General features: G+C 41.1%; 1 protein-coding gene across 2 annotated transcripts; it reads left to right on the top strand.

Moving 5' to 3' along the window:
* Window positions 1–24,429: 24,429 nt before the first annotated feature.
* Med23 (mediator complex subunit 23) lies at window positions 24,430–70,628 on the top strand. Of its 2 annotated transcripts, XM_059272640.1 has the most exons (30): window positions 24,430–24,596; window positions 24,897–24,928; window positions 25,093–25,180; window positions 28,754–28,878; window positions 30,065–30,176; window positions 31,192–31,290; window positions 32,581–32,682; window positions 33,981–34,050; window positions 35,625–35,737; window positions 38,138–38,233; window positions 38,810–38,827; window positions 43,874–44,074; window positions 47,115–47,258; window positions 49,205–49,350; window positions 49,849–50,094; window positions 51,597–51,739; window positions 52,682–52,856; window positions 53,270–53,433; window positions 55,359–55,483; window positions 56,428–56,633; window positions 56,724–56,904; window positions 58,345–58,515; window positions 59,068–59,284; window positions 60,872–61,108; window positions 62,788–62,953; window positions 63,584–63,656; window positions 64,713–64,927; window positions 66,415–66,535; window positions 67,411–67,542; window positions 69,787–70,628. In XM_059272640.1, the coding sequence occupies exons 1-30, from the start codon at window positions 24,549–24,551 to the stop codon at window positions 69,949–69,951; spliced, it is 4,131 nt and encodes a 1,376-aa protein (XP_059128623.1). In that variant the 5' UTR covers window positions 24,430–24,548; the 3' UTR covers window positions 69,952–70,628. The 2 variants fall into 2 exon arrangements, with proteins under 2 accessions (XP_059128623.1, XP_059128624.1); XM_059272641.1 differs by lacking the exon at window positions 38,810–38,827.
* Window positions 70,629–72,089: the final 1,461 nt, after the last annotated feature.

The following is a 72,089-nucleotide window of genomic DNA, read 5'->3' as shown; positions in this document are numbered from 1 at the left end:
AGAAACCCTGTCTCAAAGCAAACAAACAAAAATAAAACCAGAAAACAAAAAAGAGAGCAGCTGAAGCTGGCCACTGTGACAGACTCAGGGGAAGCCATAGACTTGGGGAGGTACAGTGTTGTATGATATTTTGTTTGTGTTCTGACAAAATATGAAGCTTGTCTGGAGGTCAGAGGGTGGAGCTGGCCACTAGTTAATCACAGAGGCCAGGCGGTGGTGGTGCACTCCTTTAATCCCAGCACTTGGGATCTCATGCCTTTGATCTCAGCACTTGAGGAGGTGGAAACAGGAATATAAGGTGGGTCTCCCCCATTCAGTCAGAGGATTCATAGAGACAGGATCTGGGAGCCCTATTCAGTCAGAGGATCCCGAGAGGTAAGAAGTGACTGTGGCTGCTCTGCTTCTCTGATCTTTCAGCTTTTACCCTAATATCTGAATCTGGGTTTTTATTTAATAAGACTGATTAGGATTGTGCTTCAGTGCAGTCTCAATTACAGTGGAGATCCTGGGATTGAAGGGGTCATGGAGAGAAGACGCTGAGGCTTGGAATCAGGTGGCAGAGGCAGAGTCTCTGAAAAGAAGCCAGGAGGTAATTTGTGTGGGTGCAGTCTGTAGAGATGTCTGCCTATCAGAGTTGCCAGGACTGTGGGATGGCCACCACAAATAGCAGCAGTTGTGGAGGAGAGCTGGCCTGAGCTTGTAAGATAAGCTGTGTGTTCTGTGAATGACAGAGCCAGAGATGTGGAGCTGTCCAGGCCTTTGGATTTCAGATGATCGTGAGTAAGCCCCTCAGACCTCAGACACTCAGCTACTTTCTCTGTTGGATTTTGATTTTGCTTGGACCTGACTGTAACCATGCCCTGGTTCTGCCCTTTTGTAATAAGAAAATATTTAACTTGCTTTTTATTTTATGAGAGCCTACAGTTCAAAGACTTTGGACTTGTAAAAAGACCTTCAACTTTTAAGTCATTGGAATGTTTAAAGACTGTGGGACTTTTAAAAGTTGGATTGTGTTTTATATTGTGGTATTAATATTAATGAGATCTTGAGGACAAGCAAGAAAGGAAAGCTTACGGTTTCAAAGCAATGTATTTGGGTGTCAAGCTGACAAGGAGTCAATTGTGCTGGTTAGTCATTTCTCAACTTGGCACAAACTAGAGTCACCTGAGAAAAACGGAATCTCAGTTGAGAAAATGTTTCCGTCAGATTGTCTGTAGACAGGTCTGTGAGGCATCGTTGATTAATGATTGATGTGAGAGGGCCCAACTCACTGTGTGTGGGTAGTGTCACTCCTGGACAGACGGTCCTTGATTGTACAAGAAAGTAGACTGAGCAAACCATGAGGAACAAAACAGTAAGCAGTACTCCTCCACGACCTCTGCTTCAGTTCCTGCCTGCAGTTTCCTACACTGCCTGAGTTCCTGCCCTGACTTCTCTTCATGACAGACTACAACTGTAAGATGAAATAAACCCTCTCCTCCCCAAGTTGCTTTTTATGATGGTGTTTATCACAGCAATAGAAACCTAACTAAGACAACATCCACGGATGTGTCTTGGTTTGTTCTTACGTTTTGTGATTGTTGCTGTTGTTCTAAATTTTGAAATTTGGCTTCCTTAAGTAGAATCTTCTAGAGCTCTGCTAAGTCAGGGGTACTTTCTAATACCCCTTCAGGGATTTTACATATAGCCAGTGCCAGTCTAAATGTTTTTTTTAATTATGAATTTATTTCCTGCTGCAAATATCCTCTCTATGTAATCAAATTTGCAAATTCAGATAAAATTAAAAAGGTTTGGTCACCTGTGTAAGATATCTTGACTAGTGATATCTCAGAAATAAAGTACAATTTATAATTGTTGCATGATACTGGTTTTAGGAAAGATTGAGCCTGTATCAAAATGTACATTAAAAATTGGGAGCCACCGAGTTTTAGAACGTAAGCATTTGTCGTTTGGCTTGAACTCTTGCAGGCTTCTGGGTTTTGAAAACCTCTGCTATTGCTGCCTGTGGGGCAGCCTTCTGGCAGCACAGGGCTGTAGATGTAACCAACCGTCTTATTAAATAAGATACACAGAGCCGATTCAGAGAAGAAAGCCAAGAGGTCAGAGCTATGAGCCTCACCCTTCCTGCTTCAGTGATCCTCTTCAGTCAAGAGAGCTCTCCGAAAGGGACCTACTTCCTGTGTGTATGTCTTTATATAGTCTAGCTGTTCTGCCTTCTCATTGGTTGTAAACCTAAACACGTGACTGCCTTGTCACTGCCTGTATGTACCACCCTCCAGGTCCTTAAAGGCGTGCGCCACCGCCGCCACACACTTGCTATGGCTCTAATAGCTCTGACCCCCAGGCAACTTTATTTATTAACATACAATTAAAATCACATTTCAGTACAGGTAAAATACCACCACACAGGGCTCAAAGGAAAATCCACAAAGAATGAGCTTACTAGACTCTTATCTGAGGGGGTTAGGGAAAAAGACACTCACACACTCTCTTGGTGGTTTCCTTCAGACCTTTCTTTATTCTTCTTTTGCATTCTCTAGTCTTTATTTACCTGGTGATTTCCTTCTCTCATTCTTGATGTTCTCCTTCTAACTCTATCTTTATTCTTCATGTTTTCCTTCTAATTCCTTCTAACTCTCTCATTCTTGATGTTTCCCTTCTAACTCTCATTTCTGATGTTTTCCTTCTAGCCCATTTTAACTCCCTTTAACTCTATCTCTGTTTTTTTTTTTCCCTTACAACTTACATACCCCAGCAAAATCTTTCAGGCAATATAAAAATTACAATGTGGTTACGTTCTGTTTTTCAAGTGAATGATTACAATGAATACAAAACAAACAGTAAAAAATAGCATATTTTCCGTATCCCTTACATGATTAAACATTTTACATATTGCAGGTGAAAACAAATTATCCCAAGAACCTACATACACTCATACCCAAGTAACTTGTTATAGATTAACTGTGTGGGCAAGCAAGGTATTCTTTCCAGTCAGGTCTTTTACTGGCAGGCTGCATTTTGCAGTTACAAAGAAAGGGCCAATTATTTTATTACTTATCTTGAAAGGTAATCTTATAAGGAATCTTAAAGAAATCAAAAACCTAAACTTTTATATATGAAAACAAATCAGTCAGCTCTACTTTAAATCTTTAGGGATGCATACCAACTCATCAATAGTTTTTTATATCAGGAGATTGAGGGCAAAAATGGGTACAAGGAATTAATCATCACCTTTTATCAACCAATCCTAGCAAGAAAAGTGTGTCAGCTAGTAATAACTGGGCTGCTTTGTTCTTGTTCCCTGACCTTAAAGAGTTCCTCACTCAACTACGTGCCTTTCAAGACTTTAGATTATCTTCTTGGGTTTTTCACCTCAAAGCTATTTGACAAAAATATCTTAGTCTAACTTTAAGCTATTTTAAAAGCTTTATTTGAAACCTATGAACACACCTCCCAACACTACGATTAAAAAAATTTAAGCTAGCTGGGCTAAGTGGGACTCAATTGTTTTTCTTAATCATTAAGCTAAGCCACAGTCTATACAGCTCCTCAACAGAGACTCATGTGTTACAGCAGTGCGATACGTCCTTGTTTATATTTTTAACCATCAAAACTCTATTTAGACTAACATTATTATTACCATTTAGGCAGTACAGCTTAAGAAGAAATCACCTTCATAATAATCCACCCATTAAAAATGTCCAGTAGAGCAGGGTGTTTCATGAGATAAGCACACTACATTACAGGCAGTGGGGATCTCCCCACACCATTCACACCATGCCAGATACTAGAGAAAGACAGCAGAGCAAACATGTGAAGGCACAGCAGAAGCAAAAGACATACCAGGGTCTGTGATCTTGGGGCCTTGCCTGTCCAAGATTGACTCCTCAGGTTTCCTCCAGGTGGATTGACACCTTGAACTTCAACTGCCACCACACTGCTGCACCTCTGACATGGCCACCAGTGCTCTGCCACTTGTACAGTTCTTGAGGCTCCTGCTTGCATCTGTGATGGTTAATTTTAATGGTCAACTTGGAGATGCTATAATGCTGTTATTGAATTAAGCACTATTCTAGGATATTATTGTGATGGTATTTTGTAGATGTGATAATATCTACAACCAGTTGAACTTTTTTTTTTTTTTAAAAAAAAAGGTACCATCAATAATGCAAGTAAAGGCTGAAGAGAGGGCCGAGTGGTTAAGAGTGGTTGCTGTTCTTCCAGAAGACCTGCCTTTGGCTCCCAGCACCTGTGTGGCAACTGGCAATCATCTCTGTAACTCCAGTCCCAGGGATACAATACTCTCTTCTGGCTTCAGTGAGCTTCTGCACACTCTTGGCATATGTTTGCACTCACAAATGCACATACACATAAATAAATAAATAAATAAATAAATAAATAAATAAATAAATAAATAAATAAACAAACATAAATAAACAAACATAAATATTGAAATGATGATGATGATGATCATGATGATGATGGGGATGTAAGTAGTCTCTTTAATCACTCAGAAGTGGTCAGAGTAAAATCTGGGGACTGAGCCATGCCTCACTTGGTAGAGTGCTTGCCTAGAGTTTGCAAAGCCCTGGGTTCCTTCCTCAGCACCGCATGAAACCTGGCATCATGAAGGCAAACACTTGTAAAGGTGCACTTGGGTCATGGAGTCCAGAGGATCAGACCATCCTCCGTTACACTGGGACCTCACAGCCAGCCTGGGCTACATGAGATCTTGTCTCTCAACACCAAAAAAAGGGAGAAAAAGAGCAAAAACAAAACTTTGCTAGGTAGAATATTTAATCTTGAGAGGGCAGCTTTAGCCTGCTCTCTGTCAGGCCCATCTGGTCAGTCTTATGGGTTTTGGACCTCCCAGCCCACAAGAACAAAGTGAGCCAAGTCCTTTGCACCTGTATCCCCCCCCACCCCGCCGCTTCCAATTAAATTTCTTTGGAGAACCTTACCTCTGTTTCCATTTGTTGTTGTTGTTGTTTTGGTTTGTTTGGGGTTTTGGGGGCCTCACTAAAACAAACAAACAAACAAACAAACAAAACTCCTCCTTTACTTAAAACACCAGGATCTGTGTTCTTGGTTTTTTAATTTGGTTTTAATCCCCAACCTTGACAGTTCAATTTGTATGCCTTTGCCCCCAGATCGTTTCTCCTGTCTTTCCTCCCTTCCACTCTCATCCTCCATGTTAGCTCTCTGTTACAGTCACAATGTCTCCAAGATCATTTAAGGGAGAAGGGTTGATTGCTCCTATGGCTTCAGAGGTTTCTGTCCATGTCAGTCGGCTTTGTGACTTGGAGCCTGTGACACAGTAGGACATTGGGGAAAAGATGCTTTGACAGAAGAAGCTACCCAGCTCATGACAGCTGAAAAGCAGAGACGAGAGAGAGAGAGAGAGAGAGAGAGAGAGAGAGAGAGAGAGAGAGAGAGAAGAACCCCATCCTTTTTAAAATCTGGGAACATAAAAAATGCTGAACAGATGAGGGTGGGGTTGTGGAATATTTGTTTACACTATAAAGATGTGTCTCTGCCTAAGGCACCTTCTGATTAGTTTAATAAAGAGCTAAATGGCAAATAGCTAGACAGGAGAGACTAGTGGGACTTCCGGAAAGAGAGAGAGAGAAACTGGGAGGAGGAATCTAAGGGCGTGATTTTGCCAGTAGACTCAAAGCAAGTTGGATATGCTGTACTAAGAAGAGGTAACTGAGCCATGTGGCAAAGGGTAGATTAAAAAAATATGGGTTAGTTACGTTATAAGAGCTAGTGGGAAAACCCAAGCTTTCATAACTAATAATAAGTTTACAGGTCATTATTTGAAGGCTGGCAGTCCAAGCGTAGTCTGACAAGAAAGCTTGCTACAGGGCAGTCCCTGCAGGTGTCAGAGAGAGGAACAAACCTGTGAAGAGATGAGAGTGAAGACCCGATTCAGACTGACTTCATCAACCTGGATCAAACTCCAAGGAGTCTAATGCCAGGTGGTTCAATGTGAGCATATTTAAAACACAGTGCAATTTGGGAAAAGGTTTCCAGGCAACAGTTATTTTAATTCCAGGTACAGAATAAAACTTAAAGTGTGACTACTTAGAAACTCCTTTACAAAGTACATGTGACCATGAGGGTGGGTTCTATAGCTCAAAGGCCTAGAATCTAGTGAGGTCTTTGACTGCTAGCATAGAAGTCAAGCAGGCCATATAGAACATGTGACATGGCCTTAAGGATGGGTAATGGTCCAGGAAGGAAGAGTCTGGGATAATCATTTTGGGGGATATGGGTGAAATCTGCCTCTACAGGTAGCAAAAGGGTCACTCGATCATTATTAGCGCAATCCACTCCCAGCCTTCTGGGCAGGAAAGCAGATATTTTTATCTCCTCCCTTGTGTGTTTAATTGATTAATTTCTGCTAATATTGTTGCTGTAAGCAAAATGGGTATAATATGGCCTATTCCACATAAACCTTTACAAATAGTCCTTAGCATGGCAAAACAATATCATACTGTCTCCTATTACAGGTGTTTTTTTTTTAATCTCCCCTGATAAAAGGCATTTGGATTATGCATTGACAAGAATTAACATGCAATACAGTCATTAAACATAACACTATCAATTTTGGGTTTGTTTCCCCAAAGTCTCAGCTTAATGAGTTAAAGCCCTGGTGTCTCCCCAAGTTATCAGCTTACTCTCCTCTTGGGATGACGATACTCTTGATGGATTTATCGTTTGCCTTCAGATGTTCCTTTTGTCTGGTGGTCTCTGAGTGTTCTTGTTGGATGCATCAGATCAGGAGCCATCTGTGACTTTGTTCATTTTGGGGGAAGATATAAGCATTTTCTCAGTGCTAGAGTATCAGACTCTTTCTTCTTATTTAGCATTTACTTTAGATTGTGTTTCTTTTAGGACAAATGCCTTTGGGCAGCAGAAAAAGCATTATTCTTTTTTTTTTTAATTTAAAGTTAGCATAGTTAAATAGTATGTGAGGATTTAGGTGGGTGTAAATACCCCCTCTTTCTTTCTCTCTTTCTCTCTTTCTTTCTTCCTTCCTTTCTTTCTTTCTTTCTTTCTTTCTTGCTTGCTTGCTTTTTTGCTTTCTTTCTTTCTTTCTTTAAATTTGCCAGCTGAGTGAGTAACCAATGGTGTCATTCCACAGTAGCTTGACCCTGTGGATAATAAGGGATTTTAGTAACATGACTAATATTAAAATTTCTCAGCCGGGCAGTGGTGGTGCATGCCTTTAATCCCAGCACTCAGGGGGCAGAGCCAGGCAGACCTCTGTGAATTTGAGGCCAGCCTGGTCTACAGAGCAAGATCCAGGACAGGCACCAAAACTACACAGAGAAAACTTGTCTCGGAAAAAAAAATTTTTCAAATCATTTGCAAGCAGGATCATTATTAATTTTTAACTGAAATGAGAGTCCTAGAGAGGAAGTGCCTAAAGAGTTATTTGACAGTTAAGTTTCAGATACAATATAATGGTATTTCACTGGCATTTCTAGGGCCCCTCACTATTCCTGCAGCTGTGCTGTGTAGCTGACTAGCTCGGGAGAGGTATTGTGCAAACCTATAGTGCACTCTGAGCACAGATCTTTACATAACAGCAGAGAATGTCTAAGACATTCTAAGACAGCCATATTTTCAGATGTTAAGCTGATGTCCATTCATTATTAATTATGCATTAGAAAACTGGAATACTGTGTAAAATTTATCTTTATATTGTATAAAGCAATGCTTTTAATAAAGGACAGGCTCTTGTGAGCTGCTTTTAACTGTTTGCCTTGCCAGAGTCTGATCTTTTATCAGACCAAGGGCAAGCATAAAACTAAAGAACAAACAAAACCTATTGAATTAGCAGTGGTCATTAACCGGTAAAGATTTAAATGTATAATTTTGGGGTCTTTACATTTAGAACAATTTTAATTATGAGTTTTAAAAGATTTTCCTACTATGTAACAGGATATTTAGAAGTACCTGAAAAATAATTACAGAAAATCCTGAAGTAGAAAACAATTGCTTGTTACCTCATTTTGTACACATCCTGCTTTCTCTCTGTATCTGGCTGGTGACTCCTCTGACTCCACCCTTCTTCCCAGCATTCTCTCTGCCCTGAAATCCCGCCTAGCTATCAACCAATCAGCTTTTTATTATGAATAAAAAAATGAAAGCAACATATGTTCATAAAGTACAGCAGGATTATTCCACAGCATTTCCGCCCTTTTTGTTTAATTAAAAAATAAAGGTTTTAACTCTAACATAATAAAACTATAGACAATAAAACAATTATTAAGTAAGAATTATATTTATAATTTTTAATTAGCTGCATAAGCACAATACCCCAAACAAGAGTGGAACATATAGTATAGACAAATAATTTTTAATTTTTATCAATGAACCAAAATCCATACCAATATAAAATATTTTGAGATTAATAGTTTCTTTTGGGATTAAAGTAGATTTAATAATTTATCCTTTTTTCCTATCATTCCTATATCATATACCTTTTTTTTCCTTTAGAAACAGATATTTGTTTTAACTCCTTTGGCCAGCTTTCTTCAATAACAACTTGTAACCAAGCCCCATTAAATTATAACAAACATCCATAACCCATCTTTTGGGGATGTGAGCATTGTTTTTTCTAGACTGCTTCCTGTTGTCTGGGGGCTCTGGTATCTTTGGGGTAAGCTGAGGAAAATTCAGGATAATGGTTAAGTCTTGGCTGGAGTATTCTATGAAGCTGAATCATCTCAGTCAGCAGTCTTGAAGCTGTCTGTTCTGGATACAGAACTCTTAGGAATGCAACAGAGGCATTTTGAGATGCTGATCACCTGGGCCATTCTTTATTGGTGTCTTGTCCCCTTGTTCTCAAAATACATAAAGTTTTTATTGTAGCATACATATCTGCATTAATACAAGTATTAACTGTGCATTGTACACAAGTCAGCCAAAAATTTTGTTTGTTTGTTTTATGTTTGAGCAGGTAAAATATACATCATGTGTCTTGTAGTTCTTCTAGGTTTGTTTCTTTATGTCTGTAGTCAGGATTTTCAGGGAATCTTCCTTGTTCAAACCTAATCATCTTTTTTTTTTAACCTAATCATCTTTAACCTTGAAGGAATTCACGGTTTTTTGTTTTCTGTGGGAACAGAAACAGAACCTCTTCCCCAAAGCAACACATCTTTTGACTTCCATTTGGAAGTCAAGAATTTTAAAAAAATATATAAGTTGGTTTAATCTAGCAGCTTCCATAATCCAATGTGTCTTAGCAGCTATCACTTGTTCATCAGCAACCAAAAAATTTAAAGATAGCACAATAACATACAGGATCCAGACCCCCTGTATATTTTCCATCTTTATGTGGCTTATTATTATTATTATTATTATTATTATTATTATTATTATTATTTTAGTTTTTTGAGACAAGGTTTCTCTGTGTAGCTTTGCACCTTTCCTAGAACTCATTCTGTAGACCAGGCTGGCCTCGAACTCAGAGATCTCTCTGGCTCTGCCTCCTGAGTGCTGGGACTAAAGGCGTGCGCCACTGTTGCCCAGTGGCTTATTATTTTTTTATTCCCTTTTAAGGACTTTATTATTTTTTTTTTATCTATAACTGTGTACACCCTTTTTCTTTTTTCTTCCAAGCCTATGTATATTTTTAAACATACCGTAACCTGTTTAGAGGTTTCTTTTGTTTGGATCTGTCTTTATTGAGTATCTGTATTGTTTTTTGATCACATTAAATGAATCTGAAACTGCTATGTCAGTCACTGGTGCTGCTCAGCTTAGCGCATAGCAGCTTGTGGCTGGTTCTATGCCATAGGCAGCTACTGGGAGACACACCTCTGTTCTGCATCAGGTATGAGACTGTGAGACTAGGAAGCCATGCCTGGCTACATTTTGTGTGTTTGGAACCTTTTTTTTTTTTTTTTTTAAAAAAAAAAAAGCTTTCTGAGGTTTTATGTGGAAGTAGATGCCAAATGTTTAGGTGACCTTTATTAAAAGAAGTTTCTGTGTCTGCTAATCAGCTCTGTCCTGACAGCTGCTCCAAAAAAAACCATACAGAGACAATATTGATTATAAATGATTGGCCAATAGCTTCAGTTTGTTTTTAGCTAGCTCTTATAACTTAAACTAACCTGTTTCTATTAATCTATGTGCTGCCCCAAGGCTCATTTACCTCATCTATGAACTTCCCATGTTGCTTCTTCACCATCTCATGGTGTCTCCTCAGACTCTGCCTTTCTTCTTTCCAGTGTCTTCCTAGTCTGGCTTTCCCACCCAATCTCTTCCTGCCCAGCTATAGGCCAGTAAGTTCTTTATTAACCAATGAGAGAAATACATATTTACAGTGTACGAAGATTGTTACAATTGTTACAAAATTTTGAAAAAATTTTGTGGGTGATCCAGTCTTTTTCAACACCCAGAATTCTAGAACTAGCTATTACCACAGAGGACACAATATCCAAGAAATGAAGGGACTGTGAAGGCTTTTCTGTCATTGAAGGTAATGAATAATGAATGTGAAACACCAAGCCACAAACTTTGTACTGGGACTTAGCAAGTGTAAGAATGTTGAGCTTCTAAATTTAAAGAGCTTTAATCTGGAGAAACAAACAGTCTAGCCTTGTAGGCCATAGTACAATGTGGTATGTGCTGTACTGTGGTGATATTGTGGTGATACTCCAATATATTGTGCACCCTAATAAACTTATCTGGGAGTCAGAGAACAGAATAGCCACTAGATAGACATAGAGGCCAGGAAATGGTGGCACATACACCTTTAATCTTAGCATTCTGGTGGCAGAGATCTATCCCGATCTCTGTGAGTTCAAAGCCACACTGAAAACAGCCAGGTATGGTGACACACACCTTTAATCCCAGAAAGTGATGACAGGAAGCAGAAAGGTGTGTAAGACGTGAGGACCAGGAAATAGAGTCTTTTTTAAGCTTTTAGGTTTTTAGCAGCAGTTCAGCTGAGATCCATTCAGATGAGTACTCAGAGGCTTCCAGTTTGAGAAAACAGGACCAGCTGAGAAGTTATCAAGATGAGGTTGGCTGTGGCTTGTTCTGCTTCTCTGATCTTTCAGAATTTACCCCAATATCTGCCTCTGGGTATGTTTTTATTAGAATGACCTTTTAAGATTTGTGTTGCACTGTACAAGTGGTGTTGATGTACCAAGGGAGCAAAGGAAGAAGTACATTTTTCTAAGGAAAGTGGTCCATAGAAATAATTAAGTTCCTTTTCAGTCTGCCAAGATACAAAAACAGTATCTGTCTTTCTGCCTATCTATCTATCTATCTATCTATCTATCTATCTATCTATCTATCTATCTATCCTTCTATCTATGTATCCATCTGTGTGTATGCATACATATATAATACATATAAACAGGGTGATAGAAACTCTGCACACATTGAAAGCTGAAAACACAGACCTCTTGCTCTATTTGGAAGCAGAGATTTGACAGCCTTCAGAATGTTACCTGCTTACACTCTTACACTGAAGGTGTCTGTTCTGCTTACTCAGACTTGCCAAAGAAGGAAGCCTAGAATGCTCAATCTTGGGAATTTCCCAAAACAGCATGCCTCAAGATACCCCATATTGGTGTTTAAAGTCAGCCCAACCATCACCTCAGAGTCTCTGAGTAGCTCTTTCTGTCTCTACATTCAATCATGAACACAAAAGAAGAACTTCTAGGCAGCTGAAGAAAGGCAATAACAATCAAGATAAGGTAACAAGGAACATACAAGGAGTGGAGGGACTTAAAAACTATCACTGAAGTGGCGTATACCTGTAATCCCAGCACTATGGCAGATGAGGCAGGAGGATCCCAAGTTAGAGGCCAGCTTAAGTTACATAGTAAGATATATATTAGTCAAATAAAATACAGTCTAAAACTGCACTAATGGCTGCAGAATTCAGTGAACATGTGAAGAGTCAATGGATTCTTGGCTGGGAATGTAACTTAGCTGATAGAGTGCTTGCCTAGCACTTAGCTTGCCATGCACTTAGCCCTGAGTTCAATGCTCAGTACCACACAAACAGGGCGTGGTACTGCCAACCACAATCTATTACCAGGAATGTAAAGGCAAAACAACCAAGAGTTCAAGATAATCTTCAGCTACAAATTGAATTTGAGGCCAGCTATGGCTACGTGATACCCTGTCAGGAAGGAAGGGAGGAAGGAAGGGAGGGAGGAAGGAAGGAAGGAAGGAAGGGAGGGAGGGAGGGAGGGAGAAAGGAAGGAAGGAAGGAAAGAAGAAAAACAGAAGGAAGAAAAAGAAAGAGACTATAAAACAAGCACAAGGAGAATTTTGAGAGAAAAACAAGTTTAATATATTTTAGATACTTGGTGCACTAAATTGCTTTTTTGCTGCTGTGATAAAACACTGACCAGAAGCAATTTCATGAAGAAAGATTTTTTTTTTCCATCTTACGGTTTCTGATCCATCATTGAGGAAAGCTGACGCAGCAACCCAAGCAAGAGCTTGAAGCAGAAACAGTAGAGCATCACTGCTTATCGGGTTCTTCTTCACAGCTCACTCAGCTTTCTTTCTTTCTTTTTTTTCTTTTGGTTTTTTGAGACAGGGTTTCTCTGTGTAGCTTTGCACCTTCCCTGGAACTCACTCGGTAGCCCAGGCTGGCCTCGAACTCACAGAGATCCACCTGGCTCTGCCTCCCGAGTGCTGGGATTAAAGGCGTGTGCCACCACCACCCGGCCAGCTTGCTTTCTTATACAACCCAGGCCCACTTGCTCAGGGATGGCACTGCCCACCGTGGGCTGGCGTTGCTGCAAGGAAATCGGCAACTTATATGCAAGTGATGTAAGCTATCCCTAATGTTCTAGAGCATCTCGTACTTGTTTGTCTCAATTCTGATTGGTCTCCCACAGGGTACAGTTTGTAGCTTTTCCTGGTTATTGTAGTGATGAGGCCTAGTCCCAGCGTTGTTGGTCTGCAGCCTGTCATGGCTGCACTAATATTAAGGTAGGCCTCTTCATTCCCGCCTACAAGTAACAAGAGAGGACACAATCATGGGTCCTGTGTGTCCAGGGGTTCTAGGGGATGATACTGAGACCAGAGGACCATGAGTTAGACTGTGTTGACTCTGCCACACAAAGGCTGTCAGTCTGTTAATCAAGCAGGGTCCCAAGGCCAGTAAGAGGATAAAGATTAGAAGTGGTCCACCTAGTGCTGAGAGTAGGGTGGTTAGCCAAGGGGACCAATTAGAAAGACCCTTATACTATCTAGAATGTTTCTGGATCTCCCATTCTCTGTCTTTAGTTTTTTTTCTTAGTTTAGCCATTGAGTCATGTATGATCCCTGAGAGATTGACATAAAAACAACATTCTTCCCTGAGTGCAGTGCAGAGCCCTCCTTGCTGTATAAAAAGGAAATCCAGGCCCTGTCTGTTCTGGAGGGCTATTTCAGCTAGGGAGTCTAGAGACCTTTCTAGTTTGCCCATTGAGTCCTCAATATGAGCCAAGTCTGAACTTATGGCTGATTGTAAAGTCTTGTAATTTTGTCTTGTAATATCAAGGCTAAGGTCCCTGTACTTGTGACTCCTGCTAACCCAAGTCTGACCAAACTGGAGAGCATTATTGCAGCTGCCCCTATGACTCCCTTAGATCTGAAGTAGGGAGACAGGGCTAATTTCATCTGAGTATCTTCAACCAGTATCTTTAAACCAGTTTTTGTAAACTTGAATAACTTGAATAACTCTTAAGAGAGATACTCTTTTTTTTTTTTTTTTTTTTTTTTTTTTTGGTTTTTTGAAACAGGGTTTCTCTGTGTAGCTTTGCACCTTTCCTGGATCTCGCTTTGTAGACCAGGCTGGCCTCGAACTTACAGAGATCTGCCTGGCTCTGCTTCCCAAATGCTGGGATTAAAGGCATGGGCCACCACCACCCGGCTAAGAGAGACATTCTTTAAGTCAGTGGGTTTTAAACTTTTTGTGGGTCCCTGTTATGCAAACATTTGACATGCAGTTGACCCTAGGCTACTCCTGTAAAAAGGTCTTTTGACCCCCAGAGTCTTGAGGTTGAAAAATTGTTCCAAGTTCTTTGTCAGATTATTTAAGGTCATGGTCTTATTGCATCACAAGATAGAAATATCCCAATTTTTGGTGCTTAGTAGTTGTGGCCCTAACTTTAGTTGGCCAGTGACATATATTGGGTGTTTGGGATTTCAGTGTAGTACTGAGCCTTTCTCAGGGTAAGCCTTTAAACATAAAACCATGTTCTGGGGTTGACACATTTCAGTTGACAAAACCAGTCAGAAGCAGTACTAAAGGGGTTAAAAAGCAAGGTTAGCACATTTGAATATTTGCCCAGAACTATAGACATTGATGGATTAGGTCTTTGTTTTAAGGCTACCTATGTAGCCTTCTGATTATTAACCCTGTGTTAAAGTTTTGAGTTAACCTTTTGTTATAAATAGTATAGATTTTAACTATGTCTAATACATTTATAAACCAATAATTTTTTTGGTTGTTCTGCTCTGGTTCTTTTTGTCTGCCAATTTTTGACCTCAGACATAAGGACTTTAAAAGCAAGTCTGGGTCTGAAAAATGGTGGGCCATAACCCAATTTCAGAGCCAGCTTTTTAATAAAACAGAACAGTACAAAACAATTTTTATACAGAGTGTAGTTCTAATGGCCAGAACGCCCAGAGATAAATTCTGAGCCCAGGCGGCTGGCTGCAACACTAACAGCTGAGCAGTAACCAAGACATACAGAACATAGTAAACTCATATATCTAGCATCAGTAGTGTAGCAGAAACCAGAGGCCTCGAACCATACCAATGACTCTTTGCAATGAACACTTGCAAGTAAAGTTATATGGATAAAAGGGTTTACTGTATGACTCACTGTGGATATGAAGGGATGGGGAAATGAATGGGATGGAGATGCATAATGTAAAAGACATAAAAAATAAATAAAAAGATAGTTTTTTTTAAATGTTTCCTTAGGTTGGGCAGTGGTGGCGCACGCCTTTAATCCCAGCACTCGGAAGGCAGAGCTAGGTGGATCTCTGTGAGTTTGAGGCCAGCCTGGTCTACAGAGCAAGATCCAGGACAGGCACCAAAACTACATGGAGAAACTCTGTTTCAAAACAAACAAAAAAACAAAAATTCCCCCGCAGAAGTCATCCTCTGCTTTTAGCTGTACACGACAGATTTCACCACCTTGTTTTTGTGCATTTGTGTGTTAAGATACTGTCTGACTGTGTAGCCCCAGTTAGCCTTGAGTTTGCCATCCCACTGTCTCTACCTCCTGAGAGCCAGAATTATAGACATGTACTGCTGTGCCTAGCTTGCCTCCTTGAGTTCTTTTTTTACATAAAAATGTCTGCCTGAAGGACAGTAGATGGGAGAATTCTGTTGTCTGGCCTCCTTGAGTGTAACAGAGAGGGTGCTGTTATCACTAAATGATCTACACTTGACTCTCAGGGGACTCAGTGGAAATGATGAGTGGTAAGAAGACTCCTAAATAAAACACATGGCAAATTGTAGTTTCCTAAGCAAAGTCAACATTCTTTTATACTCGTTGTAATTAATAAAAACTAAGACTAAAAGAGAATATAGCTGATTTCTAAAAGTCTAATGTCTATGGATCCAGTAAAATCTCAGAACATTTAAGTAGGACATGGCACTGAAACATGAAGTATGCAATTTTATATTAGAGAGAAATTTTCAGTGACACCAATGTATTTTTGCCAGGAAAGGCAATAGAGATTTAAATGCAAATGGATTCTAGCACAGTTTCAAATAAAGTTATGGCCATAACACCTGGCACAGTGCATAGTATGTATTAAACACACACACACACACACACACACACACACACACACACACACACACACACACAGAGAGAGAGAGAGAGAGAGAGAGAGAGAGAATACAAATAACACGTTGATGAGCAGATTTGACCAAATGCTTTCTGGTGTCCATTCAAGAGGCTAGAATGGGTCAATGAGTCAACTCAGAATGAGAACACTAACATATTCTGGAAAACCACCTGAGAGAACATTGTATGTGATGTTTTGCCCAACTTTTCTCAGGTATATGTTTGTAGATTTAAAAAATTATATAGTTTTTACCATTTAAATGATTGTAAGGTAATATACTAATAATCTTCATAAAATTCATAGGAAGTCCCAAATTGCTTTTATGGAGAAAGGAAAAAAGGAAGAAATAGATATAAAAGGAAGGGAGGAATGAGATAAGGAAGGAAGGAAAAAAGGAAGGAAGGAAGGAAGGAAGGAAGGAAGGAAGGAAGGAAGGAAGGAAGGAAGGGGAGAGAAAAGTAAGATGTATAGTTAAACAAAGGCTTTCTTTTATTTTATAGATAAAGGAAGGAGGAGAGAGGGGATGAATAAGGAGGGAGGGAGGGCCTAAGGGAGAAAGAGCAGGGTAAAGGAAGGGGGAGCAAGAGGAAGAGAAAAAATGTAAACACAAACATTAAGCCAACTAAGCTCCAACCCTGACCTTCTGAGTCCCCCACCCCCACCCCAACTCAGAACCCATATGGCAGAAAGAGAGAACTGACTCCTGCCAAGTGTCCTACACCACTACACGTGTACTGTGGCATGTATGCGAACACACAGGCATGCACTAAACAACATCAGAATGTGTTGAATTACAATATGTTCACAAGGTGCAGTGGTTTTTATGGAAGCACTTTGCCCAGTGGTCCTACCTACCTTGATAATCTGGCCAGGGTCAATGTAGTTGCTTTTATTCTAATCCCAATTAATAATATTAGCTTTTATAACACATACCACACAGTAAATATCGATATATGGATGGATAGGAATTAATTAATGTGAGTTACACAATGAATACAAGCTAAAGAGTTCACAACAGAATTTGAGAGGAATGGGCATGTTGTCTGTGTTGATAAGATAATGAACCCAAATCTGCTGGAGGAAGGAGAGTGCTGTAGAGGCAGTAGGGCAGAACTGGGTTCAGAGCAGGAACTGTAGGTCCAGGTCCAAAGGGGTGAGCTGATAAGCAGCAGACAGACTTCTAGTCTGTCAAAAGAGGGGACAGAGCTGAGCTGAAACCTCAGCATAGTTGAGAGTTCTCTGTTGGTCCCTGGCACACACTTACCTGGTATCATATGACAGATGGGTGTGAGGCCATTAGATAACCTTGCCAGCTGTTCATCCATTTATGGGGCCCAGATCAAGGAGTTACACCCTTTCCTTGGTCCAGCATGTCAGATAAGTTTTGGGGCCTGGTATCTTTGATATGATTGTAATATGCCCATATGCCCCTACAATCTCAATTCAATAGGAGAAATGTATAGGGTGGCACCCTTTCTACTTCCAAGAACAAGTCATTTATCAGCCTGTGATATGTGGATGGTGCTGGATTGATTGCGTTGTTTCTGCAACAACCCTGGTGTACAATCATCCTCCAACATCAAAATGGAGTCCAAAGCTGCTTGTAAAATGGAGTCCCTTGGGGCAAGGCACAGCCTGAAAAGCCATTGTTTTATAGGAGGTAGAAAAACTTAACATACAGCATAGCCTAAGCTCAACAAAGACAAGGAGTTTTCTGCTACTGATAACTGCAAATGGCCATGGATGTATCAAAGCAACACAAATTTATTACTTTATAGTTCTGTTTATTATAAGTCCAGTATTAATCACTCTAGGCAAAAGTCCAGTTATCAAGATGCCTGGAGCCCTCTGTGGACTTGCTAGGGAAGAGTTTGTATTATGGCCTTTCTGGCTTTATTGGAAGCACACACACTCTTTAGCTAATTAGTTTTCTTTCTCCACCTTCAAGTCCAGAAACTTCCTAGATTTTTTTTTTTTTACCTTCCTCCTACCCTAATTTACATCCTTTTCTGACTCTCAGGAAGGTGAATGCTCCAATTGAAACAAAGAAAATGAGATTTTCCATTCTTCCATTGTGTTTGAAAAAAATGCTAGCCTCTATTCTCATTCTACTAATGCAAAGGCTAAACTCTGTTTACCAGACACAACCACAACACTGTACTGTTTTCACTGGTTCCCCCAAATTCCTGACACAACCTCAGCACTGAGTTGCCACAAGTTGCCAACCTGTTCTTAGATTTTCTACAAGCACTTAGTATGTATACACTCTAAAAACAAAGGCACTTTTCCATATTGTTGCAACTATCAAGACCAGGAATTAACATCTCTGGGTTTTTTTTTCTTTATCTCATTTATTTACTCTGTGTGTGTCTGTTTGTGTGTGCACACGCATGTGTGCCCAGACACATGCACACAGGAAGGACAAGTTTCAACCGCGGACTCTCTCCCTTCCACCTGGAGTTGTGGAGAGTTGACAGTGCCATCTCTGGTTTTTAATTAACATTAAAACCAGGGTCTGCATCTCCCATCCAGTCTTCAGTTGTCCTTTTGGTTTTGTCAACTTTTCTTTAGTGTGAAAAACTCTTCAGAGAGTCACGCTCTGTGTTTAGCTGTCGTTGAATAGTTCTTTCATTCTCAAAGGCTTACTCGGCCATTCCTTAATTCTCTTAACTCTGATGCTTTGAATAGTCCACACCAGTTGCTTGTAGAGTACCCATCAATCTTCTCAGCTTTGAATTTCTCCGTGAAGTATACAGTTGCTTTGAAGAATGTCCCTAAGTAGTCAGTTTATTTTCTCCATGAAGTAGATTAACATCGTGCATTGTTGGCAGACAAGAAAAGAAATGCACAACGTTCTCATGACATCCTATCAGGCTGGCGCATGATTCACATATTCTCATTGCTGATAATGCTTGATCACCTGGTTAAGGTGGTGTCAGCTACGCTTCTCTACTGCGATCTCACCCCCCTCTTTCTCTCCTACCTCTCCTCTCCTCTCTTTTCCTTCCTTCCTTCCTTCTTTCTTATTTTTGTTATCATTTCTGAAAGGATTGGTGATCGAACCCAGGACCTTGAGCATACTTGGTAAATGCTTAAACACTGAGCGACATCCTCAGCCTCGAACTTTCCTTTTGTCCTTTTGTATTAAGAAGTAGTTTACATTTTCTGCTGCCAGAAGTGACCAGGACAATGTTCCTGGGTGGCTGAATCTCTGTTGTGTGACCTACTAGATGTAGTCTACATAAGAAAGACACCTAGAAGAAATTTAAGGAGGCTGGAACAGAATGATTGTACACAATTTTCAGTGATGGCAGGAATGGAGACATCTCCATGCTGTGACCCTCGGTAACTTGAGTAGTTTCCTAATCTTTTAGAAACCTTGACTGAGGTAAAACTGGATCTTTGGATTTAACTTAGAAAATATTTGTAGAAGGAACAAGTATGAAGTAGAGTTGGGGTTTATTTTAAAATAGGGCCAGCAAGCTGGCTCAGGAGGCAAAGGCAAACGTTAATGATCTGAGTTCAATCACGGGGACCCACATGTTGTCCTCTGACTTCCACACCCATGCCATAGCACTTTCACATGAATACATAGACAAATGTATACTTTCATCTTTAATTTTTTATTTTTGAGAATTTCATATATGCATACACTGAAATGTGATCCTATTCATCCCCATTTGCCCCTCCAATTTTCCCCATAATGTCTCAGCACGCCCCTCTGCCTACTTCATCTCTTATTCTTTTTATAACCCACTAGATCTAGTTAGGACTGATCCTATGTGAATGGATGTAGTGCAATCCACTAGGGCAAGGAAAACCTGTCAGTGGCCATATCTTCAAAAACGAAGGATTCTTGCTTCCCTCAAAATTATCCACAACATATAGCTACTCAGTGAGGGATGGGACCTGAAGATCATTTAGCCTGTTTATGCCAGGATATTGGTTGGCTTGATATTGTTCTGGTCTTGTGAAGGTATTCACCAGTGCTATGAGTTCATTATGGCGATATCCATATCATGTCTAGAAGACACATTTCACAGCATTCCTCCCTATCTTCTGGCTCTTAAATTCTTTCTGCCTCCTCTACAGCTGTGGTGACAGATGTTCTGATAGGGCCAAGCTCATTCTCTTATTCTCAGCACTTCAACCAGTTCTGTATCTCTCCATTGACTGATGCCCACTGCAAAGAGAATCATCTCTGAGTAAAGCTGACAGCAGCCTAGGTTTGTAAGTATATGCATACATATATAGAAGGCAATTTGACAAAACCAGTTCAAGACCAGCCTAGGAAACATGAGACCTTATTGAAAATTAGAAGAAGGGGGAAGAGAAAGAAGAGAAGAAGATGGAGGAGCAATAGCATCAGCAGCCATACAGAGGGAAGACAATGAGAAAACTCAAGATGTCCATCTACTAGTCAAGGAGAAAGGCCACAGAAGAAACCAGCCCTGCTGTTGGTGCAGGTGTGGATGAGACAGCCCTGAAGTAGTGAGCATGGGAGAGATGTCCCCATCACCCATCTGTCCTGTGGCAGCATAGGCAGGGGAGAGTCGTTCCCCATCAATGCCTGAGGCAGGTGTAGGAGAACTGGCCCTGAGGTCACAAAGTGAAAAGAGCTGTCCCCACCCCCCACCAGCTGCAACACTTGGGAGAGCAGGCCCTGCACTTCACAATGGAGCCAATCTTGTTGGTGGAGGTGTGGGTAAGCCAGCCCCAAAGTTGTAAGCATGGGAGAGCTGTCCCTACTTCTTCATGTGGTGGAGTGGAAGGGGGAGATGCCCCCCTTACCCTTCACCCCTTACCAACTACAACAGACAAGAGAGCTGACCACCCTCCTCCTGACCAGTTGGAGCACTCAGGAAAGCAAGCCCTGCCCCTCAACTAGGCAGCACACCATAGCTGCCCAGTGGTTGGACGTGAGGGTGATCCAGCCCCAATGTTGTGAGCAAGGGAGAGCTGTCCCCATTATTCATCTGACATGTGGCAGCATGGGCAGAGGAGAAATGCTCTCTTCTCCACCCCCTGCACAGCAGTGCCTGAGACAGGTGGAGTAGCTGGTCCTGGAGTCATAAGAGCAGGAAAGTTGTCCCTAAGCCATGCCTGGGCAACACAGGAGAGCTGGCCCTGAAGGCGTGGGTATAAGAGATCCAACCCTGGGAACATGACAGCAGGAGAACTGGCCCTGCTCCTCGCTCATTGCTCTAAGATGTGAATTAGGCAAGGCAATGCAGGAGAGCTCACCCTGGTGGTGAGGACAGGGGAGAACTGGTAGACAGACCAATTCTGCAGCTGCTCAGGCCCAGATCTAGGGTTATGACTTGGCCTGCCCCAACATCCACCCCATCTATGATCTGCTGGAGCGCGTGAAGGGACCTGACCCGCAGACCCAAAGCTGCGGGATCTCCACAACACAGGGCAACAACAGGACATCCAAGGAGAGTCCTAGTGAGGGCCAGCATCAACAGTGTAGTTGAAACCAGAGGCCTCAAACCAGACTAATGAATCTTTGCAATGAACACTTGCAAGTAATGATATACGGACAAAGGGGTTTACTGTGTGACTCACTGTGTCACACTGCAGCTTCCATGATGAGATTTTTAATTTTTTTCTCTTAAATTGTGTTTTATTTGGAGGGGGGTGCAGGGGTAGAGGATGGATGTGAATGGACAGGGAAGTGAATGGGATCAAGATACAGGATATAAAAGACACATAGAATAAGTAAAAAGAAAGTGAAAAAAAGGGTGGGGGAATCAACCCTGAATGCACATTCATCTTAGACTTCTAGCCTCCAGGTTTGTGACAACATAAATTTCTATTGTTTAAACTTGCCAGTCTTTCTTATTACATCCCTAGTAAACAACACACTGGACATAAGTCTTCAGGTTATTCTCCAACAGGAAAATTGAATAGTTCACCTCAGTGTTTAGGAGTTATGGCACAGTAAACAATGATATACAATGGTTGTATATGCCCATTACATTTGCTGGGAAACTGAGTTTCTGCCTGGCTATACTGGGAATCACCAGCTTCTGGCCTAACTGCTCTCAGGAAGTCCTGCCTGTTCAGCAATCTGTACTATTCCATAGGACACCACTCCCCGCCCCCCCCCCCCGACAAAAAAAGTTAAAGGAACTTTAACAGCCTATGACTCCAACTAGTGATTTTCCTCATGAATTAAAGAAGTTGATCCTCTAAGAGATACAAGAGATAAAAAGGAAAGCATTTGACAAAGTTCCACATCTATTAACAATAAATTCTCAGTAATAAACTCAGGCGTGATGATGCATGTCTGTAATCTCAGCATTCAGAAGGCTGAGGCAGGAGGATTAAGAGTTTGAGACTAGCTTGGGCTACCATCACTGTCAAAGCAGAGCAGCTTCAGCTGCCAGCATGAAACTCACATGTAGGCTGGGGATGTGTCTTGGTTGGTAGACTACTTGTCTAGCAAGCAGGAAGCCCTGAGCTCAATCCTTAGTACCACATAAACCAGGTGTGGCAGCACAAATTTATAATCCCAGCATTCAGAAGGCAGAGTGTTAAGTGCATTCTTTTAACTAAGGGATGACAATGTGGCATAATTACTATCTATGAGGGTGTTCATGACTCTGCCATAACCCTGTAACATAGATCATCTAATCTGAATGCATGTTTTCATATACAGGAGACTAAGGGGGATAGAATGCCAAGGGGAACTAAGGAAGCCTACATAAGGCTATACCCTGCTGCTATGCTAGGGGCTCAACCTTTGGATGTAAATCCTCTGAGCTAGTGCTGGCACAAACAAAACACTGCTTCCTGGCAGCAAGTCTCAGTGGCGTCCCATCTCTCTGCATGATAATCCTACAATAACAGAAGGATTAAATCTTCAAGACCATTCTCTGCTACATGGTGAGTTCATGGTCATCTTGGACTACAAAATGCCCCGTCTCAAAACTATAAAATAAAATAAAGACCTCCCCCCATAGAAACTCAAAGCAGTCTTTACAAGATCCCCAGAAATCCCCTCTATTCCCCAACATTGTGTTAAAAGTAAGTAATTTATTGGGGGGTACTCTCCAGTGGTACATATTTTTATAAGTCATCCATGCTTGAAGTAGGAGTTCCCAGTGATAAGGCTGTCCAAGTCGCCATGCTGCCATAAGTAACTATAATAAACTCAGCAGTTCACCAAGCTGGGCTTAAATGGAACCCTTTCTTTAATCTGCCAATGCCCTCTGATTAAGGTTTGTAAACATTTATTTACATCTCCCCCAGAAAAAAAAAATCACATGATAATTTATCACCAGCCAGGGAAGATAATTTAAAAAAAAAATCATGGACTTAAATATCAAAGCTAAAACTATAAAGTTTCTGGAAGAAAACATTGACAGATAGCATCATGGCCTTAGAAAAGATGAAAATTTCTTGATATTAAGACAACAACAACAGATTTAAAGTATTCATTAAAATTAATCTACAGTGAAAGGAACTTTTATAAAATAAGAAAACACTCCAGCACTCAGGTGGTTGAGGCAGGAGGATTGTGAGTTCAAGGCCAACCTAGGTATATAGTGGTCTCCAGGTTGAAAAGCAGGAGGAGAGGAGGAGACAGGAGGAAAGGAAGTGAAAAAGGAGGGGACAGGAGGAGAGAGGGGGGGAAGAGAGAAAAAGAGGAGGGGAGAGAAGTGGGGGTGGGAGAGAGCAAGCTAAGGCAAGGAAAATTGTTGGCTATATAAGATGAAAAACTTGAATACAGAATGTATTAGAACCACAAATAAGCTTATGAAAAACTGATTGATAGTACACAGAAGATGTAAACAGTCCTATCATAAATATCAAGGATATGAAAAACTAATGGCAGTAAAAATAAAGCAAGTGCTTTCTGGATGTAGGGCAGTGTGGCTGAGCAGCTGGCTGCATAGGATGTCAGAAATTTTCCAGGGCGATGAAAAATAGTCTGTTTTTAAATCATATGCTTAACACCACCACTCACTTACAAATTAAAAATAATGCGTTTAGCCGGGCGGTAGTGGCGCACGCCTTTAATGCCAGCCGTCGGGAGGCAGAGGCAGGTGGATGTCTGTGAGTTCGAGGCCAGCCTGGTCTACAGAGTGAGATCCAGGACAGGCACCAAAACTACACAGAGAAACCCTGTCTTGAAAAAATAAAAAATAAAAAAATTTAAAAAAATAAAAAGCGTTTATTCCGTGCTTTTTATTTATTTATTTTTTTTAAACATTCATTGAAAGGTGGTGACATGCACACATACTAGCAACTGAGGCTACCATAGAGAAGATATGGTCCACGTGGGCAAGAATAAAGTGATGTCAGCTGCTTCAGAAGATCAGTCCCTGACAGACACCCACTTGATAAGGCTGTAAGTGAACTCCAGACGCGACGCAGCTCCGGCTCCAGCCAGGCGGTGGTGACCTGCAGTCGAAGGCGACATCTCCAGTATCAGGGAGCCGCGCTTATCAGCTTGCCGGCCACCTCAGCGCGCGGAACCATCGGCCAGGGCTACAGATATCTGGGGGGGGGGGTTGTAACGAGAACGCACCGGGCCCTTCCGAACTTCCGGACGGGCTCTGTTTCGTGGCGGACCTCTGCAGGAAGCGGCCGAGAGAGCGGGGCTTCCTTCCTGTGGTTCCACCCCTTGGCTCCGTTCTTCCCGGAGCTAGGGGCTTACCCGCGCCTTGCCGGGCACCCCGGGAGCCCGGGGCTCGATGGTACCGATGGAGACGCAACTGCAGAGCATTTTCGAGGAGGTGGTGGTGAGTGCAACTGTCCGTAACCCCGGCGGAGGGAGCGGGGAGGAGAAGACGGCGGGCCCCGGCTCAGGGCCCGAGCAGGCCCCTTTCCCGCCCCCTTTGTTTTGACATTGGAATCTATACTGGGGTTGGCGGTCTCCAGTCCGCCTGTCAGATTCAAAGAAAGCATTGCTGGTTCCCGCGCGTTCCCGATAAAAGGGACTTGTGCTGTATTGCCCTAGAATATTACTCTAGAGAGTACCTCCCACCCCCTCTTTACTATTCAGATCCTTTACTATTTTTTTTTTCTTTGCTTGTTTGCAGAAAACAGAAATTATAGAAGAGGCTTTCCCAGGGTGAGTATGTGGCAGGCAGGGTTTTCTGGGGGTGGTTTTGGAGATTTATCTTTGTAAGATTTGACTTATGTTGGTTTGGGGGGAGTTACAAGATCTGCCTTGCTGTCTGTGTGTCCTTTTAAAACTAGTAGCAAGTAATGTGATTATTTTTTTTTGTTTTCCAGCATGTTTATGGATACCCCCGAGGATGAAAAAACAAAATTAGTCAGCTGTTTGGCAGCCTTTCGACAGTTTTGGAACGGGCTTTCTCAGGTGAGACATTTCATGTGTAACATCCAGTTGATAACTTTTGGCTTCCTTCTTTTTTACTTTTTATATCTACATTGATCTTTTTCTTAAGATCGTTTAGGAGAGGGAAAAATAAAATTGCCATCATTTTACATTCATATCTTTACTGGAGAACCTGCGTTGAAAGTTCAGTGTAATAAGATCGCAGCGGGAAGCCGGGGTAGCGGCGCACGCCTTTAATCCCAGCACGCGGGAGGTAGAGCCAGGCGGATCTCTGTGAGTTCGAGGCCAGCCTGGGCTACCAAGTGAGTTCCAGGAAAAGGCGCAAAGCTACACAGAGAAACCCTGTCTTGAAAAACCAAAAAAAAAAAAAAAAAAAAGATCGCAGCGGGACATGGTTTTAAAATTTTCTTTCATGTTAGATTATATAAGGTCATTTTTATCCTGTTTTGCTATATTTTGTTTCCACATGGACGCGGATAGTGTTAAACATTTCTTGTAAAAGAAAAATGTCACTATTCAAAAAATTACCCAGTGTTTATGAGTATATACCCTCATAAAGGTACTGTAATAGAATCCCTGTTAGAATAGTACATTATCTTCTCGGGATGCACTGTAGTAGGGAAATAAGCTACTGAGCTCCCTTTGCCCGTGAGTCAGTGATATTTGCCCCCCAAGTGTGGGTCCTAAAGACAATATGTGCTATTTTTTTTTTTTTAATTTTCAAAAGGTAATACTTCAGCGTGAATCAGAAATACATAAGGCAGGAGAGCGGCTCCAAAGTAGCCTAGCCACCCACCCTTCCTGTCTGAAGCCAGAGTCCCAGTTGGTGTTCCCTGAACTGTTTATCTACAAGACTGGGTCTCTCTGTATCACCCTGCCTTTGTCTCCTGAGTTCTGAGATTACGAAATCGTCTGCCATCACCTCGTGCTTTTCTCTTTTAACAGTGCTGGGGCTTGAACACAGGACTTTTGCACACATGCTAGGTGCACACTCACCTCAGAACTATGTCCCATGTGAGGCACACACTCATTGCTGAACTGCATCCCCAGCCTCAGAATTATATTTTTATTTTTATTGAATCACCATATACCATTTGTAGTGTTCAGCACTTAGCTCCTCACTTTTCTCTCCCAGAATAGTCCGTTCTGAAAGTAATGTCAGGTAATTTTAAGAGTTTCTTTTTCTCTCTTACATCTTATAACAGTGTAATATATTGTTATATGGCTCTTCCGCCTTTATTAATGAACCACATACTTTCAAATTTTTCTGTTTTTTTTTCAGGTAGAGTTTTGCTATATGGCCGAGCCTAGCCTTGAACTTTCAATTGTCCCCTTTCTTCTGCTTCCTGGGGGCATAGGAATGGACCACCAGGCTTAACTAGATGTTTCTCTTGACTTTTCTACCTTAAACAGTGTTATAGTGAACAATATTTTTGATCAGACATAGGATCAGTTACTGCACATCGTATTGCTAAGTCAAAAGATAGACTTTTTTTTCTTAGTTATGGAGTGGGGGTGTATAACACATATGATATTGTCTCTATACAATCCAGACTTGCTTGGAACTTAAACTAGATATGTGGTCCAGATTGGCCTTGAACTAGTGACCCTCCTGTCTCTACCTCCTAAGTACTGGGATATAAGCATGCATAATCACCCCCAGCAATATTTATAATTTTATGGAAATTAGCTAATGATTTCTTTTTTTTTTTTTTTTTTTAATTTTTATTTTGCAATACAATTAAGTTCTACATACAGGCACAGATTCCCTTGTTCTCCCCCCTCCCGCCCCCCTCACCTTCCCCCCAGCCCGCCCCCCATTCAAATCTCCTCCAGGGCAAAGCCTTCCCCACAGACTGAGATCAACCTGGTGGACTCAGTCCAGGTAGGTCCAGTCCCCTCCTCCCAGGCCGAGCCAAGCGACCCTGCATAGGCCCCAGGTTTCAAACAGCCGACTCATGCAATGAGCACAGGACCCGGTGCCACTGCCTGGATGCCTCCCAAACAGATCAGGCCAATCAACTGTCTCACCCACTCAGAGGGCCTGATCCAGTTGGTGACCCCTCAGCCATTGGTTCATATTTCATGTGTTTCCGTTTGTTTGGCTATTTGTCTCTGTGCTTTATCCGACCTTGATCTCAACAATTCTCTCTCATATAAACCCTCCTCATTCTCGCTAATTGGACTCCCAGAGATCCACCTGGGGCCTAGTCATGGATCTCTGCATCCAGATCCCTCAGTAGTTGGATGAGGTTTCTAGCACGACAATTAGGGTGTTTGGCCATCCTATCACCAGAGTAGGTCAATTCGGACTGTCTCTCGACCATTGCCTTAGCTAATGATTTCTTATAAGTGTTATCTAGTTTACACTCCCAAAACCAACACGTGAGAGTATTTATTCCTTAGAGGTATACAATAGAATGCTAATAATTTCTTACCCTTGTGTATCAAGCACTGAGAAATTTTATCTTGATAAAACTTTACTTTTTCTTTCAATATTTAGCATCTTTCATGCATTCTTAATTTTTATATTTTGTTGCACTTTTTTTTAAAACTTTTTTTTTTTTTTTTTTTTTTTTTTTTTTTTTTTTTTTTGCTTGTGTATGTGTCACAGAACTTGTGTAGAGGACAGAGGACAACTTACAAGAGTGAGTTCTCTCTATTTACCACGTGGGTACTGGGGATTGGACTCAAGAGGCTAGCCTTGGCAGCAAAGCAGCAAACACCTTTGCCTGGTGGGCAGCTCACCAGGCAGCTTTTAAAGTGATTCCCTAAGCATTTAGGTAGTTAAAGTGTGACCCTTCAAGAAGTTTATAAACTAAGAGAGAAAGCTAAAAATAAAACCAGTAGTTCGAGATCCCAGGAGGGTCAGTGGTGGTGTGGAAGAGCAAGGCATAGAGATTCTTCTATGGTGTCCTGGAAGGCAGTCTTTGTATGAGCATGACTTTTAGTGTCAGGTTTAAGTTACCAAAACCTAGACATTCGATTTGTCATTGGAATCATGGTGGGCTCTGATTTGCATTCAGGGGGATTGGATTCATATAAATTTTGATGAGACTGAGGTACCCACCCACATTAGGTTTTTTCCTCCAGCAAATGGACTATTCATATCATCCTGTAAAAATACTGCTTACAGTAACTTAAGTGAGTTTTCCATTGGCCATGAATTTGTTAATATATTCTTAACTACTTTTGGAGGTCTCACAGTAAGAGTTTAATCTATTTAATGAAAGATTTAAAAATTAATGTAACAAACACTAAAATGTATTTGTTTATTTATTCGTTCATTCATTCATTTGGGGATAAGGTCTTGCTAGATACAGCTTAGGCTGACACAGAACTTGATATGCAACTCAGGATGACTTCATATATGCCTCATCCCCTCAAGTACTAGGTTTACAGGCATTTACTACCGTGCCCATGGTTGAATCTGACTTGAATCTTGCTCCTTTAGGGGTTATTTTAATTTGCTGATGTTCACAGTGAAATATTTCATTTACAGTACTGACACATTCCCAGGTATGATATTAGCCATTTGTGTTAGTTAGAAGATGTAACTTCAGGCCTAAAATAAAAGGATTTTCTAATTTTTAGGATTCTCATGAACAATGCATCCAGTGGATTGTTAAATTTATTCATGGCCAACACAGCCCCAAAAGAATTTCTTTCCTCTATGACTGCTTAGCGATGGCAGTTGAGACCGGTCTCCTTCCACCCAGGTATGTTTGGGTGGGAATGAGCGATACAAAGACCTTTCATTGAGAAAGGCAGAATTGATTTGAGGTTGTTGTAGAGATGGAAAAGGGTAAAGGATGGAAAGGATGGAAAGGAACATGGAGTTCATAAACAAGTCAGCTTAAGTAAGAGGCAGGTGCCGGTGGTGGTGGTGGTGCACGCCTTTAATCCCAGCACTGGGAGGCAGAGCCAGGCAGATCTCTGTGAGTTCGAGGCCAGCCTGGGCTACCAAGTGAGTTCCAGGAAAGGCGCAAAGCTACACAGAGAAACCCTGTCTCGAAAATAAATAAATAAATAAATAAGAGACAGGTATTTTTGGTTTTAAATTGATTTTGTTTTTTATGTATTTGCATCTTGTGTTAGTAGTTGCCACATATACACATAGGTATCCCTGAGGAGGCCGAAGAGGGTATTGGATCCCTTGGAGCTAGAGTTAACAGGTGATAGGAGCCACCTGGCATGGGTTCTGGGAACTGGACTCAGGGCTTCTGCAAGAGCAGTGTGATCTCTGAACTGCTGAATCATCTCTCCAACCATTTTTGTTTAATTTTCATAGTGCTTCATAATTACAGCCCAGTGTAGCGAAGGCCAAAGTCCTTAAAAAAGCTTTCCACACTCATTCATCTCCTGGGACCTGTATTGAGGCTATCATTCAGGGACTACAGGTATCATTTGTTGTGAGCTGGGCTTTCTCATAGGTTGGCAGAGTTCAAAAGTTTGCAAAAGAATTCAGTCAAGAAGTAACCTGGCATCCTTGCTGTCCCTCTAAACATGCCCAGACAACACAGACCATCCCTCTAGTTCTCCCAGAGGTGTGTATCAGTGTCATATTTCATAGAAACATATGGAAATGAAAATGTAATGTGGTCACCTTGAAAAAAAACACAGTTTGCTACCACCTGGTGGATGATAAATATTTAACCAAAGCTTTTTACGGTTTTTTTTTTCCTAGTGAAAATATAGCATTGTGAATATCATTTAGTTCTACTTACTGTTTGAGCTTTCTTCTAAGTAACAACTGGGAAGTGTTAGATATGTACCTGGAACACTAACAGAGTAGTTTTAGAAAGCATGCTTGGCATGCACGTGCAATACCTAGCATCACAGACCATAGCCATTAGAGAATTTTTAGGGTTCTCTCTTGTAACTGGAATGTTCTTTTTTCCCTAGGATGGTTTGTGAATCTTTGATCAACTCTGACACTCTTGAATGGGAGAGAACACAGCTTTGGGCCTTGACGTTTAAACTGGTTCGGAAAATTATTGGAGGAGTGGATTACAAGGTATTATTTCCTCGTGGTAAAGAGTGATGCTTTAAGACATGATTATTTTTTACAGGATGTGTATCTTATTTCATGTGAGAGAAACAAAGTGGAGAGTGTTTATAACTTGACTTTTGTGCATCTGTGCTGAAGGGATTTAAGATTACTCAGTTTAGAGTTTATTTCCTCCCAACATTTTAAAGCATACACAGTAATAGTATGTTTTTATGACGTAATGGGAAGTCACAAGGCAGAATCCATGTTTGATGCCAGAAAGTCTTTTATTGCTTGGTGAAAAGAAGAACACAGAGCAGGGGTTTGTGGACCGAGAATTCTACCCTGATCCTTTAGAGTCGTGTCCTTCCTTACCACGTGTCTTCAGGATTCTGCCCCTGACCAGAAGCAGCAGCTCGGTCTCTGGTTGTATTTCACCGTCCAGCTCGGCCTCCACGGCTGCAGCAGCCGTTCAACCTCACCGGCTTTTGTTACTGTCCTTTGTCAAGGACCTGCTGGGACACGGCCTTGTGCTTCGTGTCTCCGTGTTCTTCAATCTCAAATGATCCAGTAACGGCCAAGTAGGTAGTTACTGTTCAATTAGAGCTTACCCTAAATTACCGTAAAGTTAGCCACAGATGACTTCTCAGATTCTTTTCTCTTTACTCAAACTGAGTATTGTTACCCGGGTTTCCAGAGTGTTATTCACGTGCATCTCTGTTCATAGCAAAGCTGTGCTTTTTTGTAACCTTTTAACAGTAGGAACCCTTCGGGTATGTTGAGGGCCAGAAAAGATTGGCACAGTATAGGAAGTTCCATTTTTATTGTAGTGATTTTCATTTTTCATTACAAGATGTTCTGCGGAATTCTGTCCTATTATGGAGCGTTATTCTATTCTCATGTCATTGTTAGGAATGTGCTACCTCTGATTTGGGAAATTTTAAAGCGTGACCTTGAACACACTCCTGAAACTTGGTTATCTCACGTGGAGGACTTTGTACTTACTGTTTGTTTGAACCCATGTCTTCTCTCTACGCATTAGGGTGTTCGAGACCTCCTAAAAGTGATCTTGGAGAAAATCCTGACAATTCCGAATACAGTAAGCTCTGCTGTGGTCCAGCAGCTTCTGGCGGCCCGAGAGGTAATGGAAACGTCAGCAGGCCTGAAATCCGTTGGCATAGCCTCCCCTGTCTACGTTTGCTTAGATATGTGCTTTTCAAACCTGGCTGGAGCTGGGGAGACAGCTCATGGGAAATAGAGCTCAGATACCCAGTACCTATGTAAAGAAGCCAGCCACATGCCCCATTCCCCAGACCTACAGCCCCGTTGTTGTGGGACAGAGGTGGGCAGATCCCCAGAGCTTGCTGGTCTGTAAGCCTAGCAGGAAAGAGCAGGGAGACACCTGATGCTCGTCTCTGGCCTCTGCATGCACAGGACAGCTGCGCACGCGCACATACACAAGGATGCAGTGGTTGTAGAGCCCTCCTTCCTTCTGCTGAAATAAAACCAGCTCTGCTTTTGATCAGGTGCTCCGCCACACTGAGCTACATCTTAGCCCCCGTCAGTTTTGTGTTTGAAGATGCTGTCGTTCATTGCTACTGCATTTCTAAAGGAAATTTTAAAATTTCCATTTCTGCTACCTAGATATGGTAGGAGTGCAGATGCTAAAGTATTTTAAACCGTTATAAGACAGACAGTGGCCATACTACTCATAATACTGTAAGGATTATTCTTCTGTTACTGCCTTAAATCTATGAATATTTAAAGCATTGTTAAGGTATTACTACCAACAATCCATTCTATTGTGAATTACCCTTCGTTTTTATACGTGCTTTAAGGGAATTCCTCTGTTAATATTAAATTTTGAAATGACACTTCTGCATTTTAAATTGAGTATGTGTACATGTGTATACACCTACCTATGGAATGGTTAAGTCAAACAGTTTAGCAGACTTGACCTCCCAGTCCTTTGTCTCATTTTGTGAGGTAGGGTATCATGTAACCAGGACTGGCTCTGAACTAATTCGCAGCTGAGGTGAAGATAGGCTTGAACTCCTGATTCTCCGGTCTCCACTTCCCAAGGGTTGGAATTTTAGCCGTGCTTCCCTTACGTTCTTTTTTTCCTGACCAAGCATTTACGATCTATTTAGCTATTCCAAGTATATTATAGGTGTACTTGACTAACATCTGACTAACTGAAGTCAGGCTGTCTAACAGACCTCTGGAGTTTGTTCCTCCTGTCCAGTGACCAGAAGTGTCTTTTCATCAACATCCTGCAGGTGCACGCAGACGGAAATGCTTTACCAACGGAGCTGTCTTCCCAGCCCTGTGTGCTAACTTTTAAAGGCTTTTTTGTTTTTGCTGGTATCGTATTTAAAGGTCTTACGTGTGAGGCTAGTCAAGAATAATGCTACCTTTTTATATCTTTCAGGTTATAGCGTATATCTTGGAACGAAATGCCTGCCTGTTGCCAGCCTATTTTGCAGTCACGGAGATCAGGAAGCTATATCCTGAGGGAAAACTTCCACACTGGGTAAATTTTTCATTTTTTAAAACTTTAAATACTTACCAAATTTTATCAAATCTATATTAATTGTATTATTTGTATGTATATATGTACTCGTGTGTGTGTGTGTGTGTGTGTGTGTGTGTGTGTGTGTGTGTATTTATATACTCTGCATGTGTGTGTGTATATTAGTCTTAGTTAGGGTTCCTATTGGTGTGATGAAACACCATGATGAAAACAACTTGGGAGGAAAGGGTTTATTAGGCTTACACTTCAGCATTGCTATTCATCACTGAGGGAAGCCAGGACAGGAACTCAAGCAGGGCAGGAACCTGGAGCAGGAGCTGATACAGAGGCCAGGGAGGGGAGCTGCTTTCTGTTGCTTGCCTATGGCTTGCTCAGCCTGCTTTCTTTTAGAACCCAGGACCACCAGCCTAGGGATGGCCCCACCACAGCCTAATCTTATGGATAAGACATTGTCTCAACTGGGGTTCCCTCCTCTCAGACGACTCTAGCCCATGTTAAGTTGATATAAGATTAGCTGGTGTAATTGTACATCTGTGCACATGCTGCACCATGAGTGTGGAGTCAGGACAGCTCTGGGAGTTGGTTTCCTCCTCTGTCAGTGGGTCCAGTATTCAAACTTAGGTCATCAGGTGTGCACAGCAAGTAGTTTCACCTGCTGAGCGTCTCACCTCACTGGCCCTTTGAAAAGATCATGATGTTTGTCTCAGAGCGAACATAGGGAACGTAAGGACAACCCCCCAGAGTGTGTGTGTGGGGGGTTCCAAAGGAGGAATAGTGCTGTATGCACATGTTCAGATGCTTACGCTATCCTCAGATAGTACATGTTTGTATACACTTAATACTTACTTGTGTGTGTGTGGACTGTCTACACCATGCACGTGGCTAACTTACACAAGCCATTTTTCTCTTCTACTTGTGTGTCTACAGTATGATGGGATCATACTGATGCCATCAGCCTTGATGTTAAGCATCTTGACTTGTTGAGCCATATCACTGGCCCAATAAATGTATTTTTGAACATAATATATTTGTTTCATATCTGTTAACCCATTGAGACAGTTTATGTGCTTCAGACATACACAGCTTCATTGATTGGGGAGGGAGGTAGTGGCTTGGCTTGGCTTAACCTGGGGACACACGGAGTTAAAAAAAAAAGGAAAAAGCAAACTAGTCTTTGAGTAGTTATTCTGTACCAGGCTTGTACTAATTCTTTATTCTTTATATTACCTCGATTTCAGTAGATAATCACTCTATGCTGGGTAATCATATTACTTTTATATTTATTTGTTTTCTTTTAGATACTAGGAAACTTGGTATCAGACTTTGTGGACACCTTCAGGCCCACAGCAAGGATAAACTCCATTTGCGGTAAGATTACATTTAAAGCACACTTAGTATACTAATAATACCTGATCTCTAGTGACTGTGAGTCTGCTGGACAGAGCTGAAAGACGGCCTTCCATGAGTGCTCGCCACTCTGACACTTGCGGGAACCGATAATCGTATTTATGTTCAGTTCAGTGCTTTGGAGAAGACAAAGACAGAAGTCATAGAATGGTGTAACTTTCACATAAGACCATTCTAGAAGTTGTGTTACCTCGTAACTAGGAACGCTTTCTATTTTCTGTATTTTAATTAACTTGACATAACTTTTATTTTATTTTATGTTTGGATTTTTAAGACAAGGTCTATGTAACCCACACTGGCCTCAAACTGTGTGGGCAAGGGTGACCTTGAACATCGGATTCTCCTGTTTCCACCTCAATGCTAGATTACAGACATGCTGCCACACAGTTTATGTGGTGGTGGGGATGGAAGCCAAGGCTTCATTCCTGCTGACCAGTCACTACCTGAGCTGTATCTCTAGCCCCTGGAAATGCTTCTTAAACTCTAGACAACTGGAAATGTCAGTAAGCTTGTTCTGCTGTGGCCATAAATAATATTGGGAATACCAGACTCTTCCAGTCCATTGTGATTCACCCCTTAGCTCTTCGTTGGATATTTTATCTATCATCTTTGCAATGCTCAGATATATTGCCAAATTATTTCTAGAAATTATGGTAGCCACATAACTGTCTGAGAATACAGACTTTTTTTTTTTTTTTTTTTTTTTTTTTGGTTTTTTGAGACAGGGTTTCTCTGTGTAGCTTTGCGCCTTTCCTGGAACTCACTTGGTAGCCCAGGCTGGCCTCGAACTCACTGAGATCCACCTGGCTCTGCCTCCCGAGTGCTGGGATTAAAGGCGTGCGCCACCACTGCCCGGCTTTCAGACTTTTTTTTTTTAATGATCAGATATTGAGCGTTTCTTACAAGTCAGTGCAGTGTTAGTCACTGGGAATATAAAAATAAACTAAATTCTAGACAGAAAATTCTGAGCTCTAGTTTTTGTAACTGGTTGGATATTAATATCATTAAATGAATTATAGAAGTGAAGCAGATCTTAAGAAAGATGACGTTGAGTTTACTTCAGATAGTTTGAGCTTGGAGTATCTGTGGTATCTACATGACCCTGTTGTTTAGCGTTAACCCTAGAGAAAAGATCTCAGGCTGTGTCCGTATAGTTCCATTCAGAAGCACTGGAAGCTTGGTGTTTTGTACAGTCTAGCAGCTCTGCTGCCGGACTGCAGAGGTGACTGTGCACTATTACAGCTCTGCTGCCGGACTGCAGAGGTGACTGTGCACTATTACAGCTTTGCAAGAGCAGATAGCTAGCTCTGTCTGGCTCTGCACTGTGCTGATCTCTGCCTTAGACTCTTAAACAAAATGCAGCAGTTGTGACTTTGGAAGCCTTGTACAAATTGATTGTCCAGCCATCTGAAAGAAGTACAGGTGATGAAAGTTCTCACACTTGAGTCTGCTGACAGCACTGTTAAGGGCATTTAACCCGGTGCCTGCTTCAGCATGCAAAGATTTATGTAGAAATATTCTTGTGATGCATACAGGCCGTTGCAGTCTTCTGCCAGTAGTCAACAACTCAGGAGCCATCTGTAACTCCTGGAAACTGGACCCTGCGACTCTTCGCTTTCCTTTGAAAGGCCTTTTGCCGTATGATAAGGTATGTATTAAATCCAGTGTAACCTTTGGCCACTTAAGAGTCGCCATCCCATATTGTCAAGTGTTCGATGCCAGATGCCTCGTAACGGTCTGGAAAAGTCAGTCTTTTAAAGAAAGATAGCTTATGGCTCACTATATTTTACAGTGTGTGATTTTGTGTTGTCTTTGGTTTCAGTTTTGCTAAGGTCTGCTATGTAGCCTTGGCTGGCCTGGAACTCTGTGCAGTAGTCTGGCCTTTAGCTTGCAATGACCTCCTTGCCTTTGCCTGCCAGTGCTGAGCTGGCAGCTGTGTAGTGCCACATCTGGCTGTGGGTGTTATGTCATTCTACTACCCAGATATACTCTGTGGTTTGTGGATTTGCCTTAGTGGTACTTAGATATAGAAAACTCTCCTTAAGTAGGGTTCTTGTCCAAGGCTCTACATTTAAAGAAATAAAAGACTCAGTATTTGAACTCAGGACCTGCACACATTACTATTGGTCTTTTGGCATCTACCTTTTCAAATTTGGCAGTAGTGGTTGACTTGAAGAGATTGTTTAAGAACTGTATCCATTGTCTTTGGTTAGATTTCTAAGCAGAAGATTCTTTCCTTAACAGCGATTTTTACGACAAATATGACTGTCTGAAGTCATGTTTCCAAGTTTAATACCAAAGCAAAATAGGTGTGTTTTTGGAATCACTGGGGTTTCCTGTTAAGAAAGAGCAGCCCCCCTAACTGCATTAATGAGCAGTCTTGCAGATTGCCCTGGCTCCGAAGTCTACTTGTCCTTAGAACTGTATCCACAAAGCTAGTTGTTGTGGCTCAAGCCTGTGACCCCAGAACTTCTAAGGATGAGGCAAGAGGACACTACGAGGTCTGGCCATGCTGGGTTTCATAGTAAGTTCCAGACCAGAGTGATACCCTGTCTCAGAAAAACAAAGCAAAAACCAAGCAAACAAAAATGACCTGTGTCTACAAACCAACCCTTACTATGGAATTTTCTGTGTAAAACTGACTGGTTATTCTATTTTAAAATGGCCCAGGGAGTCCTTTTTTTTTTTTTTAATTTTTTGAGATTTTTATTTTATGTATATGAGTGTGCATGTCTGTCCATATGCCACATGATACATGAATGCAGTGCCTGTGTAGGTCATAAGAGGGCATCAGAACTGGAGTTACAGGTGGTTGTGAGCTGCACTTTGGGTGCTGGGCATCAAACCCTGGTCCTCTGGAAGAGCAGCCACTGCTCTTACCAGCCAAGCCATCCCTCCAGCCTCACAAGGAATCTTTTACAATGACTCCTTGAGGGGATGTGGATGTCTCCTGTCACTTCCGCAGGTAAAGCATTCAGTGAAGAAGGGAGCAGCAAGCCAGCATGGAGCTGGAGTGAACTGAGGGACAGGGACCATTTAAAAGGAAAAATACTTATTAAACAGGTGATAATGGTTCTTCAGTTTTACCTCAAAATTCCACCAGTACAGTTTATAAAAGCATATCTTAAAAATCAGTTCATAAATTGCCTTCCATTCATTTCAGAAGTCCATCTAAGAGATCTATAAAAAATACAACCAATCAACCATTATGCAAATAGTATTTGAAGTAAACTTTGCAGTGACTGTCAGAGTGATGGACGGAAGTAAAGATGATGTGTGTGCTGGAAAACAGAATCTTATATATGTCTAATAAGTACTGCTGTATTAGAGCTAGTGTATTTAAGTGCAGGTTCACCAAAGTGACACAGGCATCACCCTACTCCTTTCCCAAAACCGTGTGTTTAAGTGCTAAGGTTACTTTGACAATCTTGCTAGAGGCGCAGGACCCAGCAGCTTGTATTGGAAATACTCGAGCTGCCAGGTGTTTAGAAAAACAGCTGTAAACTCAGAAAAAGGTTCTATTTTTGGGTGTACCTTCATACTAGTAATTGTATAGCCTGGATTTAGTTATAAAAAATTGTATGCCTAGATACATAGAAACTTCTGCAAAATTGTCAGTTTTGCACAGAAAGGAAGCAAAAATATTAGTGATGATTCATTATGTCTAAGAAATATCACCAAGGACAGAACAAAGCCTATCTAAATTGACAAGATGAATTTGATGACAATATGAAATTGACGTTTTAAGTAGAGACTCTAAAACAGAAAACTGTAAATGTTTTGTTTACAGGAAAAGGGGGGAATGAAAAGATCTGATTCTAGTGTTGTCTTAACTTTTAACCCTTAAAAGACCTCACACAAGGCTTTCACCCTGGTTTTCAAATGAGAGGTGGGAACACATAACTAAATATAATTTTTTTTCCCCACCAGATTTCGTGTACTGGAAAGGTAACAAGTGCCTTAGAAGGTTTTACTTTTAATTCCAAATCATTTGAATTAACATTTGTTAATCTTGAAGCAGTAATTTCTTTTTTATTTCCCTTTAAAGGATCTGTTTGAACCACAGACTGCTTTGTTGAGATATGTATTGGAGCAGCCTTATTCCAGGGATATGGTCTGCAATATGCTAGGTTTAAATAAGCAGGTACTGTACTGTGCTGGAGCCAATCCCACCTGTAGATCTATCTGCACTGTTCTTTTCTATTTTCTTTGCTGTAGTTAACTGAGCAAAACAGTTAAGAACTCTTGGATGATCTTTTCAGTATATAGTTTATTCAACAATGTTTTCTTCTATCATTTATATATTGCATTAAGAATGTTTAAATTTGAAGGGAGGTATTTTTAAAGTTGGTTTGTTTTGCATTGCTTTTTTTCTATAAGGCCAGTTTCAAGTTACCTTTTGCCAGAGAAACCTACACATGACTTAACCATTTTTTTTTTTTTACCTTTTTGTTGTTGTTGTTGGGGTGTCTTTTTATAACCCTTGATATCTTCAGAGTGGCCGCCTTGCTGACTTTTTCTTTTTCTTTCTTTCTTTTTTCTTTTTTTTTTTTTTTTGGATGTGTGTGTGTTTGGTTTTGGTGGTTTGACATGTGGGCGGGTTTGTGCTGACTCTGGGTTTCTTGAGGCTGGCCTCATAGTCACTGTTTTGTCTTTTCTTTTTTTCTTCCTTTATTTTTGTTCTGTCCTGTCTTGTCCTGCCCATCCTCCAATGCTCTAGACCTTGAACATTGCTCAGGTATGTTCACAACCTTACTGTTGTATTGTGACTAACGATACGCTGGCCGCTTTGTAGCCACTGATTCATTTAGACAATACGTGTATGGTCGGGGCTTGAAATTGGCGGGACCATGCTGAGACCAAGGCCACTGAAAAACCTTCTTGGGATGTGAGAGTTCTTTTTGGTGGATGGTTTTTGTTTTTGTTTTTGGTGTTTTTTTTTTTTAATATATTTTTTTTGGTTTCTCGTTTTTTAAGAAAGAGACAACACTTGGCACTCAGTAAAACCTGTCACTTTTTGATGGGATTTTCCCCCCACTCCGTTTTACTGTTTTCATTTGAGGGCTAAAGCTAGCCTGATGGAATTTTCAGAGTTGGAAAGATTGGTGATAGCCTCATATCTTTCCAGACTTAAGAAAAACAAATAACAACAACAAACATACTTGTGTTGATTTGCCTTAAAACCAAAACAATTTTAAAAAGGAAAGAAAAAAACCATTTTAATAGAGATACGTTGCTTTTAAAAGTTGGAGTGGTGAGCTTTAAACAAGGAAGGCTTTTTGGAAATCTGGGGATTGACTAAGAAATGTCACACTCTTAGGTGGCCCCACACCTCTTGACAAACACCCTTCTTTGTCCTTCTCTTAGAGTGGGCTCCTCAGTTGAAGCCCACCTGTGGCAGGAGAAAACCATGATGGCTACATTTGACAAGCCAAACTTTTATGCAGTCCCAAGTCTGCTCCAGGACTTTGTACCTTTGAGATTTTAAGAAAAATAGTGGTTCCAATTATTTTTGTTAACAATTTTTGAGCCCAGCATATTAAAATAGAGCAACTTTTTGATTTTCAAAAGACGCTCTTGTCTAGGCTCTGTAAAGTAGCGTTGCTGTTTGCAATACCATAGTGAAGGTTGTACCAGTGCTTCCATTGATAAAGCCCTATTTTTACGGACATACGGCTTGGCCATAAAACTTGCTCAGTGTTGAAACTGCATGCCAAACTCATGCCAGTAGTAGTTCCTTCTTTATTATTTTCAGTTGGTTTTTTCTTCTAAAAAATTTACCAAGTTTCCTTGTTTGGAAGAGCCTTTATACATGTGAAACTGAAACTCCTTGACCACTAAAGTACCTGACAGTCACCTCCTATAATCTGTCACATTAACATTTTAAATACCAAGTCATTAACTCCAATTCACTTTCACCTGTGCTAGAGGTAAGTATTAGCTAACTTTGCAAGAATGCTTCACACTTTGTCTTAAAACTAATTTTTCAATGAAAGTTAAGTCATACTTGACTCAATTTTTTTATAATATGGTGGCTAAATGTCATTCGAGCTGCAGATACATCCCCCAGATATCTTCAGCTATCTGTGGCTTCCCCACCTCCTTTGGGAAAGGAGGCAGCTAGCCTCCAAGTAGAAATTGACAAAATAATTCCAAGAAGAGTATTTACGATCTGATCATTTTAATAAAAAGTTTCAACCTATAAAAAGTTTATGACTAAGACTTAAATCCATAAAAAATAAAGTTTATAATGGAAATGCTGACAGAACATTATTAGTTTTGGTCCCACCGAAGTGTAAACATTGTCAACAACTCACGAATCATCAGTAATTGTTGTCATAGGCAGCTCTGTAGTGAGAGGGTCTACAGATGCGAGATAATATGCCAAAGTGCCGCCTTGGTATATTATTTTACATATGGAAAGTAGGGCATAAAAGAGAACATGCAGGCTAAATCCATATGAATAAAAAGGATCAAATCATCTAACTGCATCTTTTATCATTACAGAACTATATACCCTGTGCTGTACTTTCTTGTCCTTTCTCTAACAGTGCAATAATTAAAGCTTGAAGACTTTACGGCCTGTCCATATTGCATTTTCCAGTAGGAATTGGGCTATGGTTAATCCTAAAATTGGTCACAGATAGGTCATAAATAGCCCAGTTCCACAGCCACAGCAAGGTAGAATGTTGAGCTCAAACACAGTGGAAAAAAGAAATGTTGTGTTCTGTGTTTACAGCAGAGTTTCTATCTTATTTCTTACAATTAAAAGCATCACAAATCACTTACACTTCTTAAGCTTTTGTATGCTGTGTTTAGGCTCTGGCTACCATCTCTCTGAAATGCCTCTGGAAGCTATTTACTAACATAGGGATCTGGTTCTGATTGGCAGCCTCCTGGTTAAAGTAGGGGATTAATAGACAAGAGAGATTTACTCCTCCCAACTTGCTTTGAATAGTCAGTATTAAAATTGATATAAATTTCTATTAGCTTGAGCCCTTAGAAGTAAAATTTCTGAAATTTTTAATGCAGAGGGGAGCTGTTATATAAAAAGTGTCACCTGCCTCTCAGTAGTGAGTGTGAGTGAATGCTGAAAAGCAGTATCATTTACCAGGTTTCCTAGTGGTGGGGAGGAAGCAGGGCAGGCTGGGGTTGAGGGGTAAAATGGGGTCTAGTACAGTTTGAACTATTATGTAGAAAATTAATTTTAAAACACCAAATTTGGATATTCTCATTGCTAAAAACAGGTTTAAAATAAATATGCATATAGATACACTATAAACTAAAAGTTCAACATTTATGCCAGTCTAGCGATTTATAAATAAAATTGTTAAAGCTTTGAAGTGTTCACTTAGTCCACTTTATGAGACAATCTGAAGTATGGTGAAGACCTTTCATTTGAATGTACCTATTTTATAGTGATTGAAAACTAAAGCAAACTAATTGTGGTGTCACACCTCTAATCCCAGTGCTCAGGAGGCTGAGGCAGGAAGATTGGCTCAAGTTTGAGTTCGGCCTAGGCTTCATAGTGAGTACCAGGTCAGCTAGAGCTGTATAGCAAAACCTTGGCTTTACACACACACACACACACACACACACACACACACATCAAAGCAGAAAACTAAAGCCTATTTATATATATAGCTTAGGTACCTTAGGCTGACCTGGAACCCTCTGATACAACGGGCTGCCTTTACAACATCCACGTAGCCCTGCCTTGGTGTCAGCCGGACTGCTCTGCCTCCTGAGTACTAGCCTATCACAAAGGTTACTGAAAAGTAGAAGGACAGGTCATTTTATATCTCAGGCCTTTCTTCCTTTGTTACTGCCAAATTGGTCAATAAAGCAATGTGCTTAATCCACCTTAATGTTTAGTTTTAAGGAAAGTACCTGACTTTATCCAAAATAATTAATCCAATACATAGTTTGCTTCCATCAGATGCCAAGGCCTGAGGTAGCAGAGCGATCCTTGGTGTCTTCGATTCTTACTGAAAAGCTGGGGTGTGAACATGAGGCGTGGCATATGCTGAAGGACATCAGCTTTTACAGAATTTCCAATTGCTTTTAGTTTGTCCAAATTCTAATATTTTTGGTATCCCTCTTTAAACCATTAACTGTGTGACCATCACAACATGGCCGAAAACTTGTAGATAAACATCTAGTCTTTAAAATAACAAACAGCTAATATAAGAAAGGGGAGCTCCAAAGTGGCTCAGGTGCTGAACGCTAGTTTTATTTAGTTTGTTCCTTTTTCCTGAAGTAGACTGATGGAAGACCTCCACAGATGGAGGAATAGTAGAAAAATTGGCTAGTCTCCAAAGTAGAAGCAAATTCTCATCACTAGTAAAAAAAATTCCTACTGGAAATCCTGGCTTTCCTTCTTTTCCCAAATTTTTCTGACTCTTGTATACTTGGAATGACCTCGTTCTAAACTTGTGTTGTCTGGCACACCTCCTAGGTTGTCGGTGGTTGGCAGAACTAGTGAATTTCAAGCCCTGTACACAGTAGTTGCATGCTGACTTGAGAACTAGTCTGTAGTGTTGTCTGTTGCACTTTGCTCTGCTTCATACTGATAATTACATTTGGAGGAGGAGTACTGGAGTCTCAATTGGTGGTGTTTCTATTGCTCTCTGTAAACCTGTAACGTGGTGGAACTGTGATCATGGCCTTGTGTTTCTGGAAAAACGTAATACGAACCGACCATTGACGCTTACTGTTCTGGGTAGATGTTTGCTTTATCTGCATGCATCAAGAAAGTGCAGCTGTGTTGGAGCTTTACAATGTGGAGCTGGCAAAGCATGCAAAGGGGGTGCAGTGGATTGTTCTGTTTCTCCAAATTTGTCCCCATTTTGCATTTTTCTATAAATTCAAGAAATCATATCCCTTTTTCATGGCAAAAGACATCGATAATTGAATCTAAAGTATAGGGGCAATCATCTACATTTTAGTAATTGTGTTCATTAGAAAGGCTTCCAACTGCCTGCTACTACATAATACAGCATTTAAAAAGATAAAAATGAAGTTGCTTTTAAAATATGACTTAATTCTGGTAAAAGTACATTTTAAATCATTTTTAAAAGCACAAATCTTTTTGCCTCTAGAAAGGGAAGTTGCATTTTCATTGTTAGTGTTTAAATCAACTCTTTTTCTTGTTTTAGATTTTAAAATGATCTAATTGAAAATTAAAGCTGCATTATGTTTCAAAGAAGGGAAGAGCAGAGGTTAATTCAGAGATCAGTTTCTTTTTGGTTATGGAAGACGTTTCCATTTCAAAATGAGGGTTATTGCTACACATTGAAGAACAGACCTTCTGATAGCTGGTTTACGTTCGTAAGTGATGGAACTGTGGACCTGGAGCTGTCACTTTAAAACCCACAGGTTTACGTATTGCTTCATTTGCTTTTTCTAAATATTTAATCTCTGGAAATTTAGGCCTTTCATTTTTCGAGGTAGATTGCAAAAATGATGGTATCTCCCTCTCATGTCCACTTTAATCTATTGTCTGAACAAAGTAGTAACTGTGCTTTGATTGCCTTTTGTCAAATTGAAACAATTCTGTAGTCAAAATCAAAATTAATTGGAAGCAGGAGACATGGAAATATTTTTCCTGAAACTCATCCTGTGGTAACATGACATGATGCAGCTTTAATAGACTAGATCTAGCCTTAACTTCAACTCCATCTCATGCTTCTCAGCCTCTTGTCACAATTAATGCCCATTAACTGGTGATGTTGGAACTAACCAAGAGGCTTTTGGAATACTGTGTTCGATCTCTGCCCTACAGCACAAGCAGCGCTGCCCTGTGCTGGAGGACCAGTTGGTGGACCTGGTGGTGTATGCCATGGAGAGGTCTGAGACCGAGGAGAAGTTTGACGATGGGGGAACAAGCCAGCTCCTGTGGCAGCATCTCTCCAGTCAGCTCATTTTCTTTGTGCTTTTCCAGTTTGCCAGTTTCCCACACATGGTCCTTTCTCTCCATCAGAAGGTATGTACCAAAGCGCACTTTGCTCAGAGCCACGCTGCCTGCTGGTGGTGGGCATGGCTTAGACTGCTTTGAGCACTGCCAGGATCCTGGGTTCAGAGGGCACAGAAGTCAGGGCCCTCATTTTGGTTTTGTTTAGCTCCCCCCCCCCCTTTTTTTTTTTAAAGGTAGGATTTCACATGTTGCCTGACTGGTCTGGAACTCACTGTGTAGAGCAGATTGCTCTGAAACCCACCTGCCTCTGGCTCCCAAGTGCTTTGATAAAGGCATGCATTTCTATGCCTGGTTTCTGTTTAGAACTTTGATGGTTTCTTAACTTTTCAATTTTCTTTCTAATTATAAAAACTGAATGAATTTGTCATTCATTCTACATAGTCACAATGCCAGGACCACATAATACAAAATGAAAAGACACTGCAGTACCATCAAAGAGTCCTACGATAGAGGGGAATATATATATAACATATATATGAGCAACTTTATTATAGTAGTTGTTACTATGTGTCCTAATTAGGTGCCTGTTGCTGTGATAAAACACCATGACCAAAAGCAACTTGGGAAGGAAAGGGTTTATTTCATCTTACAATTTTTAGTCTACCACAAAAGGGGGAACTCAAGTCAGGAAACTGGAGCTAGAAACTGATGCAGAGGCCATGGATGTATACAACTTGCAGGTTTGCATCCCATGGCTTTCTCAGCCTGTTTTCTTCCACAACTGAGGACCATTTGCCCAGGGTACTGCCTCCGTATCAATCATTAATCAAGACAATATCCCAGAGTTAGCTACAGGCATTTTATCAAATGATAGAGGCATTTTGTTAGTTGGAAGTCTCTCCTTCCAGATGACCCTGGCTTGTGTCAAATTGACAAGAAACCAGCCAGTACACCATGGAAGCATGTTTCCCTACAGTGTGAGTGAAAGTCCCTAAATGAACAGCTCAGAACTAGCTTTATCAGAGAGATTTTTAAGCTAATACTTCAAAGATGAATAGAAGTTTCCCAAGAGAAAAACATACAAAGTACTTTCCTACCCGTACTATTAGTTTTTGGAAAGATATAAAGTTGTATGAAACTGGAAAGAAACTATGTTCAGGATGATGATAGGAGGAGGGCAGGAAAGCAGACAGGCACGGACAGCTTCATGTGGCCACGGAGCTTAGGTTTTCTTTTGGCAGCAGTGAAGAGTGAAATGGCAGAATCTCGTTGGAAAAAGGACTGCTAATGGCAGTATGGAGTAAGTTTGGAGTACAGAGACAGGTATGACCAAAACAGTAAGAGAAATAGTGCAGTGGGTTGGGTGGAGGATGTTGAAGGGTTGCACCAATGTAGAGGAAGAGCCAGAGCCTAAATAAGATAGGCTGAGTAGTGTAGAGCTGGGGCACTGGCAGGTTCCCGAGGGTTTAACAGGCAGCTAGCACTCATCGCTTGCTCACTGCTTTCTACCTGGTCATGAGCGGAAGGACAGGACAGTGAGTTCAGAACGGGAAGACACGTGGGAAAGTAAGTGTAGGACAAGTGGTTGTCGCTGTAAGATTTTAGGGGCATTGAATGCAGATGAAGACTCAGTACCCCCATAACATCACTACAGTGTGGATTCTTCTATACACGCGCACATACACACACTGAGTCAATTTGTCCTTTGGCTTTATATTTGCATATAGTACGTTCTGTTTCTTCTCCACCCCACCCCCTTGTGTTGCCCTCCTGCTTGCGGTAAGCCGGAGTCAGTGCGGGGTGTGTGTGTGTGTGTGTGTGTGTGTGTGTCCTCTCATCTTCAGAGCTGGGTTTCATAAGAGGGGCAGTGTGCAGTGAAGCTGGGCATTCAGGACCCCTAACTTCACAAGCTGGGGTGTGTGTGGAACACTGTGTTTGTCAGCTGTGGGTGGATCACATCCTCTAGCTTCCCTGGTCTGGAAGATCAGGCAGCAGTAGAAGTGTGTGTGTGTGTGTGTGTGTGTGTGTGTGTGTGTGTGTGTGTTAGGGGAGTCATTCATTTCTGTCTTTATCAGCCAAGGTGTATTCAGGAGAAAGGAAGTTAAAGCATAACACACAGCATACATATACAGCATAGCACACAGCGTACAGACATATAGACAGCATAGCACACAGCATACAGACAGACAGCATAGCACACAGTGTACAGACACACAGCATAGCACACAGCGTACAGACAGACAGCATAGCACACAGCATATAGACAGACAGACAGCATAGCACACAGCATACAGACAGACAGCATAGCACACAGCGTGCATAGATACAGCAAAGCACCTAAGATGCACACAAACAGCATAGGAGTCCAGAGACTTCTACCTTTCCTGGTTGCAGTGAGTACCCTGAGTACCACAGTTTTTCTCTGGAGACAGGAGGTAGGGATCTCTTGTCTGTCTGGGCCTCATGGCAGGAGTGTGCACATGGGTGGGGGGTCCAGCGGCCTCTTACCCGCCAGGGTCCATTGTTGGCGAGGCTGAGGGAGTGTGCAGCAGTAGAAGGTCCAGGGGCACAGGAGGAGGGTCCTGAGTCCTTAACCTGTCTGTGTTAGGTACTGGTAGTGACTTTCTGAGAACAGAAACGGGGTTGGTCACCTTTGCACATCAGTGAGTGTGACTGGACTTTAGATAAGGAACTTAGAGGGAAGAAAGGTATGTTCGGCCTCACAGTTTTTGAGGTTTCTATCCATGGTAGTTTAGCCAAGATGCTTTTGAGCTGTGGTGACACAGTGCGTTGGTGAGGGAACATGTGACTGAAGACATGTGTTTACCTTAGAACAGCCAGGAAGCAGAGAGAGAGGAAGGGGCCACTGTCCAAATAGCCCTTCAGTGCTGTGCCCAGTGACACAGCTTCTTCCCCTAGCCCTGCCCCCTCAGCACGCCACAGCGGCTGCGAGCCAGCCTTAGAGCATGTGTGCCTTGGGGGGTCATGTGAGATTGTGACGTCAAGGTTCTCTGTTAAAAACAAGCCGCAGCTTTCTACATCCACGTCTTCAGTAGCTGTTTGAACATTTGTATTTTAACGGTTTTTTTTTTTTTTTTTTTTTTTACAGTTAGCAGGGCGAGGACTGATTAAAGGCAGAGACCATCTGATGTGGGTTCTGCTCCAGTTCATTTCTGGAAGTATTCAGAAAAACGCACTTGCTGATTTTCTTCCTGTCATGAAGCTCTTTGACCTGCTGTATCCAGAAAAGGAAGTAAGTTTGACCGAGTACTTAACAGAGAGGTCAAGCTTATCCGATTTATGTGCATTTTGTGGAAGAGGACCAAATCACAGAGACTTTATTTCCCAGTCTGGGGCTCACGCTGATTGGTGGTCTGGGCAGTCTCTTAACATTTCTTTACTTGTATGTAAAATAAAGTTTAACAAGGTAATTTCTAACATCTGTCCTAAATCACAATTGATACCTAGTGTAGAAAATTCTTCCTACACATTCTAAGTAATTGTATTGTTTTAAAATGCCATAATATTCTTTTAATCTGTACACATCACTCAGTGGTCGCATAATAAGTGTGTGTTAGTATCTAGTTTTTGTTTGTCGGCTAGGTCTCAGGGTTCCCTAACCTAGTTTTTTGTTAAAGTGCTTGAGAAAGGCATGATTTATTTTGATGGTTGTCATTTTCTAGAAGTACTTAATGGAAACATTTTGAACATAAAGTAGAATAAACAGAGCAGTAACATTCATGTACCTATCTAGGGAAGCTGCTGTTTCTTCCTGCCTCTTTATTGTTTTTGTTGTTGTTGTTAATGCTGGGTAATTTAATTTTAAAGCAGATTCCAGCTATCTATATTGTTTTCAATATCCAGCATATTTTTGTTTTCTTTGTTTGTTTGTTTGTTTGTTGAGATAGAGTCTCACTATATAACCTGGATCTTTCTGTGTTCTCCAGGCAGTCCTCAGCTTCAGGATTCTCATATTTTCCTAGTGTTTTGTTGTTTTCAAGATTTTATTTTATTTTTTTAATTATGCATTTCTGGGGGCCAGGGGAGTCATGTACATAAGAATGCAGGTAACTGCAGAAGCCCTAAGAAAGTCTTCTTTGTTCACATCAGATCCCCTGGAGCTGAATCTAGGTGGTTTTGAGCTGCCAGTATGGGTGCTGGGAACCCAACTTATCAGGTCCTCTTCGTGAGCAGTGAGCACCCAGTCTCTGAGCCATCTCTTCTGTCCTCACCCCCTTTTTTAATCTTCAAGATTACATTTCTGTCTTTGTCAGGGGATAGGGGGCACACTACATGCCACAACTCACATGTGCAAGTTTGGGACAGTCTGTTGCAATCAGTTCTCTCCTTCCACCGTGTGGATCCTGGGATCGGCTCGGGTCTGCAGGTCTGGTAGCAGATGTCTACTGACGGAGCCATCTTTTTGATGGTCATTGACATTGTGTATTTGTTTGTCTTATTGTGAGATAGTGTCTCCGTACAGCTCAGGCTACATATAGTCAAACACTTGCTCTGCCTGCTCATCTGCATGAGTGCTGGGGTTTCAGGATTTTGTGACTATGCTCGTCTTTTAATTTTGTATCTTGGAAAATACTCTGTGCGGAGATGAAGAGATTGAGTGGTGGGGTCTAAGTTGCAGCTGGACAGGAGTAAGTCTTAGTATGGATAGTAGAGTGTCTGTCCATAGCGTTGTGTACTGTATGTCAGAAGCTACAAGGAGGTGCTTGAGGACTTTTCCATAAAGAAGTAATCAGTGTTGGAGGAGTAAGTGTGTTTAACTTGGCTGTACAATGTGTACATTATGTGATACCACATTAATATGTACAGTTGTGTGTTTTTATGTGTGTTAAAAATTAAAACATTTGCAAAATTTTATTTTTGATACATTTATCTCAATTTGTTATAATTTGTGTATTTGTTTAATATTTCAAAATTAAACTTTAAATGATTTTTGTTTAGTAGTTCTGTAATAGGGAAAGCTTGGCTAAGCATCTTTTATTTTTTGTTGACTAGTAGGAACATGCCAACTAGACCATCTTTTTAAAAATGTTACGCTGTAAGGTCTCCTTGTAATGTTGAATAGTCAAGAGCTGTCGGGGCTAAGCTAAGATGGGAGCTTTGAAGAGTTACACTGTAAAGGATTTCTAAGATACATGTGACCACTTCTCATTCATATGGAAGCTAATTGCTATTTTCCAGTGTATTCCAGTTCCTGATATTAACAAACCCCAGTCAACGCATGCCTTTGCAATGACTTGCATTTGGATTCATCTTAATAGAAAAGCTCAAAACGACAACTCCAAGCTCCAGATCCCAATACCCCATTCCCTGAAGCTTCACCATGAGTAAGTCATTTGTTACTTGGACTTAATTTCCTTTTTTCACTAATAATGGCTTGGAGACCAGTACTGATTTCAGTACTTCATAGGAGCCTATACTGTGCTCAGACATGCTTCATTTGGCTTTTATTTTATGAAATACCCGTGTCAGTTTTTTCATAGTGAAACCAATGATAAAGGTGTATGTTATATTGAGGCACATAATAATTCTATTTAATTTGTGAGTTATTTCTTCATCCTCTGAAACTTAGCCTAATATAGTGCATTATGCATAGTGTCTTGACAAATATCCATTAATTGTTAGCTTAGGATGAAGTTTTATCTGCAGTATTACCCAAACTTTAATCTGCAGAATCACTCTGTATCTCACTAGAAACTGTAGTGTCTGTAGGAATAAAGATAGGAATAAAATTAGTAACTGCATACGATTGAAAATTTTAGAATGCAGATTAACTTCATGGATGTTATTTGTGTTTTTTCTATTTAATAAATGTGGTATTTTAGGTTCCTACAGCAAAGTCTGAGAAATAAAAGTTTACAGATGAATGACTATAAGATTGCCCTGTTATGTAATGCATACTCCACAAATTCAGAGTGTTTTACACTACCTATGGGAGCGCTAGTAGAAACTATCTATGGAAATGGAATTATGAGAGTGCCTCTCCCCGGAACAAGCTGCCTGGCTTCAGCATCTATAACCCCCTTACCAATGAACCTCCTGGATTCGCTGACAGTTCATGCCAAGATGAGGTGTGTTCATTTTGTTTAATTGGTTCCATATCTGGGAACTGATAAAAATCTGGTATTAACTTTTTTTGTAATTGTAGATGTATATGTGTACATGTATGTGTCTTGTCAATGCATTTCAGAAGTAATTTCTTCACAAAAATGAGTGTTGTTAGCTACAGAAATTAGAGACTATACAGAGGAGCATGGAGCAGATAATGACCTTATCCTCTTGATAAAAGATGAGCATGGAAAAAATTTTTCCATTTTTTTCAATAAGTAAATTTGTGAATTTATTATATGTGTTGGTCTCAAAAAATGTGCCATCTATCTTGTTTTTCCTACAATAAATACCTTTTCACATAATTTTTCCCCAGAACATTGAGTTGCTACAACCAAGTTTCTTATGAGGCTATAAGCAGCCACTCTGTGTTGCTGGGCCAATATTGAGGTTTTGGTAGTGTCTTCGTATCAAGGAGATGTTGATGGATGTTGCCTTTGTAACAATTGTACCGTCTATAGGTCATTTGCTTTCAGTTTTTTCTTAAACAGTTTTCAGAACGGAGAGTTGCTGAGTCCTGGAATTTAAAATGTTAGGTTTTTACCTTATTAAGTTATACACAGGGACACTTGTAGAATTGTGGTTGTTTCTTGGAAACAAAGACAGAACAGAGGCAGAAAAGCTTCTGTTGCCACTAGAACTCAAGCCCCCAGAGTCACCAGGCTGGGACTGTAGGGAAGCCTGGCCCAGCCTGGTGAGAAGCCGGTGTTAGTGCACACAGAAGCGGGGTGTGTGGGGTCGAGCAAGATAGCTGTGGGGTTCATTAGAGCTACAGTCTAGCTGACGTGGGTAGCAGAACGCTGCCTAATCTAGGGTTTCGGGGGGGGGGGGTTATTATTATTATTATTTTTTTTTTTTGAGAAAGACTAGACAATCCAGAAATTTCCATTCCCTCAATTTTTAAGTATTGTTGTAAACCTAAGACAACACTGTATAGGCCAAAGAAAGCATGTCTGTATGTCAGCTCTACAAAAGCCTTGCTTTTTTCCCTCAAATGGTAAACATTGTGACAGACCATATGTTACTTTACTTACTTATGTGACAAGTTTGAGCAAAGCCCTGCTAGAACAAGCACTTAGGTCTTAGCAATAATTTTAAATAGTTTTGTGATAAATGTTTTCTTATTCCTCACGATACTTAGTTACCTATTTGAGAAGAGAAACAGGCTAAAAGCACTCAAGCATGCTCTTAGGTCTTGTATGGACAGTTGCTCTTCCCTGAGCAGAAAGGTCCCTGTGTGATTGAAACGACTGCACCCCAACCCTAAAGCACCATAGAAATCACAGTTCATTTTCAGTAGTTCAGGCCATCATTACCAAGTGCCCTACACAGCTTAAACATGTGAAGTGAGCCGAGTCCGTTAGAACCATTTCATTTCAGATTTATAAGTAAGTTGCCACTGAGTAGAACACCTCCTGTGTTTATAAGACACAGTTTCTCATTTTGTTCTGTTTTTCCTCCTCAGCCTTATTCACAGCATTGCAACCAGAGTGATAAAACTTGCTCATGCCAAATCCAGTGTCGCATTAGCTCCAGCTCTGGTGGAGACTTACAGTCGTCTACTGGTCTATATGGAAATAGAGTCTTTGGGCATCAAAGGATTTATCAGTAAGACAAACTTGGCTGCTGTTTCTAATGATGAACACATTCATTCATTCAAGGGGTACTCTTCCAAGCGCTGAGGATGCAGCAGTAAGCAAGTCATTGGCTTGAGGCCAACCTGCTGAGGCAGGGGACAGACTGGGAGTAAAGTAGGCAAATGAAAGATGCGCTGTGACGGGTGATGGGGGCCAGAGAGGAGAGCAGAAGGTGCCCAGCAGGAGAACTCCTTAGTGTCTGTCAGGACGGCAGCTTGTTCTTAAGTAGATGGCAGGAGATGGTAGTATGCTAGGTGCTGGGATGCACTGAGCAGGATAGGGTCCTCCCTCTCCTGTGCAGTGAATTCCTAGAGGCCACAGTGCTGGGCTAAGGTAAGTGCTGAGTCTGGCAGTGGGGAAGGAGAGTTTCATACACTGCAGAAGACAGTGTGAGTATTTGGCAATTCTAAGAAAGACGTACTTTCTAACTGGAAACACTGTGATTCATTTCACAGACAGTATGTTTTTTTGTTTTGGGGGGGTTTTTTTGTTTGTTTGTTCTGGTTTTTCCAGACAGGGTTTCTCTGTGTGGTTTTGGTGCCTGTCCTGGATCTCGTTCTGTAGACCAGGCTAGCCTTGAACTCACAGAGATCCATCTGGCTCTGCCTCCCGAGTGCTGGGATTAAAGGTGTGTGCCACCACCGCCTGGCTGTTTTATTTTTTGTATGTGATTGTTTTCACTTTATTTTTCCATATTAACTTGAGCCTGACTTGTCGAACTCTAGAAAGGAAAGATAAATTCAATGTGTATTTAGGCTCTGGATTTTTTCCCCTACGAGTAGAACTATGTATGTACTTGTGTGTATTTGTTTTTATAGTCATATTTTTGCATACATCCTGAGTGTGACATTCTTCAGATATATCCAGGTATGTCTCTTTTAGTAACTGGTACCTGGAATTCTTGTTCCTCTAGGTCAGCTCTTGCCTACTGTCTTCAAGTCCCATGCCTGGGGCATTCTGCACACACTTCTGGAGATGTTCAGCTACCGCATGCACCACATCCAGCCTCACTACAGAGTTCAGCTCCTGAGCCATCTCCACACGCTGGCTGCGGTTGCACAGACCAACCAGAACCAACTCCATCTGTGGTGAGTGCTGCAGACTGCCCTTCCTTGGACTTAGTGTGCCTGTGGTTTGAAGTGGGAGACTTAATCCTTCACCTTCTTCTTTTCTTATTTGCCATAAAATTAAAATTCTGTTTCTAAGATACTATAGTTCTAGCACAGGAGTGGAATGCAAGTTTTTAATAGAAATTGCATTTAAATGTGCTTTAAGTCATGGTTAAAGTGTCATTTTAATTTGTCTAAGAGGGTTTTCATTCAGTATAAGCTATCTTTTGCTGAATGTGTAAAGAGGTCAGCGGCTTCTCGTTGTAAAATGTAACATCAAAGGGGGAGGTTTTTTCTGTCCAAGGAAGGAAATGTGTAAGCCTTGTGTTTTACATTTTAATGACCACAGTTGGCTCTAAGGGCGTAGATCTGAACTGTGCTTTCCTGCCCAGCGTCGAGAGCACTGCGCTGAGGCTCATCACAGCGCTGGGGAGCTCAGAGGTCCAGCCGCAGTTCACGCGTTTCCTCAGTGATCCCAAAACGGTGCTGTCCGCAGAATCAGAAGAGCTGAATCGGGCCTTGATCCTGACCTTAGCCAGAGCAACCCATGTCACAGGTAGAGACCGGGTGAGCCCCGTGGGGAGTGTGCACTCAGGAGGCGCCAGGCCTGCTGGCTCCGTAAGATCAGTTCCTGATGGAAGGAAGCCCATGGCACCGTCATTCTAACGAACGGTTTTTTGTTTCATAACTGCTTTAAAAATAGTTTGAAATGCCCAAAGATTTTCTTTTTATGGATTTCTATCTCTATATAAAGTCTATTAGTAATTAAAATGGAGAGATTTTAAAAAATTATAATTCATTTAAAAATAATGCAGCATGTGACATTAATATAAGGAACATTTATGAAGAAAAGTATCTTGTACAAAACTTAAACGAGAAGCGGTGCTCTTGTTTTGGTTTTTCATCGCCCTTCAACACCTGGTGTAAAGGGACGGAGGTGTCTTCCCCAGTCTGCTGCTGGGAGGATTGTCTCCTGCAGTGGCGGTGCTGCTTTTAAAGTGAATTAAGAAAGTACGGCCTCTGGCCAACGTGAGATTGGGGGAAAGGGATATCTCAGTAGGCTTTCCAGATAATCGTGCGTGCCATTTGTCTAGAGTTGCCTAACGATGAGGCGTAGTGTGAAATCCCAGGCCTGTCCGTGGACCTTTCTGCTTCAATACACCATGATCCACTGACCTACCTTTTACATCGAATGCATTTTTAATGTATGTGTGCAGTATACCTTTATGAGTCGATCATTTGGAAAATATTCCCTGATTTAAGTAGTTCTAGCAGATGTCACCACATCTCATTATAGTTTCATAAAATTGTATTTGTTGGTATCACTATAAATTTCATAAGAAAATCTTTACGTCTTCAGAAACAATCACACTCATGGTGGAGATGGACTTTTCCAGTATCTAATTTTCACCTGAAACATCAACTTTATCATTCCTAAAAGATCCCATCACTCTTTTCACTTAAAGCAACAGACTGACTATTAATTTTCAAGAAAGTACCTCCTAAATGTTTATCTTTCTGTAATTACGGGCTTTTGTCACATGCTCTTTTACTTCAAGTTGAAATTCCACTAAAAAAGCAGCTATTGTACCTCAGGACTCAGTTATGTGAGTACCTTCCCTTCAGACCCCTGCACTTTGGAACGCTTTCTGAGAGTCCTTTCTGAGAACGTTAATATTTTTAACTTAGAGCACATTAACAGTAATCTTAACCGAGACTGGCACCTTTTGTCCTTGATGAAATCAGGTGGTGTAGAATAGTGTAGTCTGGTGCTGCCTTTGACTTGTGCAGAGAGCCAAACATTTCACCACCAAACCTGAGAAAATGCCGGGGATGTCTTGGTGTTCTTATTTCAATAGCTTCAGATACATCAAATCCTTGAAAGGACAACAGGGCCAGGTACAGCAGCACAAGCCTGTAATCCTAGCACTTGGAGAATTGAGGCAGCATTGCAAAGTTGAGGTCAGCCTAGACTCTATTTCAAGGAAGGAAGGATGACGGGCAGGTGGACACTGACGACTGCTGATCAGCAGACCACACTTGGAGAGCTATTGTTTTAAAAAGGAGAGAAAGGGATACCAAATTCATTCATTTCAACTGTTTGTAAACTGTTATTTGTGTAAGTAAACATCTCTAATTTAGACATTTATACTTGTGACATTCAGAGCAGACAGTTGTTTCCAGTCGCCAAAACCAGACATCTACTTTCTCAGTTCTATTTCTTAGTCCAGTAAAGACCATATTAAAAGTAGAAAAGAATCAAAAGTCCTTTGTTGTCCCTTCACTAATTGTTCATATTTTTTACTAAAAAGTCCAAGTCACTCCTAGTGACTTTCAGAGTCAGGAAGTTTACCTGGTCCCGAGTTAAGCACAGGTGAGTAGTAATGGCTGCCACACTGAATCAGTGCACACAGTTGCTTTTTCTTTCTGTGCCATTTGTATTTGTGGTCCTGGAGATCTGACTCACTTCTGTTTGTTTAGACTTTTTTACAGGATCGGACTCAATACAGGGAACTTGGTGTAAAGATATCCTTCAGACCATCATGAATTTTACTCCTCACAACTGGGCTTCACACACTCTTAGCTGTTTCCCAGCCCCTCTGCAGGTAATTTGGTTCTGAGTTACATAGTAAATACACATGACTCTTTCTGCCAGTGACAGTGGCGTTCCAGGGAGTTTAGTCTTGGTGACAGCTAAAGGAAATTGGCTTTTATTTCCTTTTTGAAAATACTTGCTTTTACTCAAAAATCTCTTGAGTTGCTTCTCATCCTACTGAAGACTAAATGTGTTTCTGAAAAAGTAATTATTATAGTTTCATTTTAAAAATTGAGCAGTTTTAGAATCTCACAAAGTTAACACATGACCTGAAAAATTCTTTCCTATCACTAGAATAGAGAAAAATGTACTTTAATGAAACTTCATAAAGTGTATAGATATTCAACCCATGTAACAAAATTATAGCTGTGGCTTTATGATAAAGAGAAAGGCAAACCTCACACATCTTGTGCTTCTCAGAGAGAATATATGACATGGTGGACAGTGATTTTTCCAGGACTCCTGCTGAAGCTCCAGTGGTGCTTTTCACCTGTCGGATTGCTCTGGCAAGCTTTTCCAGCCTTAGAGTGTCTGGTTGAGTGGATCTGGGATAAGGCCTGAGGACTGGCTGAGACTGCTGGTCTGGGGACTGTAATCAGAACCACTGGTCTATTATAACTGATTTTCCCTATAGAGACACTAAAATGGGTAACCCGAGAAGTAGACACATTTCTTTTTCTTCCCTCTCTCTCTTCTCTCAAAGGTTAGCAAAATATAATTGAAGAGACTTTGAATTCAAGCTTGCTTGGAGTTTCTGTTGAGGAAGTACAGAAAAAGAAACTGAGTTGCTAGCAGGCCAGCCTGTCCGTTTCCTAGTGTAGACATTCGGGCCTTCATTGCTGACTTACTCAAGGGTATTTAGTTTTGTAATGCCAGAACCAAATGCAGAACAGGCTTCTCACTGCTATACATCCATTGTACCTTTTACTATATAACTTCCGCTCTTTCTTTTAGGCATTCTTCAAGCAAAATAATGTACCCCAGGAAAGTCGCTTTAATCTGAAGAAAAATGTGGAAGAAGAGTATAGGAAGTGGAAGTCAATGACTGATGAAAATGAAATTATTACCCAGTTCTCTGTGCAAGGCTTCCCTCCTCTGTTCCTTTGTCTGCTCTGGAAGATGCTCCTGGAAACAGATCATATAAGTCAGATTGGCTATAGGTAAGCTGGCAGCCTAGGTCTGTTTCCAGTCTGTTTACAAACAGTGTTATCCATATTAAAAGAGTTTAATTCTCACTCTTTGTCTTGTAGAGTATTAGAGAGAATTGGGGCCAGGGCCTTGGTAGCCCATGTGAGAACATTTGCAGATTTCTTGGTGTATGAGTTCTCTACATCAGCAGGAGGCCAGCAACTCAATAAGTGCATTGAAATTCTTAATGACATGGTATGGAAGTATAACATTGTTACGTTGGACAGATTAATTCTCTGCCTGGTAAGAATAAATAAGTTCCTAAGCCTTCTTATCATCCTTTGGTCAAACTGTGTGAGTTTGAGACCTTGTGCTGATTTCCTCAATTTGGCTTCAAAGAATTTAATGGCTTTATGCTGCATTCTGGCCTTCTTTGGTTTTTTGAGACAGGGTTTCTCTGTGTAGCTTTGTGCGTTTCCTGGAACTCACTTGGTAGCCCAAGCTGGCCTCGAACTCACAGAGATCCGCCTGGCTCTGCCTCCCAAGTGCTGGGATTAAAGGCGTGCGCCACCACCGCCCGGCTTCTGGCCTTCTTAAAGAAAAAAAAAAAAAATTTCTGAATTCTTCGCTCAGTACATATTCAGTATTTAGTATTATATTCACAAAGGTACAAAAGTGAATAAAATAGATTTTTTTGGCCTTGTGATGCTTTGAAATACAAATGGTTGATTCTCAGAGGCTCCCACTGGGGTCAGGAAGTAGTAAAAAGCCATTGCATTTCTTTGTAGCATGTAGCTAATGTAACCATTCCCTTCGGTAGCCGGAATTCTGACTGTTTCCCATTTATACCCAGTGTCCTCCAGTGCTCCTTTTGCTCCTGCCCGTTAGTGTGTTTCAAGCAAAGTTGTTGTTTTTTCTTTTAAGGTTTATTTATTTTTTTATTTTTATGAGTGTTTTGCCTACATTTGTGCCTGGGCACCACATGTGTGCAATGCCCATGGAGCCCTGAAGAGGATATCAGATCCCATGGAACTTGAGTTACCAAAAGTTCTAAGGAGCCATGTAGGTGCTGGATATTGAACCTGCATCCTCTGGAAGAGCAGCCAGTGTTCCTAACCTCTGAGCCATCTCTCCAGCCCTTTGGGCAAAATTTTAAGAAAAGACTGAATTAGACTGGAAAATTACACCCCTTTAAAAATGCAGTAGTGACTGGGTACATTGGCACATGCCTGTAATACCAGCAGATGCAGGGGATTGTCACAAGTTCAAGGCCAGGTTAGTCTACATTGAGAGCTCAAGGCCAGCCAGAGCATTATGGTAATATTTGCAGTGGCTTAGTTCATTAGCATTGACCTCTTTCTGTGGAGCATAAACACACAGGTAGTTGTAGTGTAGTAGGGAGACTGAGGTAAGTTTATCAATCAAAGATAAGGTATGATGGAGGGAAAATATTGTCAGAGAGCAGCGAGCATCACACTACCTCAGTGACAGCACATTATCAAGGAAAGATTTACTTTAAGGTGAGCATTCCTAGCAAAAGGCAGAGTGAACCATAAACAGGCCAGAAAGGGACAAATAACCTTTAGGAATACTGAAAAATTGGTTTGTGGTAGACTAGACACTTAAGAAAATTCTAATAATATTGAGATTTTTGCCGTCTTAAAATTTAGCCTCCCAAGTGGCAGGACCATGCTTTTGGACAGATAGGACAATTTCACTTAATTTTTCTGTTTATTTCCAAAGGCCATGCGTAGTCATGAAGGAAATGAAGCCCAGGTTTGTTATTTCATAATTCAGTTGCTGCTGCTCAAACCAAATGACTTCAGAAACCGAGTGAGTGATTTCGTGAAGGAGAACTCCCCAGAGCACTGGCTCCAGAATGACTGGCACACCAAGCATATGAACTACCATAAGGTACTGGCTCTAACTGTTGTTCTGGGCTCTGCAAAGCAGCTGTGGAGGGGTCGGCAGATTTCCTCGTGGTTCTGTTGTTTCCTTTATGGTCAGTATGGAAGCAAATTAGCTGTAAAGTTATGCTAATGAATGGGAATAAATTGTAACTGCACTTTTCACAGACATGGTTACATATAAAATGGAGAAAGCTATAGTAAAATTAATATAGTGTTTATCCTGGGGAAGCTGGGGTATCACTGATTTGGGGAGCATATGCTTAGCATATACCGGTTCCCAGCACCAAAAAAATCAAAGATTGCTGTATTTTTTTTAATTAATATTTATAGCTGAGTGGTAGTGGCACATGCCTTTAATCCCAGCACTGGAGAGTCAGAGGCAGGTAGATCTCTGAGTTCGAGGCCAGCCTGGTTTCCAGAGCCAGATCCAGGACAACCAGGGCTACACAGAGAAATTCTGTCTTGAAAAACAAAAAGATTAATATTTTCAGTTTTTATGTAGCTATTTAAGCAAGCTTTTCCAAGATACTCTAAATATCTGTTTCCTCACCCACAGAAATATCCAGAGAAGCTGTATTTCGAAGGCCTGGCAGAACAGGTTGACCCTCCTGTACCAATCCAGTCCCCTTATCTGCCCATCTACTTTGGAAATGTGTGTCTCCGGTTCCTTCCGGTGTTTGATATAGTAATCCACAGATTTTTAGAGTTACTTCCAGTATCCAAATCACTGGAGACCCTCCTGGATCACCTGGGGGGCTTATATAAATTCCATGGTGAGTTGGTTTATGTTTTAATTCCATCTGGTACCTTTATGAACAACCAGGCTGGGCACTGCCATGTGGGAACAGTGGTTCTGCAGGTTGTAAAGTGTTCAAAGAGAAGTGCTGTGAAATGATGTCATAAAGATATCGTAAGATACACAGCGTAAAAATGAAATTCAGAGCAGGGTGATTTTACTATAAACAAGATGTATTTTGGTAGGCTTCTGAGTTCCAGTTTGAACTTCTGATTGTCAGTGATTTGTTTGAGTGGGAGGGATGAAAAATATATGAGTCAGAAGGGTTTTTTTGGGGGGGAAAACCCTGGTGGTAGAAAAAAAAGGGCATATTTGAAGGAAAATTGCTTCATTGGACTGAGTTAAGAATGTTTACCTAGGCGCTTCAAAATAAGGCTGGAAAAGGAAATATACCTGAGTGCATGGTCACATTAAATGGCAGTTTGGGTTTTATAACCTAGAGATGGTGTTCATTGGAAGTCACTGAGTGAGATAGAAGCCTGGGAACCAGTATTTTAGAAAGGTGAGGTGTGGTGCACAGCGCATCTCAGGAGGATGTCCTTTCAAGGCTACCTCAAAGAGCTGGTGTGTATTAACCTCTCAGAAGCCACAGACTGAAAGCAAAAGAGCCAGGAACACGGCTCACTTGGCTGGTGCTTGCTTGGGAGACCATTGAAACTCTGGCCTTAAGACTGGAAACTGGAGCGTGATGCAGGCATAACACCAGTGTGAAAGGCTTGGGGTAGCCACTGTGAGAAAAGGTTTCCAGTGGTAGTTGTTAGTCCTTGATCTACGGAATCTTCCTTGAAAGCAGAAGTATATAACTATGCTGAGGAAGTGTCAGGTTCAAGGAGGAATGTCTGTAAGAACAGCGCTCTTTGGATATGGGAATGTGGTGTATAATGCGTATACAGTAAAAGTCCCACTGTGTCTCCATAGCTGCCTGCAGTCTCTGAGCAAGCAGTGTTGCAGATGCTTAGGTTCCCTTCCTCCCTGAGATGCTGTTCTAGTTTCGTGCTCTTTGCCTTCTTTGTTGTTTGATTACAAATGCAGTGCAGTATTCTGTACCAGATTCTTTCTCCCATTGTCTGCATTAAGGTTGACTCTTTTTTTTTTTTTTTTTTTTTTTTTTTGAGACAGAATTTCTCTGTGTAGCTGTGGAGCCTGTCCTGGAACTCACTCTGTAGCCCAGGCAAGGTTGACTCTTAGTGTCAGTACATAACGACCTGCCTCTTACTGTGATCATTTCCCATTCCTTTGTTTATGACTGTCTTAACAGTTTCTAACCTTTTACAATGGGAACAGGACCGTAGATGACATTTTTGCTTTCTGTCATTTTTACACAATAAATTTACAGAGGTGAAATTGTTCACTCAGAATAATGACCATTCTTAAATACTGTGTATATTATTAGGAATCTTTTGACTGACTTGGGATTAAAGTACTTATTGTATGCAGTTGTCCAGCATGTGAAGCAATGTCATAATCTTCTTAGTTGTTTGTATGTAGTGTTGAAAACACCCGGTTCACTTTTTACACTTGTCAATAACGTGATAAACATGGTGACCTGTTTTCTTCTTGGCAGACCGACCAGTGACTTATCTGTATAATACTTTGCACTATTATGAAATGTGCCTGAGAAACCGTGACCATCTCAAACGAAAACTTGTCCATGCAATCATTGGCTCCCTCAAAGATAACCGGCCACAGGGCTGGTGTCTCAGTGACACTTACTTGAAGCATGCTATGAATGCACGTGAGGACAACCCTTGGGTTCCAGAGGACTCCTACTATTGCAAGCTGATTGGCCGGCTGGTAGACAATATCCTTTCTTCTGTCATATTTCTTCCTGACTCTCTAGAAATAGCAGTGTTTTAGCTTGTGAGAACTGTTTTTAAGGTACTGCTTTTATGTATTTCAAAACCTCATTTTCGATTTTTTTTTCTTTGAAACAGATCCTCTGTGTTGCTCAGGCTGATCTCAAACTCCATGCCTTGAGCAATCTTCCTGCCTCAGCTCCCCCAGGAACTAAGACTGAGTGGACACCACTGCACCCACCTTCAGTTCTTCTGATGTGTGTGTGTGTGTGTGTTTATTTGTTTTGAGACAAAGTCTAATTAGTCATGGCTGGCCTGGAACTTACTGTGTACACCAGGCTGGCTTTAGACTCATGGATCTGCCTCTGAAATGCTGAGGTTTAAAGTGGTCTTGATGATTATGTTATCTCTTTAAAATTTTTGAAATCTTTAATTGTATCATCATAGTAGATAGGAAGGAATTTTCTCTGTTGCTACTCAAACTTAAGAACAGACTGTATAGACATTTGTTTCAAAGTAGGAAATCCTACTTCTATATTAGTGTACTATGTCTTAGAGTGCAGGTGTGTAGACAGAGTTTTTCTCTGTCCCAGCAGTCACTCCCAGATAACTACACAGCGACTTATTATTACTTATAAATGCTCAGCTGATAGCTTAGGCTTGTCTCCAGCCAGCTCTTACAACTTAAATTCACCCATTTCTATTAATCTATGTGCTGCCCAAGGCTCGTTTACCTCATCTATGAGCTTCCCATGTTGCTTCTCAGTGTCTGGCTCACAACTCTGGAGATTCCACCCTTTTTCTTTCCAGCATTCCTCTTCCCCAAAAATCCTGCCTGGCTGTCAGCACATCAGCCTTTTATTAAGCAGTGAGAGTAATATATATTCATATTGTACAAAAAGATTGTTCCACATCACAGACGTCTGTTTGCTCTTGGAGAGCATTCGTCATGTTGCTCTAAGTGAATCCTTTAGACCCAGGTGTAGTGGTACATACCCCTAATCCTGGCACTTGGGAGGCAGAGGAGGGAAGATTTCTAAAAGATCAAGGCCAGCCTGGGCTACATAGCAAGACCATACCTCAATCATTGAATTAAATAATTATTAAATCCTTGAGTACTTTCAAAGCATACTGCTGCTAATAGACAGTAGTTAAACTTTGAACTACATAGCTGTTGTGTTGATGTTTTTATTTCTTCAGTTTGATTTCATGTGTACAGTTATCAGCAAATCCACATAACGTGTCTGCATACCATACCAGTGTTGTTTTCATAAACAAGGGAATATATTCCCTAAGATAGAAGGATTACACATTTTAAAAATAATTTTTGTGTGAAATTGTCCTATAGCTATAAAAGAAATAGGCTGAGGAAGCCTGGGGCCACCCTGATCCTGTCTCCTCTGGTATAAAGTCTGTTTTAAGAGTCACTTGTAAGAGTGACTGCTTGTGTTTTGTCGTTATTGCTCAATGTACTTCAGTCATGCCGAGTACTTATCTTGTTTAATTTGTGTTTATCCTTTTATGTATTAATTGCAGTTAAATAACTTCTTGACAGCTCATAATCAGATAAGTTGTTAATCAAATGAGATGCTTACATTTGAAGCATTGTGAAATTTGTGAACATTCTATAAATGTGTCATTAATCTCAGAATAGTCAAATTGTTTTTGCCTTAATTGTTTGCACCCATGGCTGGCAAGTCTCCTGGGCCCTTCCCAAACTGTGACTGGAGATTCAATGAGTTCCCCAACCCTGCTGCCCATGCTCTGCATGTCACTTGTGTGGAACTCATGGCCTTGGCAGTTCCAGGCAAAGATGTTGGGAATGCCCTTCTAAATGTCGTCCTGAAAAGGTCTGTGTCCTTTCATGTAGTAAGAGTCATTTGATTATTGAAGCTGTTACTGTCAGACAGACCTGTGCTCCAAATTGAGCACTGTGCATAATACTCATCTTTTGGTTCCCAGTCTCATCTTCGTGGTGTACATGTAAGAGAGTGAATGCTGGTCAGATTTAGAAGATCAAGGTTTGTTCACACTGATGCCTCTCATCACCTGCTTGAGAATTCATTTAGGACTGATGGTAATTTGTCACTAATATGTCTCTACAGATCACCAGGAACGGGGGATAGTGCTTGGTGTTGGAGCACTTGCTCAGCAAGTGCTAGACAGTGGGTTAAATCCCCAGCTACACCCCCAACCCCCACAAAAAGAAAGTCTTTAAAAATCAGCAAAGAGTAAGGAATAATGACTGGGAGAAAGTATAAGTGAGTTCAAATAGTCTTTCGTTAAACACAACTGTTGTTAAAGGACACACACACACACAGAGAACTTATTTTGTATGTATTCATTTTTCAGTTAAATGGCCATTGTTTGAAGTTGATCAGTTGTGAATCTTCTTAATCACATTTGTTTTCAAAACAAGGTCCTTGGGCAGTCATCACAGAATGTTTTAGTAGTTTACATTTTTTTCTGTCTGCTTGCAGTCAGCCCTTGGTGCCAAGAGAGAACATTACAGCATGGATGAACGCAATTGGTTTGATCATCACTGCCCTCCCAGTAAGTTCCTGGCTGTGGTTCATACCTCGTGATACAGTGGAGCTCACTGTTGTCACGGTTGTCGTCCAAACAAACAGATGTATACAGGGTGAACCTACACTGGGCTGCCACGCGAGTCAGTGAACCGGTTTGTTCTTCGGTCTCTCATACCTTTGTAGCTCAGCTGGCGGAGTGCCTGCCTAACATGCGTGAAGCCCTGGGTTTGAGAACCAGCAGCACAGAAACTTGGTGTGGTGGCACACACCCATAGTCCCAGCACTGGGGAGGTAGAGGCAGGGAGATTGAAGTTTCCAAGTCATCCACAGCTCCAGCTTCAGTTTGAGGCTAGCCTGGGCTACCTGAGACCCTGTCTCAACACATACACACAGTTACAATCACTATTACTATTCTTTTGCCGTTCTGCTTCAGTTCTGAATGTATCTACTAGACTTAGCAATCTCTGCCAGTACCAGCCCACCTGTCCAGCCTTTATTTCTATCTCATACTCTGATCTGTTTGCGGCCAATTAACATGTTATGTATCCAGCCATTCCTCCTCACACTGTGCTCACTGAGAAATGTTTTAGGTCTAGTATGTTAGTAAGTAAGACATTGTGCCAAAGGTCCCCTTCTTCCATCATCTGCTAGCTTCTCCAGCACATGTGAAGTCTCCCTTCTCCGACCTCCTCGTTGTCTCTCGAGCTTTGAATAGTGTTGATTAGTACCATGCTCTCTACTTTGGGGTAGCTCTGTGAATCCGTATTTTGTTTACATGCTTTCAGAATATAAGTACCAGACTTGTCTGTATAGTAAATATTGGTAAAGTCAGTTTACTGCATAGTAAATATCAGACACTAAATAATACACTGGGAAGGTGCAAGTCAACCTTGTTCCCAGGTCAGGCTGATCAGTGCAAAGCCACTCAGCTCTGCTTCACAATATCCATTCACAGACACAAGCCAGAGAAATGGAAAGCTTTAGTGGATGTGAAAGCTTAGTAGCATATAAACTTTGAGGTCAAATAACTGGATACATGCTGTTTTTTTTTTTTTAATCTGACTGGCCTCTGCTTCTAAAGGAACCATACTGGATTGTCCTTCATGACCGGATCGTGAGTGTCATCAGCAGCCCCAGCCTGACGACAGAGACAGAATGGGTCGGCTATCCGTTCCGCCTCTTCGACTTCACCGCCTGTCATCAGTCCTACTCCGAGATGAGCTGCAGCTATACGTTAGCGCTCGCTCACGCGGTGTGGCACCATTCCAGCATTGGGCAGCTCTCTCTCATCCCAAAGTAAGAGCTGGTGTTTCTCAGGAAATGTGGCAGCTTTGCTTTCCTAAGTCTCCGTACAGGTGGAGTGCGTTTCTCATTCGTGAGAACTGCAGAGTAAAGGTGTCTCAGATAGTGGAAGCCCTGGTTAATCAGAAAGCCTCTTTTAGTTCAGAATTGTTTGCTTTCATTTCTTCTATGTGTGAGTAGGAACATCTGCTGTCTCATTTTCCACGGTGGTTTCAAGAGGCTTATTCAGATCTATGCCTTCCCTGGAGTGTAACACAAAAATTGCCTTTGGAACTGAAGAACTGGCCTCAGTCTATTTTCAGAGTCTTTTTGTTGATTATAAAATGCTATCAATTAGATCTAAACTTCAGGAGAATGGCATTTCCTAAACTCTCTTTACCTTTTAGATAACTCACCTGTCGTTTAATGCCCGCACTTTAAGGATTATCTTTCCATCTGAAGTGATTTCTTTCAGTGATCAATCAACTGAAAATAAGAGCCAGTGAGACATGCAAGATTAATTGGAAGTATTATTGTTACCAGGATAGGGAGATGGCTCAGACTGTAAGAGTGTGTGCTGTGCACACATGAAGACCTGAGTTCAAATCCCCAGAGCACAAACACAAAACCAGACATGGCTCCACATAAGCCTGCCAGCCCAGCTCCAGCTTCAGTGACAGACCCATCTACAGGAATAAGGGCGCGTGACTGAGCAGAGACCTGATGTCCTCTGGTCTCTGCACACTCAGGCATGTGTACTCACAGACATACACATATCACACCCACATACATGTGTGGTGGTATTGTGTTCCCCAAAATATTGTGCACCCTAATAAACTTATCTGGGGTCAGAGACAGAACAGCCACTAGATAGACATAGAGGCCAGAAAATGGTGGCACTCACACCTTTAATCCTAGCATTGCAGAGACAGAAATCCCTCTGGATCTCTGTGAATTCAAGGCCACATTGGAAACAGCCAGGCATGGTGACACACGCCTTTAATCCCAGAAAGCGAGCCTTTAATCCCAGGGAGTGATGGTAGAAAGCAGAAAGGTATATAAGGCGTGAGGACCAGAAACTAGAAGCATTTGGCTGCTTAAGCTTTTAGATGGTTAAGCTTCAGGCTTTCGAGCAGCAGTTCAGCTGAGAGCTATTGGGATGAGGACACAGAGGCTTCCATTCTGAGGAAACAAGATCAGCTGAGAAGTTGGCCAGGTGAGGTTAGCTGTGGCTTGTTCTGTCTCTCTGATCTTACAGTGTTCAACCCAATACCTGGCTCAGGTTTGATTTTATTAATAAGACTCTCTAAGATTCATGCTACATACATGTACACAAAAAGCAATAATATTGTTACCAAAATTAAATGGAACTTTTAAGAAAAATGATAAAGATATGCTTTTCAGTCTTCTTAAATTCTTTTATAACTAGTATATTAGCATAATTCGAAGAATCAGTTGACTTATCTTCGTAAGAGGTTTTTATTTTTATCTTCCGCCTTCAGGTTCCTCACTGAAGTGCTTCTCCCTGTAGTGAAGACTGAGTTCCAGTTGCTGTATGTGTATCATCTCGTAGGGCCATTTTTACAAAGATTCCAGCAGGAGAGAACCCGGTGCATGATCGAGGTAAAGTCTCACCTGGCCTAGTGCAAGTCTGAAAGATGTGTTTCTGGACCAGTGTTTTTCACAGGGGAGGTCAGGCACGAGGAGTGACATCAGTGTCATAGGGTCTGGGAGCCATATTGGGGGGTTAATGTACCTGTAGAAGTTTGGTTTCCAGTGCATTGAGCTGGAGATGGCAGGGGCAGTTCGCTGTTATTAAGGAGGAAGTCAGAGTTCAAGTTAAGGGCACAGAAATGCATTTGAGAATTTACAATGTCATTTGAAGTCATGAGACTGGATGAAGTCAAGCATTTCTAAGAAAATAAGCAAGAAGAGAATTTTAAAATCTCTAGCTATCACAGGGACTGGAGAGATAGTTCACTGGTTAAGAGCACTTACTGCTTCTGCTGAGGACCTAGATTCGATCCCCAAAACCTACATGGCTGCTCACAACCACCTGTAATTCTAGTTTCAGGGTATCGGACTTCCTCCTCTGGCATCTTGAGTATCAGGTATGCACATGGTGCACATATATACACATAAAATAGACAAATCTTTTTTTAATTAGCTAGCAAATGGAACTAGGAGGTACACTAGAAGCCTAAGCATCCCTGGAGTGCATTTATTCCAGAGATATTATCTAGAAAGGAGATCCTATTTCTTACTTGTAAGAGATACTAAATTGTAAAGAGGACTTCCTGGTAGGCCATTCTGTAGCACTGGGCTTCCACCCTGAGTGCAGGCTTTCTGTAGCTCCAGGTGCATAGAGATGCATGACCCCAGCCTGTTCTCTGCACATGTGCCGTCTTGTGTACCAGTGTGGGAGACCAGATGTGTTCTGTTGAATAATTTCATCATTTTAGTCATTTAAATAACCTGACATTATTTTTTTTGTATAGATTGGTGTAGCATTTTATGACATGCTGTTGAATGTAGACCAGTGCAGCACACACTTAAATTACATGGACCCCATCTGTGACTTCCTGTATCATATGAAGTATATGTTTACTGGTGACAGTGTAAAAGAGCAAGTAAGTTAATTTTTTTTTTTTTACTTTTTAATGATGTTTGACCTATCAAACTTGAATACATAGTGATAAACATTTTTGTTTGAGTGAGTATTTTAGTTTGAGTTTATTTTTGTGAGGTACCTCTTAAGGCCAGAAGATAACATTATTCTAGATACAGTGATAAAAAAAATGATCTCTTTGACTTTTCACTGTGATGTTTGAAACAAAACATCTGAAAAAACCCTAAGGCATGAGTGGGCAGTAGTCTCATTCAGTGGTCATCTCACATGGGGAAAGCAGTGTGGTGTGGCCAGGAAGACCCCAGAGGGCGTGTGTTCTTAGTGAAGGACGCTCCCTTCCCCCACTGATTAGGGTGGACTCTGGAACATTGAACACACAGTGGCACAGCTAGAAGTCAAGCCAGGCTGGTCAAGAGATTGGCGTATGGAGAGTTTCTGAAGAACATGAGGATTCTTAACCTGAATAACGAAGTCCCAGGGAAATGTTCCCCACCATTTGGAAGGTTTCCGTCTGGAGTGGTAGATTTGTTCAGTATCACATGACACAGCCTAAGGTCTGTGGATAATGATATGGATATGGAATTGGAAGGGATACACACAGACTCAGCATATGAAGAGGCACTTCCTACTAGAGGTAGCTGAAAGTGGGACAAACCTCCTTGGTCATGCATGTGTTTCCCATGTGTAAGAAACCGCCTGAGCCGTTTTGGGGTGGCAGTGTGGCAGATAGGTGACGTACACCCCTTTCTTCTCAATACTCGATGGCTGTTCCCCTCCCTTTCCTGTGGGGCAGTTATCATGTTGAGTGCTGTTGGATTTCTCTCCTAATTAGCTCTGTGAACAGTACAGAGAAGTGGGTTTCGTTGTAGCATCTCCACGCTTGCATGTATGTTCTTGAGCATGTCTGTCAGAGAGGAAGGTAATCGCTGTGTCAGCGTGTGCATGCCGGTCTACATTCCTCACTTGGAGCTGAGACCAGGATGGCCTGGGCTACTGTATGCTTTCGCGGCATTGTTGGAGTTAATAATCTCCCTCGGAAGGAGGGAGGGAGGGAGGAAGGAAGGAAGGAATTTCTTTTAGTGTCTGCTTCTGTTAAGAGACAAAAAAGTGGGAGAACTGATAAGTGCTTTTTAAAACCAAAATGTATTCTTTATATTTGGACTTAAACTTTGACAAGGGAACAAAGCAAAAAGAAGCATTGCTGGCAACCTGATCTTTCCTCCTAAGATCAAAGAACAGTAAAGCTAAGAAGCTGGGAGACTGGTGCATTTGTCTCCTTAAAATACTTCCGGAGTGTGTCTGATACCGTGGAGGCTCTGATGCTTCCATCTAATGTGTGTGATGAATCCAAGTATAAAATCAAGAAAATAGCTTTGGAGATAAATGTTACAAATGTTAGTTATCCAAAAAACTTTAAAATCTAAGTATTCTTCCTGCTTCTGCTAGCATAACATTTGGGAAGGATAACCAAGTTGTTGGATGTGTACAGCTTCTAATGGGAACAGTTCTAGTTGTGGATAGCAGGATGGATAACTGGGCGGGCAGATGGCTGGTAAGTTCTTGAGGTGCATGCATAGACAGATAGGCATATACACACCTCATGTACATATACGTTGTGTGTGGCTGGGAGACTACATATGCTTGCTTGTATAAGAAAAAATTGTATCGGTTTTGTAAAACTTCCTGAAGGGACTCTGGCCAGCTCAAGGGTGGCCAGCATGGCTCTGGCAGGCCTTGCCCTCTCTGCATTCCCACTGCCTTGCTAAAAGCCATTAGATTACATTCCTAAAGCTAGCCGCCAAGGTCTGTTCCCTTATTTGGCCACTTCCTCCCTCCTCCTGAGACTGACCACCAAGATCCAGCAATCAGAAGCCCCCTTTGGTTCACCTAGTTAACATGCCCAGTTAAAATTAAACATCGCCATTTTCCTGTGTGCCCTGTCTGTCTCCTCTATCCAGAGGCGGTCCTTTGTCCCTGTGGGACAAATAACCATACCCCCCTTCCCTTGCTCTCTTCCCTTTCTCCCTCGTCCTCTGTCTCCTGTCTTTGTCTCTTATTCCATGTCCTTCTCCTTCTGAGGTAAATCTCCTTTGTGCTGAGAACTTGGCCTTGGGGGCTAACACTTCCTTTTTCTTCTTGTCTGCCAGCCCCCTTGTATGTAATGTACTGTTGAAAACTGGAAGTCACTTCTGTAAATGTGAAGCTATTTGTGTGCTTTTTTCTTAATTGTATTCTTGTTTCTTAGGTAGAGAAGATTATCTGTAATTTAAAGCCAGCTTTAAAGCTTCGTCTCCGATTCATCACACACATTAGCAAGATGGAGCCAGCGGTGCCTCCCCAAGCCCTAAACAGCGGGTCTCCAGCGCCTCAGTCCAATCAGGTGCCAACATCTCTACCAGTAACTCAGTGAAAGCCGAGACGCCGTGGTGAAGAATGCATCTGCCTGCGAAAGTGGACTCACGTCTTCTAAATCTGAACACAGCGCACTGTGCTGATGGGACAGAAGCAGCCGCATGTTCAGATTGGTTTATTCTGATTCAAATACTGGATCTCTTGACACCCTCGGAGTTCCTTCTCCCTGTCTGTATTTCGTCTCTAAGAGATTAAGTAAGCTACATGTTGTTCATATTCATAAGTGTGTTCAAAGTCCCTAGGAACAGGGGCTTTCTATAATTAAGTGGCTTTTACCAGGCACTCTCAGATTTCTTGTTTCAGCCACTTTTTAAATTATTGTAAGGGACATCTTCACATTTCGTACACGTTATCTTAAAGACATAACACATGTCAAATGGTCATTACAAACCCTTTTATACAAATGTCCTCTGTTACGTCTTTAGAGCCTTTTTATTAATGAAAAGGCCTATGTTTACAGGAACAAACGAGGTTTCATACTCTTTTTTAACTGGCTGTAAAATTTAACTATAAATTTTAAGTTTGCAAATATTTCCAAATAGAAGATGTAAAGTTTCTACCAAAGTATAGAAGGGTTTTGCCTTTGCACTGAACTTTCTGTATAAAATGAGTTAGAAACCTTGTAAGAAAATAACATGAGATGTATAAATTTAAATAAAGCCATGCTCAAATGTTTGATTCCCTGATCTATTTTTGAAATACATTGTGTGCCTTTCCAGATTCATACTCATCTGGCAAATGATAACATTCTTTAAATTTTCTGAATTTTTATAACTTCCCAAATTTTAAATGTAGTGCACATTTTGGTTCTTTGAGGTTTGTTGATTTTTGAGGTGCTAACTTAAAGGGAAATGGCATTTTGAAAACCTTGAAAGCCAGTAAAGTCGAATCAATTATATGATACCTTTAATGACCTAATATGAGCACCCGCTGCTTGGAGACTAAGACAGCCTTTGTGGCTGCACTACAGATGTTAACATCATCACCTGGGAATCTTGAGTTATTCTTTGTAAAAAATTAGGATGATAAATTTAGTTGGCTACATGTCATATTCTTACCATGAAGTATGTTCCTCTTAGACCTTTATTTTTGTAGTTCATGTCCTTGCAATCACTGAATCTTTATTTGCCATGTATGACTATCTTAAAACATATAGTGGTATCATTAATGTTTCTAGGCTAATAAATATTCTTCTCCAGAAATTTTATAGTAGGAATGATTCCAAATGTTATTCTTTTTGTTTTTTTTAATTTCTTACACATTTTTATTTGACTAATAGTCTCAATGGGAAAAAAAAAGGTCTTGTATCTCCATTGTAATCTATAACTAACTGGATTTCAATATAATACTAATCAAATAATTATTATTATTATAAGATATAAGAAGACTTAGATTTCTAACAAACTTTTGTTATATTGCTTTACTTCTTATGCCTTGTTGGAACTAGACTAATCTTTCCAAATAATACAAAAGGAGAAATTCTGTTTTTCTCAGGAAAGCTATCAAACTACAGTGAGGCTGATGAAAGTTATGCGGGGCTACAATATAGTCACATAGGACAGAGTTGTCCTGGTGTGTTCCCATGTACAGCAAGCAGCTGTGCAGAGTCTGGGTGGTTTGTCAGTCACACTTACTCTGTGGGAATCGGTACTGAGCCAAAACAGATGGCGTTGAATTTGAGTTTTGGACAGGAAGCTACAATCGTTTCTTCATCAACAAATGTTACTCTTAACATCGTCTCAGTGTGTTCTTTGTACCTCAGTGACTAGTTCACTGTGCTTTGAGGTGGGAATATTTGACCCTTTAATTTATATTATATGTATTTGATATATTTATTATATATTATATAATTTATATATTTTATATATAATTCTTATTTGATATTAAACAGGAGAATGAAATGCAGTCTTACCACTTTTTCAAGGGCATATACATACTAATCAATTTGTTAAAGATTCAATTTTCCCTCTCTAGCTTAAAAAACAGAAATAGGACTTTTTCTCTGAATGGCATTTTAGAGTAATCAGTTAGAGACATTAATAGAAGATAGAAACTTGGGGTTTATAACTGGGGGGAGAAAATCACTACATTATTGTATCTTAAAATATGGGCCTGGGTGCTTGTTTTCAGTGACCA

This window comes from Peromyscus eremicus, chromosome 8b, assembly GCF_949786415.1.
Source record: "Peromyscus eremicus chromosome 8b, PerEre_H2_v1, whole genome shotgun sequence".
In the NCBI taxonomy this organism is placed as follows: domain Eukaryota; kingdom Metazoa; phylum Chordata; class Mammalia; order Rodentia; family Cricetidae; genus Peromyscus; species Peromyscus eremicus.
This window is presented reverse-complemented; position numbering and strand designations above follow the sequence as displayed.

Excerpts from the sequence above, each read along its gene's own strand:
- Med23 (XM_059272640.1), top strand. The coding sequence starts at position 24,549 with ATGGTACCGATGGAGACGCAACTGCAGAGCATTTTCGAGGAGGTGGTG. Across the intron at positions 47,259-49,204 it reads TGCTGTATCCAGAAAAGGAA|TGTATTCCAGTTCCTGATAT; the intron begins GTAAGTTTGACC and ends GCTATTTTCCAG. Across the intron at positions 67,543-69,786 it reads GTGACAGTGTAAAAGAGCAA|GTAGAGAAGATTATCTGTAA; the intron begins GTAAGTTAATTT and ends CTTGTTTCTTAG.